The sequence below is a fragment of the Thalia democratica genome, chromosome 8, assembly GCF_965202585.1.
Source record: "Thalia democratica chromosome 8, ktThaDemo2.hap1.1, whole genome shotgun sequence".
Lineage (NCBI taxonomy): Eukaryota > Metazoa > Chordata > Thaliacea > Salpida > Salpidae > Thalia > Thalia democratica.
In genome coordinates, this window is record NC_139172.1 from 21,445,419 (window position 1) to 21,514,877 (window position 69,459).

At 25.6% G+C, this 69,459-nt stretch overlaps 4 protein-coding genes across 4 annotated transcripts in view; 1 reads left to right on the forward strand and 3 right to left on the reverse strand.

Annotated features, from left to right (window-relative positions):
- Positions 1–91, reverse strand: part of LOC145842665 (tRNA-dihydrouridine(16/17) synthase [NAD(P)(+)]-like) — a 3,060-nt gene extending 2,969 nt beyond the window's left edge. The window contains exon 1 of the mRNA XM_082950138.1: positions 1–91. This exon is cut by the window's left edge and continues 1,758 nt beyond it. Within this exon, the coding sequence (XP_082806264.1) occupies positions 1–57 (57 nt within the window). The 5' untranslated portion in view covers positions 58–91.
- Positions 92–97: 6 nt separating this feature from the next.
- On the reverse strand, positions 98–16,221 carry LOC145842666 (cystinosin-like). Its single transcript, XM_082950139.1, has 9 exons — positions 16,104–16,221; positions 12,791–12,945; positions 12,297–12,397; positions 11,610–11,753; positions 8,452–8,551; positions 8,046–8,165; positions 6,827–6,997; positions 2,105–2,222; positions 98–894 (listed from the first exon to the last, which is right to left on the reverse strand). The coding sequence occupies exons 1-9, from the start codon at positions 16,174–16,176 to the stop codon at positions 734–736; spliced, it is 1,143 nt and encodes a 380-aa protein (XP_082806265.1). The 5' UTR covers positions 16,177–16,221; the 3' UTR covers positions 98–733.
- A 25,715-nt stretch (positions 16,222–41,936) lies between these two features.
- Positions 41,937–49,571, forward strand: LOC145842091 (sphingosine-1-phosphate phosphatase 2-like). The gene is made up of 7 exons (XM_082949471.1): positions 41,937–41,980; positions 44,108–44,438; positions 46,075–46,243; positions 46,306–46,395; positions 46,888–47,020; positions 47,272–47,392; positions 48,770–49,571. The coding sequence occupies exons 2-7, from the start codon at positions 44,110–44,112 to the stop codon at positions 49,047–49,049; spliced, it is 1,122 nt and encodes a 373-aa protein (XP_082805597.1). The 5' UTR covers positions 41,937–41,980; positions 44,108–44,109; the 3' UTR covers positions 49,050–49,571.
- A 4,440-nt stretch (positions 49,572–54,011) lies between these two features.
- Positions 54,012–56,574, reverse strand: LOC145842382 (microfibril-associated glycoprotein 4-like). The gene is made up of 6 exons (XM_082949808.1): positions 56,230–56,574; positions 55,860–56,032; positions 55,371–55,467; positions 55,105–55,201; positions 54,942–55,012; positions 54,012–54,494 (listed from the first exon to the last, which is right to left on the reverse strand). Exons 1-6 carry the CDS (start codon positions 56,462–56,464, stop codon positions 54,238–54,240), a joined length of 930 nt encoding a protein of 309 aa, XP_082805934.1. The 5' UTR covers positions 56,465–56,574; the 3' UTR covers positions 54,012–54,237.
- Between the last annotated feature and the right edge of the window lie 12,885 nt (positions 56,575–69,459).

Here is a 69,459-nt window from a genome sequence, read left to right on the forward strand (position 1 = left end):
CCCTAGAACCTGCTTGTAGAAAACCTGGCCTTCGTTGACTGCTGGTTGTGACGTCATAATAATTATTAATTTAGTTCAAATTAGTTTTCTGTGAAAAATTTGTTGGTTAGTTTGGACGCAAAGAAAAAACGAAATAACTATCAGTAAAAAAATTGTTGTAATTAACCATTAGATGGTAAATTGATGTTCTTAATACAGACAGATACAAAAATATTTGACTGAAATACACGATGAACACAGTAAAAAATCAGAAAACAAAAATAAAAGTGTAATTGTTTAAACAATTTTGAATGTATAGTCATGTAAACTGTTTTTATTTTACTGTAAAAAGGTGATTTGAGGAAAAAACAAATGAAAACGAATAAAAAGTGGTAACATACATAAAAATCCGCATCAAAAAAGAATCACAAAAAAACAAAAATGATTTTGTTATAAAATGTTGGTAATATTTAATGACAAATCAATGGCAAAAAAATGATTACACCCAAAACTCAAAGGCTTACAGTAAAAATAACATTTACAGTAAAATAACTACAGAAAAAATAAAATGTCTTCAATATTTTTAATATAAATTACCAATTTAGTAAAGCTAGTTCTAAACAGACTGTTTTTTTATAACATAAAACTTTTTTTTTTAATCTTTTTTTTTGTCCGTTTATTCAAAAATATACGGTTTTTTTTAATAAAAATACACTTGTTTTTTACAGTTCAAAATGTTTAATCCAATCAGCGCTCAGGCTTCGCTCTCATCGCCCAACAGGAGACCTGCGTCGTGGTACCCCACTTGCTCCTTGTAGAAAACGTAGTGCTGCAGCATGAAGAAAACGTCAAACAGTACTGAGATGAGCCCCAACCCGAACTTTGTTGGATCGCCGAACACCAAGTCCCACTCGTCTGTAGTGATTATTTTTATTTGCTTGTATATTGCTATGAAAGTTTCTTACTGTTAAAACTAAGCAGTCAAAATACTTGATTGGACATTTAGTTTAAAAGTTACTAAATTCAAACTCTTTATTCGTCTATAGAAAACTAATATTAACTGATTTATTCTTTTAATTTTTAACTCTTTCCATAATACTAGTAATAAAATGTTTCATGTTTTTGAAATTGTAGCTATAACTTTTACTCTAAAATATAACTAATTTAAATTTGACGTATGATGCATCGAACTATTTTTTAAGCTTTTAAACATGTAACTAGATAGTGGAAAAGTGGTTGCTTGAATTAAATTAATCACGAAATAACATACCCCACATTTTCCATCAAATATGATAACAACTAACATTTAACGTTAAAAATACATAAAAAAGGCATGGACTTGTAAAATTAGATCTATAATAAAACACAATACCAAATACCTTTTTAAGCAAACAAACATAAAAGCATACAAAAAAAAACATTTTAGACCTACATACTTAATTATTAAAAAAAAAAAATAGTTACATGCAAAGTTAATTTTTTTAAATATTTCCTATAAATTTCATAACTAGAATTAACACTTGCTTGTTACTAAAATAAGAAGAGCTTGGTTTTTATTATATAGACTCTTTTTGTGCAAGAAATATATGCAATAGTGCTGAGTAATATTCCTTGTAAAAAGTACAAAGGCAATTGAACACAATTAATACGAGTCATACAAGCAATACTTAATATATTGCTGAAAACAAATAAAAAAAATATATATGAAGATGAACACAAAACTAAGAAATATTAGTTTTTTTTTTTGTAAAATAGATAGGTACTAAGGATACTTGGTAACATTTAAACGAAACTAGGTCGTCAAAAAACAATAATAGTAGTACCAATAATGATAAAATTAATGATTTTTTTGACAAGAATAGTATTTATGATAATAAAAATAACAACAACGACAGAGATATTAATAAATTTAGAATGTTTAAATGACCTAATATATCAATTTAACGACGACAATATTTTGTGTTAGTTTAATGTAACATTTAAATAAATTCCGGAGTTATAAATTTTTCATAATTAAAATTAAAAAAAATTATAATAAATCAGAACATAAGGTAGATGTCATAGGTAAATTTAAATAACCACATAAAAATATTTTAGTATAATAACCAACAAGTAGTCGACTAACCGTTATTGTAGCTCTGCAGGATCATCTGAAGTATGCTGAGAGAACCCCCTGTGAAGTCAAGCAGAACGTTTCCGATGCTCCAACCCTCGGTGCTCTTGCGTCTGTAGTTCATGTAAGCCTGGCGAATGTTCAAATGTTGAATGTTGGTGAAAGTTAGGTTAAAATTTATCTAGTTTGTGTTATATACTAGATTATTTAGTTTAGGCCCTTGAAAATGTTGAATTGTGGATAATGTTTAACTTTGAATGACGTAGAAATTTGTGATTATATAATCTATAGTTTAATAAAATTATTTCTAAGAACTTGATATAAAACGGCTTTAAAAAGAAAAATAAGTACAAGTAAATAATATATTTTAAAAGTATAAATAAATAAAATATCTTACTCAAACTTGTTTGACATAAGACAGTTAGTAGATGCAATTCATAACATTACATATCCATTTTTTATTTTCGTTTTAGTGATTTTACATTGATAACTAATAATAAGCTTAATATTAATCAAGCTCGTATGAAAGACTTTAAAATTGTTTTCGAGTTATAGTGTACATATTTTATTTACGACTTTTAATTGTTAACAATTTTCAAAAACGTTAAAAAAATACTATAAAGTATTTATCAATCAGTTTAAGCTACTTAGTTTATTAAAAATATTTTATAAAAACTCTATACACGTATGTAAGTAAAAACCATTTTTTCAACCTTTTTTTAAGCTTTACTTTTCTTTTATAATTTTATTTTGTTAATTCAGATGATTATTCATAAAAAAAGTAATTAATTTAAAGGCTTCCTTATTAGTAAAAATGAAATTTTTTGATTTGTTTTATAAACATTATATACTATGTAGGCTAAATACAGTTGGTTTAATATAACAATGGGTTAGTATATTGTTTTTAATTTCAACGAATTTTTAAGTAAAAAACTTCATCTAAACTATCAATATTTTTTAACTGTCACCATTTTCTATAGAAAACAATAGTTAAAATTAGTTAGTTATATTTAAGTCAAAAGTCTTGCACTTTCAAATGCTCATTATTTTGAATTTATAAACAAAATAAAATAGTTTTCTTGTTTTATACAATTTATAAAATATTAGAGTACGACTCAGGAAAAAAATAAATCTTACAACGCTTTTGTCTATACTATATTTAAAGCTTTAATAATAAGTATCAATGTATTCTGAGTATTTAATATAAGTTTAGTAATATAATTATTTATTGCTACTTAAGTTATAATGTGTATAACACTTATGCTTTGGACAAATTAGCTAAAATAGCGGCTAAGAAATAATAAAATATTTTATTTTCTGCATGAGATCAGATAAATTATAGTTAAAAAAACTGTTATAAAAGTAAAACTAAATTATATAATAAGTTAAGTAAGAAAACTATTAAAACCAGTGGGTCATTTCTTTTTGCATAGAAAACGAATAAAAAATCTTCTTTTATTTTCCTCCAAATAATCATAAAATTAAAAATCTTATTAGTCATTGAATTTTCCATAAAAAGATATAAAGTTTTTGCATTGAATTTATTAGTTTTTGCAAAAAAAAAATTACATTTTTTTAAATCCAGATCCGGCTAGATCATAATTTGTGTATAAGTTTACCAATAGCACTAAAAAATTCTGCAAACATCACTGTTTTTTAAATAGCAGTTTAAAAGTATTAAACAAATAAAAAGATATACTACTGTTTGAAAAAAACAATGTCTTATTTTGAAATCTATAAACAAAACAAAGTATTAATTATAACATCATAACTTTTCTTAAACTGAGCAATCTATACAAAACAAAAATTTATGTTAATTAGTGCATTCTCAAAATAAAAACTTAAACTTATAAAACGTTTACTTTCATAAACTTTAAAATTGCACTGAAGTATTTCTTTTTAATTCGGCTGCAAGGTCATATGCAAATTTTTGAAGATCAACTCTTTTAAGTACACTTCAAGACTGATTTAAATAAACTTTTTTATATTAAGAATAATAAATTAAGAAAAGCTAGTTGATAAAGCAAACGTAGAGAACATAAAAAAATAAAACAAAAAAGTACTTATTGTAAAAAATTTGAAATACTTTCTTAAATTTTTTGGTTCTTTATAAAAAAACAGTATCAGCAAATAAGTAATGTCTAGAAAACTAAAGTTTTAATTTTTTTCAAGTAAACTATTAAGAGTCATTACAATTTTAGAATGTTCTAAATTTGTTTATTTAAATATGATTACTTTTTAAGTAAGATAGTATAATTTTTTGTGTTTAATTTTATACAACCTATCTATTGTTCTGATCAGTACCAAACTAATTTAAAGGTATTTTAAACAACACACCCTAAATGTTCAAATTGTTATAGTTTAAAAAAATTTTAAAACATAATTGTTTATATAAACAAAACATGTTTAAATCAAAAAAAAGTACTGATATAAACATATTTCCTTGAATTATTTTAAATAATTCTTATGCCAAACCAAAGTATTAATTTAAGTTCTGAAATAAGACAAAAATATCAATTAAGATAATAGCAAACACGAATGTTATTGATCAAATCATTTATAAATTCAATCCACTTTATTAAAAGCATTGACGTTTTGTTTAGACAACTATATCGATTTTAAAACTAGAGTTTAGACATCGGTGTTTTGAAAATCATAATAAATTTTAAAATATAGACTTGGGATAAATGTTATTTTTAACACTGTCAAAGTTTAAATTAGAACTTAGGTTGCAGCACGAAATATTCAATATTGATAAAAAATTATTGCACACTAAAAAAACTATGCATATTATAGTTAATACTTTTTATTACATTTTTTTTACACTAAATTACTTTCATTGTATTTGTAAGCTATTATAGATAATATACACAAAAATCATTTCCTAATATACTTAAAAGCATATGTATAAATATACATATAAAACTTTAGATACATGTTGTCGCTAATACTTTTTAAGAAAAATATTGAACTAAATTATTTACCAGTACATACTGAAAATAATTGTGTGAGCAGTTCTAATTTATAGTTACGAAACGCAAATAAATATTAACCTGTATGTTTATAAAGTCTAATATAGTAAGAAACAAATAATAGTGGGGTAAATAAAATCGAAGAAAAATAAAAAGTTTGAAGTACACAAGTAAAATAATCAGTACTTTAATTAGTGGGCTAACAACCTAAACTAATAAAGAATTAAAAGTGTGTGATAAAACTTCAAGTTGTCAAAAAAAATATTATTCTTTACTTTTATTACTTATAAACTTTAAAAAGTTAAATAACTTTGAGGAAAGTTTATTCAAAAAAGCAGTGTATTGAGTTTTTAAAAAATGTTTAAGTATTTTTATCTATAGAATGTATGTAATTGAACAAACTCGTTTCTAAAAACTAAAAATATGCAGTTAAAATTAAGTAATTTTTAAAATGCTGAAAAAACTAACCTTGAAAAAGTTAAAATTTAAGTTTAAACAAGAATTTTCACAAAAGTGGTTATACAACTTGTTATAAAATTCAAATTATAATTTTTGTGGTTTATAAAACATGTTATCTCAATTTTCTGCTTTTAAACGAAAACTAATGATCCACAAAAAATATTATGTCCCTTGTGTTGTGTACATTAATTACTTATGTTAAGAAATAATTAGCTAACAATCATTTAATCTAACAATAACAAAACACTCCCAGACAAAACTTTTGTAAAAAAGAATATAATGTCAATAGCTTAAATTTATAAATATATATTTATCTATAACATTAAAAGCAATTGACCGACCACTATTACGAATACTAAGAATCTTTGAGTTTACGAGTTTTAAATCATTAACATATATGCGTGCACCAAAACAAACATTAACTGTTATGAATGCTAATAAAACGTTTTATTTACGCATATAAAATGACGTTTTATTTATACATTGACTGTAAAGTGTTTTTTAATAGCATTGATTTTTAAATCAGAGGTTAATACCTTCAACCATTAAAAAATACTAATGAAAAATACTATAAGTTAAAAATAAAACTGTAGAAAGCTAAATGATTTCATTTTAACATAAATTTTATATCAAATTTATAAAAAAAAAACTTTTGAATTTTATCGCAATCTAAACTATTTTAACACAACTTAATATTTAAGCTTTCTTTTAAATAAACTGTTTTGTAGTTTATGAGATGATAAGACTGGGTTTGGTCTCCTTATAATTTTGAGAAACTTTAGTTTCTTAATAAAAGTAAAATTATTAAAATTTAATCTTATTTATAAGTAGTAATAGTATAAAAAAATTATAATGCTTATTTAAGTACAAGTATTATAAAATAAAACGACAGATACTTAATTTATATGGGGATATTTTTAACATCATAAAGAAAATAAAGCTTAAGATAGTTGTTGCTGAAAAATTAAACAAAGTTTTGCGTAATTTAAATACTAAATAAATAAATTAGTAATAAATGTTTATTAAATATTTTAGCAACTATAGTTTTATAAAATTTTAGCACCAAAGATAAGAACCCAAATTCAACTAGACTTTGAATTCTATTTTGAAATGTTTTTCACAAAATTCAACTAAGTATTGAAGTTAGATAATTAAACTGAATGAACAAGATTTTAATAACCCACATAAATAATATTCAGAATATTTTTTTGCTAGAAAAACATATAGACACCTACTAATTTATAGAAGTATTTAAGACTACCAGCATAGTTATTTAAAAGCTTAATTCACTTCACAAACGAACCTGAGGGATGTACTTAATTAGGGAAATACCCAGCTTCAAATACGAGAACACCATGAGATAGGTGAGCCACGTGATGGCGCTGCAGGCAGCAACGACAAGTAATACTAAAAGTGACACCAAACTCAGCGACACGAGAACCTTCGCCACCAGCGACACCTTCTGGCCTCCCCGCTGTTTAAATTTTGTTTTTTTAATAGTTACCAGGTGTTCAGCAAAACTTAATTCACAACTCTTTGCAAAGACACACCACTAAAAACTAGAGACTGGAAATTAACTTGAGTGTTTATATTTAGACTAAAAAGTTATTGATGGTCAACTCAGACAAAACTATTAACAAAAGAGAAAACTTAATTTATAAATTAGAATTAGAGAACATAAACTAAATAACTGAACTTTAAAGTATCAAAATGTGTGAGAAAAGTTATAAATAAACTGAGTTTAAAGTAAAAATATAACCGAGTTAGTGATGGGCAAAACACAAAAGTATCTTTATAATAGTGTAACACACTGTTTGTAAAACTTATTTTATAGTTCAAAGCACAAAGATATATTATAGCTTATCATATAGATTTGTATATTTTGTAAAGAAAAATTAAACTTTAATGGTTTTACTTTTAAAAAACAGTTTTAAAAACTTGGTTCTGTCACTATTAGTAGCTTAATGAACAAAAAATATTTTTATTGTTGCAAACTTTTAGTATTATAGAATACTTAACAGCGAAACTTTAATTATATCAGTTTATTAAGGTTTATTAGTTTATTAATTTAAGTTTATTAATTTTATTAAGGAGAAAATTTATAATACCAAATATAATTGTATCATATAAAGTTTGAAAACTTCTTTTAACCACATCTCAAAATATAATTTAAAAAGCAATTCATATATACAAAAGTTTAGGTCTAGTTAAAAAGATTAAAATGCTAAATATTTTTTTAAAGTTGATATTAACATAGATAGTCTACAATAACTCAAATCTTTAGAATTAAATTAGAATTTCCAGAATTTGAGTTGTTGGCACCACTATATATACCTGTATACATTAGACTATTAACAACATGAATTTCAGAACTTTAAACTTTAAGTCAGAGAGAATTGTCATGTTTTATGTTAATCATTATATTCTACATTTTATGTTAATCAAACAGAGTTTTTACCTCATACAAGAAGATGTTTGCCAAAAACTTTACACCAAAAACTCTATTTATTTTTTTACTTTACCTCATACAAGAAGCACTGCACGATGGTGACAGTTGTTATCAATACGGCGTGAAGTGTGAAACAGACGTCGTTTATTTGCACCGGGTTCACTCCGTCCGGGTGCTCTTGCTGGTATTCTTCCTGTGTGACGTCACAATCAATTTAGTTGAACATAACATAATGTTGGGTAATCTTTTGCTTCAGTAAAAAAATTTTCAGCCGTGTCATTTGATAAAAACTAATAAAAGTTCAAAACACAAACTATCAAGTCTTATTTTTAGTAAAACAAACAGCTTAAAAAAAATAACGTGAATAAACCGTCAACATATATTTAAAACTAATAAAAAGCTTATTAGAAAACTCAAATTAAAACACTAAGACTCTAGGTAAACATTAAAAAAATTTGAAAGCATTTTAAACAACAAACCTTAACAGAAGGAATCCAGTACATTCCAATGTTGTACAGACCATAGCAAGTGAATCCCAGCAGGTTGTATGCCAGAAAGTCAAAATTCAATCCCACCACACTGTTTATAGTATTGTTACTTTTATTAGTTATATCATATAATTTTATAAAGTATATCTTTTGCCATAAAATTGAAAATGTTTCTACACAAATATCATTCAAAATTAGATCAAATAAAAACTGAACAAAAACCGGTTGAATTAAAACTAGTGATGTACCGGACTAACTAACCGGGTCCGGCCGGATATTGCCATTTTTGTCTGATATCCGGATCTGGCCGGATTCTAATTTGAAAAAAAAAAATCCGGATCCGGTTCCGGCCGGATTCTAATTTTAAAAAAATGTCCGGATCCGGGTCCGGCCGGATCTTTAGTAAAAAAGAGCATACTGAAAAGTATTTTTTCGAAAACAAACCCTGTGTAAATTAATAAGTCATTTTCGTCAGTTAAAATTAAACACCTACCGTGATTAGCTCATTTTGTACACGTGACTAATTTACATTTGTTTACATTTAAACTATGAAATAAACATTTTAAAAATGCAACTCTTTACATATGTTGTAAAATTGAAAACTTTGGAATGAATACTTGCAATATTTATTGTTTAAATTTGAGCTCAGAGAATATTTAGAGTTAATACGGTTGAATGTACGAGCCAATTTTATTCATATGACGAAATGTTTCAAACTAAATACTGATGCAACAAAACATCAGAACATGACAGGCAGTTTATATGTAAGCATTTAGTTAGTTTGGTGTGCATCTTGAAGCAACAAAATTTCTTGAACTTTTTTGTGAATGCTTATTGTAAGTAGTGTTTTACTTTAAAAGTAAATATTTCAACTGGTGTTTAATTGTTTAAATATTTAAGCCAGGTTTATAGTTTAATAGTTTATTAAAAATTTTACAGTTTCTTGTTTACTAAAAGTTTTATTTAATTTTTAGTTTGTTATTTTAAGTCTTTTGATATAAATTTAAATAGCTTCCAGTTTTTAAAGTGTTACCAGAGTAATTAATAATTTTGTATATGCTAGTATTTCTTGTTGTGTTTTATATAAAAGTTTCATCACTCAAAACTGTCGTGTCTGATTATAGTAAGTAGTCTCAGTTAAAATTTAGTATTTGTTAGATAATAATTAAATAAGGTAGGATTTAATTATGATGGGTAGTACTAATAAGTTAAGTGTACCACAATCAGTCAACAACTTTACTAACAAATTGTCAACCTTTGCTAGTTGTTCTACTGATTATTAGATTAAAGTAATTTTTTCAGTTTTTAAAAACCTCATTCTGATTCAGGCTTGTTTATACTCACTCTAGCTAGTTTTATTGACTTAAACAGTGGCAACCCTGCTAGTTTAAAAATTTTAGAAAATATTGGACTCCCTCAGGCTAGTTTAGTTTTTTATAAAAACTCAGGCTAGTTTTCTTTTAGATTTTGAATGAGTTTGAGCTGATCCAGTTTTCAATATTTTGTAATTTTCTAGTGTAATTTGTTCAAGAACTTGATTTCAGATTTTTAATTGTAAATAACACCTAAATTTGTAAACCTTGTGGCTAGCTGTTCTACTTATTACAAGATTAAAGTTGTTTATTTTCAGTTTTTAAAAACCTCATTCTGACTCAGGCTAGTTTATACTAGTGATGTACCGGACTCACTATCCGGGTCCGGCCGGATATTGCCATTTTTGTCTGATATCCGGATCCGGCCGGATTCTAATTTAAAAAAAAATCCGGATCCGGTACATCACTAACTAAAACCAAAACTATACTAAACATCACTTAGTTTTTTCAGAAAAAAAAAAACATACTTCAATACACAAATTTAGTTACTTAATAAAGCTAAAAAAATAAATGATTTGTTAATGGCACAATGGTAAAAAAAATTATTTAGTCTATTTTTTTACACTAACAACTAACCTACCAGTTACTTTCTACTATTTAAAAAAACTTAAAGTAACCTTTGAGATAAAAGCGATCAAGAAGTTTTTTAGATTCCTAGTGAAAAGTACAAATAAAGAGAGCACAAAAACACTTTAAAAAAATATATATCTATTGCAATAACTTTTAAGCAATAATTTTAAAATTTTATTAGTTTACTATTATTAACATAAATTGGGAGGAACTTTTTAACTTTTAATCATTTTTTATAAATAAACAAGTTTATTTGCTTTGTTCGGACAGATTTTTAAAACTTTCTAAAAAAAACTTCCTTAACACTTCAGGTCTCTATCTTAAAAATTAAAGCAGATGAAGTTTTAGTTTCTGGTGATGTTTCAAAAAAAAAATTAACAATTAAGAAATACAATATTGTTTGTATTGGAAACTTTATAAAAAAAAGTATCAAACTAAAAAAAAAATTCAAATCATATGTTTTATAATGTTGGACTCCCATTATGCTCTTTGCCTAAAAATAAAAAGCGAAAGTGTATATATTTAATAATTAAAAAGTTAACAGGGTAAAAAAATAATTTGAAACATTATAAAAAAAAGTCTTTAAAAGCATCAATATTTAAAATATTAAGAAATATTTATAAATATTATTTTGCTTAAAATAATAACAGATTTATCAATCTAAAATAATTTTTCAACCTAACAAATTATTTGAAAGTATTTTAAGATTGTTTTTATAATATATGCATCAAGATTTTTCTAGTAAAGTATTTCCTTATTAAAGTAAAGTATTAGTAGCTACCCTGATTTAAAACAGAATAAAAAAATTTAAAGTATTTGTTCTAGCAATTATAGATCATTATATATTTAGTTTTGTAACAGAGTAATAAGATAGCATAAACACAATTTTATGTCCCAAAAACACTAGTGCATGAAAAAAAAATTGTAATTCTCTTTATGGTTATATAAATTTTATACATGGTATATAAAAAAACTTAGAAAATTAAAAAAATATATAAGAAGTAAAATTAGTACAGTAAACTATAACTTTAAAAATAAATTACACAATGTTTAAAACAAACCTAATTAAAATTCACTGAAATACGTTTTAGAAAAGCATATAAAATCATAACTTGTTTTTCTAATAAAATAAGTAGCATAACTAATACACACAATATCAGAAATTAAAACCTGCAAACAATTATTTTTTTTTCACTGAAATCATACCTTTTTCTTTGAAAGTTCAGTATGGTCTGGGGGTAGAAAGAAATGGACCAGGCGGCAAAGTACATCCAACCAATGACCATATTGGCAATGTAAAGACCGTGACTGTGTACTACAAACACACGCAAGTCAGGTGGTGTTGGCAGCCTGAGAAGAAAATAGTTTATTAATAAATATTTAATTGTTTTTTATTACTGTTACACTTTATAGACTACCAAAATAAAAATATAAAAATAAATATAAAATACAGTACAATATGAAAGTTTAAAGAATGAGTTCATAATACTTTGTTTTTAAATACATTTAAGATTTTTTTATACACTTGAACAATTCAGTAAACAAATAATTAAGCAAAAATTATTTTCGAGTAATACCATACTTTTTATAGCGGTATTAAAAATAACTTTAAATATATAAAAAATATTGAAATTTGAAAAGTTATCATAAAGCAAATTTTATGTTTCAAAGTTATAATTAAATTTTAACTAAAATAATTAAAACAAATAACAAATATTTGTACTTATCTCCTTGAACCCAAGTTGAGAACTCTAAATCTTGCACTTAAAACAAAAAATATATATATAATAATCTATAACTGTACTATAAAATCAAACTACTAAACAACTTTAGAGTATGTTCCTTTAACTTAACACATATGTTACATGGTAGATAAAAAATTTTACAGCTTACGTTATATTGGTGTTATTGGTGTCCACATGTATAACACTTTGACCAACAACCTTCCCTTCCACATTAAACTTAACATGCTCTACTTTTTCAGCTAAAGCTACCTAAAATTTAATTTACTTAATTCTATTTACAACTTACTACAATATGAAAGATTAAATAAAGCTTTTTTAATAAAAAAATTATAAATACAACATATCATTAAAATAAGTTGTTAGATTCATACATATTTACAACTTTTAATTATTTATTTACCACAGAACTTTTACTGTACAACATTTTACAAAATATTTTTAAAATAGAACTTTTATAAACAAAATTTACTTATTATTCTACAAAGTTTTATAACTTTAATCTATTTATTTTTACAATGCTTTGTTTAGCATAACTTGCAGTAAATTACAAAAAAAAAAAAACATTTAAACATACTTATTTTTAAGTAAATTATAGTTAATGCTAATTATTTTAATTTGCTCTTTAAAAATCTCAAAACTCACTAGTTTAGGGTAATCTACTGGTTCTGCTCCAGATAATGAATGTTTATAGGTAGTATTTAGAAACAGGAAAGATGTTTCATTCAGTTGTTCTGATAAGGATACTGATATACTTTTTGACTCTCCAGGAGTTAGTGTTAATGGCTTTCCCCAAGAAACTAGAGATTACAATCATGCTATTTAAACTAACCAAATGTTATATAAATTATGATTTCGCTAAATATTTCCAAGTAACTTGGATTTTTTAATCTTAAAAATTTGAATTCAATGTTTAACAATACTTAGAAATACTTAAATGTTTAACAATACTTACCACCATTGTAAAAAGTTAGTTTTATAGTGTTCACTTTTTTTATGATTGATGTACTTAATTGTTGTTCACAAAACAGTATTAGATGTTTTTACCTAAACTTTTCTTATAGAATATATTTACATAAGTACAAAAATATTTCAAATGTATGAAAGATACTCCATTAAGTTTGAAGAAAGCTATCACAAACTATTTATGTTTTTAATTTTAATTTAATATTAACTTTCTGACAGTTAAATAGTTAAATGATAACTTAGTTTAATTCCATTACAATCCGAAATGAAAAGTGTTATAACTTTCAAATTTGTTTAACCAGAATTGCTGATTATTAAAAAAATACAACAGCTTGAGTCATTTAGGTTTAATAAACTCATATCTTAATTTCAAAAAAATCAAAGGATAACTTAAGCTATTCTACCTTAAAATCAAAAATGTTTTATGTGAAGTTAACCTGTAAAACAAAAAAAAACAAACACTTTAAACAGGGTAGCCAAAAGTTTTTGGCAAATTTTCTTCAGGTTTTCAAAATTTTCTACAGGTTTTTAAAAGTACACATATTTGGTTCTACTTTTAGTTTAAAATTAAGTTTAAAGTAAGAAACTGTGTTAAATAGTACAAAAAGATTGATACACACTGTAAAGCTACTTGAAATGTGTTTTTTAATAAAAAAATTTTTGATGATGACTGAGATTCCCTGATGATTCTTTATCTATAAAATAGATTTTTCTATCAAATCCAAATTTTTAAATTTAATATATTAAAATTGCAGGGTTGCCACACACTCAGGGAACTCAGGGAATCTCAGGGAATTTTCAAACTGTAGAAAATCTCAGGGAAACTCAGGGAATCTCAGGGAAGCTCAGGGAATTTTGGCATTTTTCTTTTAACTCAGGGAAACTCAGGGGAGTTTTGATTTTTTCTCTAAATTTCAGGGAAGTTTTTGAAAATCTCAGGGAAATTTTTTTCTAGATCTAGAATGAGGTTTAGTTAATCCAGTTTCTATATTTTGTTCAAAAGTAGTAATTTTTATTATTTAAGTGGTTATTTAGAATTTTTTTAGCCTTGTGGCTAGTTCTTCAATATTCTTAGTATTAACATTGTAGTTTTTTTAAGTTTTAAATTTATATTTACTTAAGTAAAATCAAACAGTTTAGAGAAATGAAAGTTGTTGTTAACTATTCATTGAAAAGTTCTAATAAACTTTTTATTTTTAGTTACTTATGTAGTTTAAAAAACACTATGTTGTACTATTAGTTCTTATTTTTTAAATAATAAAGTTGTTTGTTATTTGTTTACAACTACTTGTTTTCAGTAAAAAAAATTAAAATGAATACAGATTAGTGTTGTATTACTTTTGTTAAAAAAATAGAGGTTAAATTTTTGTTTATAAATAATAATTTCAAAAGTAGTAGCAGTAATGGTAATTAAGTCATAATGAAGTTATTATGTATGCATTTAAGTGAGTTCTTCATGTGAAATTATTATTATAGTATAATTAAATTTTGTCAATTAAAATGTCAAACAAATTAAACTTCATTCTTTTATGTAGAAAGTTAACTAACAAGTTTACACAAAGTTGTGCAAAAATTTAGTTTTTAATTTTTAATTGGTTTTAACCTTTTAAGATTGAGTTTTTGAAAACAGTTTTTTTCATAAATTTAATGCAGAAGCATACACATACAACCTTCCTTTTATTATTAAAGAAGAAAAATGACAATGAGGTATTAATAATTTGTGTTAGAAGAGAAATTTTTTTTTTTAAGATTTGAAAAATACTCAGGGAAACTCAGGGAAATTTAAGGTTACTCAGGGAAATTTTTGGTCACTCAGGGAAGATTTTTTAGCTCAAAGAGTGGCAACCCTGAAATTGTTAAAAAATCAAGGTTTTTATTGTGATTTTTGATCAAAATTTTAGATTTTTCCAGTTTTTTTTTTCAAAATTTCTCAAGGGCCAGGTTTTTTAATCTAAATTGTTAAATTCTAGATTTTTCCAGGTTTCCAGGTTTTTGGCAATCCTGTTTAAATAAAACATTTATATAATATTAACTAGAAATTTTAAAACTAGGCTGTAATTCAAATAAAATTGAACTAACCTATATCAAACAAAAATAAAACTACATCAGAGTAGAATTTTTAAAAATCTGATATTTATATTTAGCCTGAAAGTTACTTGAGTCACCTTAGTTTTTTTTTAATTTTAATTAGTTTAAATCAGGATTTCCCAAAGTGAGCCATTAGCTACAAAGGGGAGAAAGGAAGCTGTTAGTAGTAAAGTGGCCTTGAGGCCATAATTTGTAACTTACCCTAGAAAACATTCTGGGGATGATGATGAAAACAATAAAGATCACAGGCGTATTTAAGAGTGGCCTTTTGTAAAATCTTAATGGAGAGGGAAATAGTTTTTTTTATTTCTTTGACAGGGCCAATATTTTAAAATTGGAAAACCTTGGTCTAAATAAAACAAAAAAGGAGAAACTAAGTCAAGTTCAAAATAACACTAAAATATTTTTTGTAATAATTTCTTTTATTTTATTTTAGTTCTAAGTTCAAGCTAAAAGTAAATATTTTACATTAAACATAAGTAGAAGTGAACTAATTTTTTTATATAAACTTTTCAATGGTAAAAAGCTATGTTTATCAAAAAAATATATATTAATATAACTATTAACTTAATCATATTATTAAAATTTCACCACATATATTATTTAAATCTTCAGTCTTAATGAAATACATTAGCATTAAAATATTTTCATCGACACATAAGACAGCTATTCTATAAATAATACTACTTATAAGTGTAGTTTTAAACTATAGAAAACATAAGACTTATTCTTCCCTCTACAACAATAAACATTTGTTGAAGAAATTCTTTTGTTACTTATATTTTGAGCTATCAAATAATAACAATGTTTTAATACTTTAGATATTTAAGTTAAAGTACTTCAATATAATATGAAAAAGCTAAATTTAAACCAAAACATAATTAAAACAAAAAAAGAAACTTACCATCAACTTCATCAGAACAACCCACTTCTGACAGTGCAGTTAGAAGTATTACAACTAATACTTTAAAATCCATAACATTACTTCAACTTAATCATTTAAAAATCTAATAATAATTTCTGTAATAAATTAATGTTAACAAAATATAATAAATGGTCATTAAAGTTCATATGTTAAAATTTAGTCTGAGTCTAATTGGTTGTTAACAAAGTAGCTTGCAATTGTTTTTGAAGCTTGCATAAGAGGGGAAAGTATAAAATTCTGTGTACATTCAAAACTCACACTTTTTGTATTCAAAGATAAATACATGAACAGAAGATAGCACTATAATTTATTCTATACCGGGGGACGGGGATGTAAAGACTTCTAAGTTCTGATCTGATAAAACAAAGAAAACCGAAATTAAGAAAAAAACTACACTTTAAGCAAGTATCTAATTCAAAAGTAAAATTTCAAATTTTGTTTTCTCAGAATGATCTTTAAATAACATATAATATAAGTAAAACTCGTAAAAAAAAAAAATTATTCAAAAAAAATCTATCTTAATATATAAACTAAGTGAAAATGTTGCTGATTAAGCTGAATTATTGAAATATATATTCGTAAATAAAATATTTTTTCTACAATACTGTTTAGTGTTGGACCTTTTTTTCTGTTTTAAGGTACTTTATTTTATTTCCAAGGTTTATTTTGTTGACTCCTATTTAAAACTTTTCATTTTTTTCGACTAAGACACTAGTTTGAAAAATATTAAACAAAAACAAGTATTTCAGAAAAAAAATTTTCATTAGTTCAAAACTTCAGCTTAATTTAATCATTCTGAAAAAGTTCAGAAATTCAAAAGAAATTTAGCAAAAATTAAATGAATATAAAAGATTTTTATTTATTACGGTATAAAACTTTACCTTTTAAAGTTATTTTGTTCAAAAACTCCAGTGTAATATTTTTATTACAAAGGCTCTCGTTAGTTTTTTAGTTAGATAGTTTAACATAAATTAAACCATACAATAGTTTTTTAAATTAGTTTCTTTTGTTTGTACATTTCTAAAATAAAATTACACAGTAGTTAAATAACTTTTATTATTTTATTTTTAAACAGACTAAATAAAAAAACTAAATACAAGTAAAAATCAATGAACTGTAAATTTGCATGACAAAAAACCAGTTCATCTAATAAACTAAAGAACAATAAGTTTTTTTTTTTATCATTTTTAGTGTGATAAGTTATTGAAAAATTTGATTTTTTGTATAATGTGGTTGCATTTTTTAGTTAAACTGATGTTAAAACTCAGAAAGGACTTTTGTAGCCTTTTATTAAAATCTTAACAAATTACTAATGAGTAGTAATCTACCGAATAAAAAATTTCGGATCTAGTTAAATCCAATCTTATTCTTTTTTTTTCAAAACTAAGAATCGACCTAATTCAGTTTTTTGAAATTAAGATCCGTCCGAATCAGGATCTGGATACTTTTTTACATGGAATCCTTAAGATTTTATTTACCTTTGCTGTAGTTTTAGTAGAATAAAAGCTTACAAATAATAATTACACATTATACCATTACTCATTTAGTATAAAAAATAGTCTTTAAAAAAATTTTAACGTGATAATAACTAAATCCATTACGTAGTAAAAACTCATTTTAAAAACCTTTTTTTTTGCTAAAAAGAAAAATAATCAAGCTACAAACATGAAACCTTAGTTAGTTTTTTTTCAATATGCATCATAGCTTGATTAACGATAAAACTGTATTTGCTATTTGTAATCAGTTAAAATAATAAGATGTCGATTTTAACAAACTTTTAAAATAGAAAAAGAATCACGAATTAAGTAAAAATATTTTACGTTCAACTTAAGGTGAAACTTTAACTGTTACAACAAACGAAGTAAACATTTACTTTGCAAGTTTTTAAATATAAAAAAACAAAGTAAAATTTAGAATTACATTGAATCAATACAAAATAAACATATAGCATCAACTGTAGTAAAAGCCTTGAGTAGAACAGGAAAAACAATCATAAAAAGATTGTTCGATTTTAGATTAAGGTTCTATCAATAAATTAGAAAAATTAAATTTATTTAAGCAACTGTTAGAAATATAGAACGAACTACAATTGCAGAATATTTTTTTACACTCTTATACTACAAAAAAGCTGTTCTAGCTTTTCAAGTTGGGAATGAGGTGGAATTTTTATTTGAAAGTCTAATAAAAATAGTTTATGCAAAACAATAAACCGAAGGTCGAATCGGAAGGCTTTTATTAGTCGCGATCCTATAAATTTTCAATATAAAAGCTATTCTCGTGCCGCAGTTATTTGAAATAAAATATAACTTTAATTAATGGTAACAATAATATAGTACTAAACTATAACATAATGTGACTTTTATCAAACTGCATTTACAAATATATCTAAACTTTCTTAACGCTTTCTAATAAAATCTCAAGTTAAGAACTATTAAAAAACTTAACATTTCTAGAGTGTTTAAACTACATAAAATATGTATTGTTTAAATTCATACTTTATTTATCTCCTATTAAGATGAAGCTGTAAGTTTGTTTTTATACCGTATGTGCATCAGGGGCTTGGCTTGACTGGTTTCCTGTTTCCTGAATAACCCTTGAAAAAAAGTTTTACAAAAACAAAATGATACTGCTTGTAATAAAACACCGAAGTAAGACTTAATTTTTCCAAATTTTAAAATAAGTTTTTATATGTATGTAAGACAACACACATTTTAGTCCTCAAAAATTGCATTGTACCTCGAAATGTTTTTAAAAATATCTCAATCTTTTATCAAAAACAGTTATTACATACTTTTTAGCATTCTATCAACAATATTTATAGATGAAAACAAACTTATTTTAGTTTACTACAAGTTTATTAAATTATACACTACTACTAAAAAAATAATTTACTAACTATTTAGTTTAATCTTATGAGTACAAACTTTTTTCTCTTTACTTATTAGTTTACATTTTAGCTACTTTAAAGTGAAAACTTTATAATACGCTAACTATTTTATTTTTATTAAATTATTTTTTACTCTTTTTTTAGTTTAAAAAACTATTTTTAAACAAATTATTTGCAATAGTAATTCAAAAAAAGCTTTAATAAAACTACAGAGAAAAAAAACTATAAAACCTTAAACTGTATACTAAAAATAATAATATACACTTATGTCATACATTTAGTAGTCGTTGGTAATTTTTTCGTCAACTTTAGATAACTTGAGGTGTTAAAAAAATTAAAGATTTGTAACTATAGCATTTGCTTTCACACTTAAAAATGAGTTCAATTCTTTTTTTTCAAATAATACAGTAATCTTTCTTTATTGTACCAACATATGTTTCTGTGTGTTAACGAATCAACACACTTCAACTGGGTTCTGTAAAATATAATTACTGTAATGTAAGAATAGATGCATATAATAAAGTTATATTAAGGTGTATATTAGTTTTCATTAAAATAAAATAATTTCTACAGATTTTTACAGGTTAATAGTTAATAATAATTATTCTATGCTCCTATTCTCACATTACAGTAACTATTTTTTTTTCAGAACCCTGTTGAAGTTTGTTGATTCGTTAACACACATAAACATATGTTGGTACAATAAAGGAAGATTACTGTAGAATTTTTTTTATTTCTTTTCCAGTGAACTTGTTTCACTAGGATCTTTTGTTAGCAAACGATTTATCTATTTTTTTGAACAGTTAGTTTTTTTTCACCATTTTTATACTTATAATGTACTCTTTTCGTTTGTTTGTATTAAAATGCTTTTCTAAACAATTACACATTATAAATCTTAAACAACTACTAACTTTCTATAATAAGAATTTTTTATTAAGTAAAATTATTTTAAGTAATAAACAATGCACAAAGAGTCTATTAAAATTTACTTTATTTGCAGCAGTCAATCAACTACAGTTTAAAAGCAGTCATTAATATGTTTCAATAAACAAAAATAAATACATGCTGACTAAAATTAGAAATTATAAGTTAACATATTTTTTAAAAGCACCAAGTTTGAAACTTTTAGTCAAAAGTGTGAACTGTTTTCGCATACAATGATTTTGTTTTATTTTTTTTTTACCAATCGTTTGTTTTCGAATCAGAATGCAATACATATAAGAGCAATCAAAAGCTTTAAATTCAAACAACAATCTAAATTTCTTCATATAATTGTAATATCACACATGCAAACAAGTGGAAGTTGGACTGCGGGCTTGCAACTTGTGATAACACTGTACGCATACGACACAGTGTCACATTTGTACTATTAGCCCACTGCGCAATGATCTATGAAATGTCAAAGGACTTCAAAGACCGTCTACAGTTGACCAAGTACCATCAGGTATGAGATTTGTTTGTTAATTTAAGCAGTTTGTTAGATGAAATTAGAGTTCTTTTATAATTTTACGAAAAGGGGAACTTTGAAACGAACAGTTTGAAAGTTTTAATTTTAATTGAAATTTAGTATTAAAATTTTAAAAGCGATTTTTAACCTTTTATTTACACCAAAATAACCTTAAATCACTAAACAAAGCTCTTAAATAAAGAACTGGCTAAATTAAAACTACGTATAGCACTAACTATACAAACAATTTTTATTTAAAGGTAGTGTTAGTGTTTGAAAGCACAAGTGTGGTTTCAGATGTACTGAAAGATCTGAAAATTTTCTTCATATTTATTGCTATAACAGCAGTCTTCTGCATAAGTAGTTGACTAAATTTTAAATCATAATCTTAAAACTGTTTGCAAAAAACAGGGTTGCCAAAATATCTGGAACTTGACAATTTGGTCCAGAAGAATTTGAAAATAGAGAAAATAACCTGGAATTTTGAACAAAAAACACTAAAAAACCTGGAATATTTAACTTTCTTTACACGTTAAGTAACAGAGTTTTAGTAATATATTAAAAATCTATTTTAGTAATAAAAAAAATTTGTATCCATTTTTTTTTTATAAAGCATGCTTTGAAGTAATTTTTCAACGGAGTTATACTACTTAAGGCAGTGTTTTTTACCTTAAGTTTATTTTTACAATAAAAATGTATTAAAAACTTGTGTTGTTAAAACCTAGAAAATGTTCACAAACACTTAGGAAATTTACCAAAAACATTTGGCAACCCTGAAAAAGTAAATATTAAATGTTGCACGAGGTTGGTTTTTACCATCTTGTTTTTTAATTATAGTTTTAAGAGTAATTTATAAAAATCATTCAATAATAAGTACTAACTCGTATTTCATAAATTAAATTGACATATCCAAACCTAGATTTTATGTTAAGTCCTGTTGGTTTATAAGCATGCTAAGGTTAGACTGAGTTTTTTATTTTAGCTTTAGAATATATTTTGTTGACACAAAACTTAGTGAACGTTATATCTGAAACTATACTGTTTTAGTCTCTAAAAACAAATAACTATTCTCTAAAAATCATAAAGTTTGTTGTTTTTAATGTAACATTTTATTTTTACACTTAATTATTTAATAACTTCTTTAAAACTTGGAGGCATAAGATTTTATTTAAAGCTTTCGCATTCTTTAAAAGGACTTTTTAAATTATATATAATAGTAGTTTACATTTATAAGTTATTACTTAAAAAAATTTATATTATACACTACATAGTTCTTTGTCTTAACTAAAAAATATTGCTCAATTTACTGAAATGTAAAGAGCTTATTTAAATAAAAATGTGCAAACTGTATATTTTATTTACAACCAGGTTTCGGTGACAAAAAATTGCGACCTCTTCAAGTAAAATAAAATTGTAAACTGCATATAACAATGTTGCTTATCTATAATGTTCGTTAAAAACTTTAAATACAATTTTTCAAATAACATTGTAGATAAGCAACATTGTTATGTGCAGTTTAATATTTTAATTAACTTGAAGAGGTCGCAATTTTTTGACACCGAAACCTGGTTGTAAAAAAAAATATAACTTGCACATTTTTATTTATATTATAAACTATAAAAAAAATATGATAGTATCAAAAAATATTTGATTAATAACTATAAAAGAAGAAATGTTTTAAGAAATTTAAAATTTTGTTTTAGTTATATATGTCAAAAAATATTAATTTGAAAAATCAAAAATTTCCCAGAAGTTTAAATTAATTAAGATTACGATAATAATAACTTGAAAAAATTATCAGAATTTAAATTTTAGTGCACTAGTTGCAATGTGCTAAACTACAACATACTGAATGTAATCCACATTATTTTTTTTATCAGAATTTTACAAAGTATTTTTTTTTCAAATGCCATATTACCGAAACAATTTTCTAAACCAAAGTACTTACCAATTTAAACATAAAAAATCGTAGAAATATATAACTGACCTGAACATATTACACACACTAAACATTTACAATAAAAAACTCACTAGTTTAAACACAACAGTTAGTGCACCTAAAACTAGTAATAAACTTCAATAAATTCAATCACGTACGGGAAGATACGTGCAAACTAAATACGAATTATTTAATCAGAAGAAGACAAGATGTTGGGTGGAGGAGGACTTTGGAGCTGGCGGTGCTTGGAAGATCACCAAGGAGATACTGTCATACTAAACTTCGTTTCTTCCATCTGTATGAACCTATCATTTATAATCACAAAACAACATTTATAGTACTAAAAATAAATTATTAAACATTTAGTTTTAATTAAACAGCTTCACTTGTTTGATAATTACTTGAAAAAATAGACGAACTTGGTCATGTAACAACTTGAAAATAATAATTTATTTAACAAAATATAAGCATGCAGTTATAAGCAAATTTTTAACAAAAAAATTTTAAGTGAAAATCTAAATATTTGAATATTGCGTAAAACTAGAACTTTAATAGTGTTAACAAACATTAAAATTAAGAAAAAAATATTTAATTTAGAACTTTAAACATTGAATAAAATATTTTCATTAGAAAAATGCACTAATCAAGTTAGTTATTTTCTTCATCGGCATTCGGCTTGGGTTCATCAGCTGCTTGGGGCGCATCATTTTCCTCTGCAGCGACCACTTGCGGCGGTGATACAGAAATCTCAATCTGGCTCTCGGCCATCGGGACTTCTTCTTCTTCTTCATTTTGCTTGTTTTTCGCAGCATTTGCTTCTTGAACTATGTGGCTCGAAGATTCGATCTTCTGCAGAAGATCTTTCATCTCCTCATTCGAAAGGGCCTTGTTTATGTTGGTCTTTTCGCCACTCAAATTCTTCTTCGGCTTGATTTCGTTAACTACCTGCAAGCTGGACTTGCTCTTCAATTCATCTTCCCTACTCCTCTCCTCTTCTATCCTGGCGTTGGATAGACTCATGGCCGGGGCCGTCTTGCCACCGCCGTTGTGCCTGGGCGCGGTCAGGCTCATCTGGGAGTTGCTCTGGTGCAGGGAGATGCTGTCAATGTGCGGGTTGAGGGTATGCTTGCTGCCGCCGAAGGACATGGACTGGGCCAAGGACATGTTGCTGCGGGAGTTCATACACTCGTACACGGCAGTGCTCTCGTCGAAGTCCGCCTTGGAGCTCTTTGGGATGACCTTGAGCCCGCGCGAGTTTCTGTTTTCGTCGTTGCGCGAGTCTCGCCTGTCGTTGTTCTCGTTCATTTTCTTTTTGCCTGGGAGTTTAAAGATGCTTTAGTTGTAATACTATATTTTAGCAGAGTTAAATATCAACTTTTAAGATGAGTAAAATTTTGTAAAAATGGTAGTGTTAAAACATTAAATAAAAACAATGCTATTTTAACAACAAGTATAAAACTATCTAAGCTTTTAGTTTGTCATAATTGATATCTGCTATATAAAAAAATTAATCACTTTTCAAAAACTATTAGTTAAACATAAGTTTAAAATAACAGAAATAAAATATATTTAAATAACTTTTAACTTAAAACACAATGATTTTCTTGTGTTTTTAAAGAACTTATAACTTTTTTTTAATTTTATTTTATTAAATTTTATGTTGTATTTAATTTAATTTCAACCATAACCAACGTAAAATCATATATAACTTTTTACTAAAATGAACTAATGGCTTCTTATATGCAACATAAAAGACTTTATTTTTATAATCAAGTATTTTATAAATATTTTTTTATGATTTTACAAGGAATATTTATTAATCTCTAGTAAAACACCTTAATTTTGTTGCTTACTCGTCAATATTTTATACATTCATTAATCAAAATTAACATTAGAACTAATGCAAAGTATTACACTAGAAAAAATAACTTTGTTTTTTATTAAAATTTTGAAACTAATTAGCTTTTCTATACAAAATCAAAGTTATTATTAGAAGTTAAAACAGTGTTCTCAATACAGACTTTTTAAAATTCAAAATTTGATAATAAAGTTTGTCAAAAATATGTTTGGCAACATTAATTTTATTTATGACATCTAAAACAACTTAAATTTAAACAACTTACCGTAGAAAGCAGTACCAACAGCAACTAGAAGTACAACAACACAAATAGGAGCATAAATTGCTGGGTTGGCTCCACCACCTGTAAGAAATTGTAATAAAACTAAATTTATTAAATAAATAACAAATGATTTATATACACTTTCGAGAGCTCAAAAACTACAAACATATTACAATTGTATCTATTGTTATCAATTCTTAATTTTTACACATAATTGTACCAACAATTATGCTTTAACTTTACTTAGGTCATAGACACTTAATAAAAACAATTGAATCTTAAAATGCAACAACTGTAATAACATTAGGCAAAAAATATCTATCACAATAATCAAAGAAGTTCACACAAAATTCAGATAAGTTAAATAAAAAATTAATATACTTTACGACATAGCACAAAAGTAAAATAACTTTGTTATATCTTTGAAAACTTAATTATACTTGAGGTTTTATTTAATCTTACTTTAATTATGATCTTTGTTTCTACAAACTATTTTTGTTCAATGTATGATTTAAATTATTTTATAAGGCCATAGGGGTGAATCACTTTTTTTTAGAATTTAATCTTGTTTTCTAAAGTTTTAACTAATCTTTGAAATGCTTTTTACAGACTTTTAATATTTATACCAATTATTCGATTTCAGTAAAAAATTTACGTTTTTGTTTATTAAAAAAAATTTAGTCAAAAAATTAACAAATTCCTTACAAGAGAATTTTTTTATATTGTAAGAACAATTAAAATTTGAAGTGTTTATCTAAAAAACGTAGGGAGAGATACATTTTTAGTGAAATATATTTTTTTTAGATTGACCCTCGCATATAGAATCTATCTTACTCTTTAACTTTAAGCCGCTTTATGTCAAAAATTAGTTAGAGTGATTTATCCCCCCCCCCTTATGGCCATAAGAGAATTATGTTAGAAACAACACAAGACATTGAACTGGTCTGTATTTTTACTACAATTGTCTCATGTATTTCACTCATTATCTTTAGTTATAATTGCTATCTTTTTAGAAAAACAATTTAGAAGTTTAAAAAACATAGTAATTTATTATTTAGGTAAAAGGTGGTAGTTAAAAAATAAGTAAAAACAAGTATCTTGGTATTTTGAAAAACAAATAGTATGCCTTAAATAAAAATACCATAAAATATTTGAGATAAAAGCACAAAACTAAAACAATTAAAACAAATTACTTTGATCAGGTCTTGCTACAACTGCGCCCAGTGAAGGTGTTGCTCGAGAAATAGCTTTTGTAATGTTAGTAATTGTATTAACTGTTGACCTTGTCTGTGACACAAAATTGATGATTTTGTCACTTAGATCCAAAGTTTCATTCGAGTCTATTAATTTATATTTTGGATAAAAAATTGTATAATTTTTAAGTAAATCAAAAAAAGAACAACTTTAATAGAAAAATTAAAATAAATTAGAAATTTAAATTATAGTTCTCTACCTGTATCAAATAATGGACCAAGTGTAGTCACATTTGACATAGCTTAAAAATTACAACTCAATAAAACTTTTTATTGGTAATTTGTAATAAACAATTTCTGAAACAAATAAAAAAGTCAACTTAATCTAATTATTTTTTACCTTAATTTAAATTTCACATTTTTATAAAAAAACTATAAATAATGTGTTATACTATAAGAATAACAAACACAATAAATATTATGTATTTTTTTGTACACACTTTATCAAACTATCTATCAATTATAAACAAATGCTTTTATGGATTAAAAAACATTTTAAGTAACAAATATAAATTCTATAACATAAAAAAATTTAAAAACAGAATATTTTCTACTGGCATGAGAAAAATTAAAAAACACAAAAGTAATACACAACCAAAATTAAGTACAAAAACAACACTTCTTTTTCAAAAGTTTATTTTTGTTTTAGACTATTTTAAATAACATATGTTTTAGCTTTTTGTCAATATTGGATCACATAAGTTTAATATAATAATAAAAATAAACTACCTATGCAAAAAAACTTTTAAATAAGTTTTATAAGTAAATCAATAGTCATTGTCTTTTACAAAAAAGGTTAAAATGGTACTTTTGAAATGCTTTAAGAATTAATTTTATCTTTTGATATGTGGCAAATTTTGTAAAAAGTTTTGATCTAAACAAAAAAAAAATTAAATATTCTGAAAAACTTAATCATAACTTAAACTTTGTCTTTGTTTTTTGAGCTAGGGACTCTAAACTTTTAATAAATATTATTTGAAAAAACTAAAACATTTTAATAAATATTTTACTCATTTTAAAAAAGAAAAGATAGTCTACAAAATTCTCATTTAGATTTTTTTTTGCAAAACTATAAATTATTTAGGTGAGTAAACATATAATTATTAAAAAAGAACAACTGTTAAATATAGAGAGTATAAAAAAAGAAACTACATTCATTTTATGAAAGAAATAGACTTTTTGCATTTCAGTACTCTTAAATTACCTTATAAAAATGGCAACATTTGAGTGTTCACCTGAAAAAAATTTAAAACTTGGCAAATACTACAAAAACACCCACTGCAAGTTTTAGATGATTCGAAAAACTTTCATGGTGGTTTTGATTTTCTGAAAATGTCCATTTTCACAATATATGACTGTATAAACAAGTCATCTTATTTACAATAGCCATGTTAATAGTTATAATTGCCAAGAATAACTAAAAATTTTTTAAGGCTGGATTGACAATTTAACACTATACTTAGGATGTAATTGTAAATAAACACTACCTATTTTGACTACAACCTACCATGCCTAACAAAAATTTAAATAGTAGTAGAAACAAACAAAAATTAAACTTTCTATTAAATATAGCCATATTAGAGAAGTTAGCTTTATTTTGCTAAGTAAAAATAGGATTTCATTAACACCTACCATTAGGTTTTAAACTAGTCTTTATAAAAATTTTAATTGCATTATTATTTTACCTGTTAAAAAAATGTCATTAAAAAGATATCACTTGACTTAGTTCATATGCAAACATAATTAGGTTCAACTTTTTCTGTTTTATTGCTTATTTTTAAACTTTTTATTTATATCTTTATAAAATATAACATAATACAATAAAATCTAAAACCTTAAGTGGTTTATGATTTTACAAAAAATTTAAAGTCTAAATACCATCATTTAAGACCTCAAAATTAGCTCAAACCCAGAGAAAATGTTTATAAGCCTTACAAATAAGAAATATTTAACTATTTATCAATGCAAAAAATAATAATCTACAACCACTTGCTATGAGTATTCATTAAAACAATGACAAAGTGCATAAATATTGTTAAGAAAACTAATTATACAAATAATTAACTCAATATTATTAACTTAATTTTATTTTTTCATCGGTTTTTTTTTCTGAAGCTGACAAAGTAAAACATTCATAAAACAGTAAACAAAACAAGATAAAAAAACAAATAAGATAATTTCTTTATAACAATAATCAGTAAACTAGATTGTAATTTTATTTTATTATATGTCTATTGGTTTGAATCTTATAACACTACAGCTTTCAAGGTTATCTTTAAAATCCCTATCAAACTTAAAAAAAAATATAAGTTTTCTTTTAGTAAAATTATTGTAATGAATTTTCATTAGTTTAGGTCATCAAACAAAAACTTAAGACAACAAAAACAAGACTTAAAAAAGAGATAACTTAACAATATAGAAATTGACTTGATATAATTTCTGCTTTTTTGTTCAAAGTATAAAACAAAACAGAATAGATTTAGAACTATATTTAATTATCTTATGTTTCACATTTTAAAACTTTCATAGACACATAATAACAAAACTTAGGGTTTTAACAACTATAAATTTTTATTCTAGTACTATTTTAGGTATTTTAGTTCTAAACTTGAACTTATTTGAATTGGTTGCTTGTAATTAATAAAAACTTAATATTTTTATGTAAATTTTATTAATGTTATAGGGTAGTTACTAGTTTTAGAAAAATTTCTTCTAGGTTTTCTGAATTTCTTCCATATTTTCAAAATTACATATTTTTGGGTCTATTTTTTAGCTTAAACTTAAGTTAAAGGTAAAAAACCATGATAAGTAGTACAACAACATTGAAAAGATACTTTAAAGCTACTCAAAATGTGTTTTTTATTAAAAAATTTTAATGATGACAAAAAAAATATCTATATGATAGAATTTTTGTGTGAAATAAAAGTTTTACCACTTAACATTTAAAAGTTGTTTAAAACTCTAAGTTTTTTTAGGTCTTTAGTGATTTTTGTTCAAAATTATAGGTTTTCTTCAAAACTCTGTCAAATTCTAGGTTTTTCCAAGTCTTTATAGACTAAATTGTCAAATTCCAAGTTTTCCTAGGATTCCTGGTTTTGTGGCTACCCTAATTTTAGTAACAATTTTAGTAACTTTTTTTTTATTACTCAAAATAGATCTAATGACATATAGAAGTACATGATGAAAATGCCAGTTAAGTAGTAGTCAGTATTACCGAAGTAAACTTCAAAGAAAAACTTGAATTTATAACTTTTTTTTATATTTTTAAGAAGTTTAGTACAACCTTATCATTCAAGAGTTCTTTATTTGTTGTTACTTTTGATCGTTGTGAATAATGTTTGTCAGTTGCCTAACAACATTCTAAATGTTGCAAAATCAAATTTTAAAATAATATTTTTTAACTAAGGTAAATATCAAAGGATTGTTTAAAACAACTAAGTATCAACTGACCAATGAAAATTCCAAAATAAAATATAATGAATATTAAAAAAACAATATGATTTATTTATATAAAGAATAAATATAATTAAACACTTAAACATGAGCTTTTTTTAGAGAAAAAATCTTGCTAAAAGCAAATATAAACTGTTTAAAAAGCAAAACTCTTTAAGAGCTGCGTACGTTTTCCGTAAATAAAACGCATCGGCTTCAAATCTAATGCGTATCTGATCAACTAAAGTTTAACTTTTTTATTTTAAGTTTTATGTTAAAGATATAGATATATGATTTTATTTTTAAACATTTGGGTAAGGTAAGTTAGGTATAAGGGTATAGATAAACTATAGACCAGGGTTTCCCAAAGTGGGCGGTACCGCACCCCTGGGAGCAATTTTAGTAAGTTGGAGGGCAATAATTAGTAAAGGGGCGAAAGGGGGGCGATTCTAAAATTTTGAAACTTGCACTAGATATTCTTGAGTTAACAAAGTTCTTAGGTGCTTTAAATGGTAGTCTTATTTGAGGGGAAAAAGCCTTTTTAATATCTTCAAAGGGGATGATTTGAAAAAAAAAATATTACAGAATATATTAATAAAGTCTAGCTTAAGCTTTTTAGAAAAAAAAATATGTTTATAAACTAACCACTTGTTTTTTGAGCCTAAAAAAGTAAAATTAAGTTTTTGGTATTTGAAATTTTACAAACAAATGGGTTTTTTAGTACACGAAAGGAAGTTTTTACTTTTTATTAAAACGTACAATAACTTTTCTATATCAATGCAGCTGTTGCCCTTAGTCATTTGTTCATAATTTTTACTGTGTTTTAATTCCATATTACTGAGCGCTTTATAACTTTGTTTTTAAAATTTTTTAAAGTAAGTTTCTTACTTATTCTCTTAAGTCAGCTTTCAGACCTCAATGAACTTTAAAATAAACGTAGTTTTTAATGAACGGTGGTTTAAAATACGCCTTGATTGTATTTTTAATTCACTTTTTTGTTGCACTCGAAAAAATAAATGTTTTTGAAACAACTAATACACTTTTTGTGTAAAATATATGTTTATGAGCTCGTTTGCTAGTTTTCAACAAACTTAATTTTGTTTTAGTGGGTAAGTAATTTTTAGATTTAAAAAGCAATTAAGTCCTTTATTTTTAACTAATTAGTTTTTTCTTTAATTGTCGATACTATTTAAAGTAATTTTTTTTTAAACAGCAACCACCTTATAGTGTAAGTTAGTATAGGTCATTAAAACGTTTTTAGTTTGGTTTCAAGTAAAGGAGTTTGTAATTTATACGAGCAGTTACTCAACTTCTTATGTTTAGTTTATTCTATATTAACGTGTTAAGTAGATGAGTTTTAAAAAATCTATAGTTAAATGTTTCTTTGAACTAGCTTTACATCAAAAACTTTATATAAGCGATATAGTGAACATTAAAAAGTTGTGATTATCAAACTATTTTGGTAACAGAAAATTATTTTACTCTATTAAACTGCGTAATGTCTTTAGCAAATGTTAAAATTAACATACAATTTTGAAACGTATGAAAAGCAATACAATTAGTTTATTTAAAATACAGGTCTGAGTAAATTTAATGCAAGTGACATAGGAAATCCTATTTAATGTCAGAGAAACGTTTGCTGTCTAACCCACGTAGTAAAAATGACCGTATTAAAGTTTACAAGATTTAAAGAAATCTGACCCGCAAAATGTTATATTGAGTCCCAAGCATAAAGGTATTTCATAGATCAAGTTTTGAAAGGATTTTCATAGGGATTTGATATGAAGAGTAAAAAATGTTTTAGGTTATATTTTGAAGGTTATAGTAGATTTAGTAGTAAACTGAATTAAATAGAATTAGTAGTTCTAAATTGTGCAGCCAAGAACTTTTCGTTCTACATCTAACTCACCGACTAATTAATTGCTTATCTTTTTTTTTTTTCTTTTAGTTATTTGGTATAAGTACACTTTGAAGGTAAATGATATAAAATAAACACTATTTAACTATTGTTGCTTAAGTGTTAAGACCAAAGCTTTATTATAAATGATTTATAAAAATAATGTTTCATTTTTTTAAAAGTTGGATGACAACAAGAATTATTACATATTTCAAATAAACGTCAATACTTTTGCCACATAATTAATAACTTGATGGTTTTGAGGCCAATTATGTGGCAAGTATTGTCGTTTATTTGAAATGTTGTAATTATTGTTGGCATCTAATTTTTAAAATGTTAAAACATTAACATTAACATTAAAAATAATTTATAAATAAGCTTAGTAACTTCAGCAATTATCTAATACACCAATTAATGAACAAGAATAGCTACAAGATTACAACTAGAAACAACTTAATTTATTAAACAAAAACATATTGAAACACATTTTAAACTAAACCAAATTGAAAAACTGAAAATATTTGACGATTGACTTGATAACCAAAGGATTCATAAAAACTAAAGTACACAAAGTTTTAGCTTTTTGAATCTGGGTTTTCGCTCAAATACTTAATCTTTTCCAACAACACCAAACTTACATCCTCAATAAAGACATTGACTAAGGTGATCAACTTAAGAGCAAAATCTTCATTTCTGCAAGGCGAACCAGAGAAGTTGAATTCCATAAACATATCTTCTTGGTTGTTTTGAACTACGTGCGAAAACTGCTTCCAGCTGAAATGAGATGATCTCGAGCTCAGATAGGAAACCTCGTTTCCAAGACTTACCAGCAGTGGAATATGCAATTCAAGCCAAAGTGCAAGTTCCGGAAGATAGTCTTTGATGTCCGTACAAAGAAGATAATTGTTAGCAGATTCGTCCTTTTTGAAGAAATTAGAGAAATATTCCACGTTGTGTCCGATGCTAAACTCATGAAACATTTTGGCGCATCTATATTTTTTAATAAGGTCTTCCGGCAGGCGTGACTTCAAGCAGGTCAATTGTTTCAAACTTGAACATGCAATTCCATAGAAATCGTCAGTATCAGCTTGACGTTCGACAATAAACTTGAGATTTTGAAAGACACTTTCGCAGAATTTTGTCAAATCCAAAATAACTCTACAGAGCCCAGCAAATCTGAAAAAATTTCCGCGTTCAATTGGATCCAGCTTACAATTAGAATTTTTGCTAGCCTTTTTGTTTGTGCTCAATTCATCAACTTTTTCAGCTGTTCCTGACGATTCCGTGCATTGCAATAGTTTACTTTCAGCCGTGGCATCCAGCTTCTCATCAATTGCAACCCTCCTTTCGACATTATTATTGGTGAACTCTGACGATTTTTTAGCGTTAGTTTTGAGTTTATATGCATTATCAACCAAAGCTTCTTCTGCTTTGTATTCAGTGCCGCTTAATTTTTTTCTTGAAGATTTTAAGGATTGCGGAGTTTCTCCGAGCTTTGAACTAGGACGGTGCACTTTCAATTCACCAACATTAAAAACATTTTGCAGTTCTTTTAAAAGGCATTCCAAGCCAATCTTACTTACCAATGACGGCAAAACTTTTTCAAGCATTTTAAGCTGAAGAAACAAGTTTCCATTTTCAACCTTGTCAACCAACTTATCACCCGCAGCCCTTCTTTGCTCAGCCTTTTGTAAAACGTTTGAAGTCTCATTATTTTCTGCTAAATCTATTACCGACTCGTCTTCCTGGTTCAATCTGAATGGCACTTCTGTAGTAGCTTGCCTTCTACTTGCACCTTTCATTTGATCGTTTTTAGGTGTGGATTGCCTGTTTAAACTTGTAGTTTTACTCTCATGAGAAGCATTGATTGTATCCGGACAAAACCATACGCTTTTCTTCTTTTGATTCATGCTTCTTCGGCTAGTGTTTACTTTTTGTCAATAACTGAAAAAAAAAATATTGGCTTTATATACACACGATATAAATGACTAGGATAAAACACTTAACATATATTAAGATTTATACAATATAAATCATTAATATTTATTTATAATATTTAGACTCTGGAGTACTTATAGAACTGAAAAAAAACTTTAAACCATCATAAATTGTATAAAATGAAACTTAGTTTTGTTTTAGTTACTGTATTACAATCAATTACTACTTTTAAATGTTTTACAGCTATTCTGTTGTTGTAATATAACCAAGATAAAAATGTTTCCTGTTATTTTTAAATTTAATATAATTAAAAGCAGTAGTTATTTTATATAAGCAGTAGTTTAGTATATCATATAACATTATAGTTTGATGAAATTTAGTAACTAAAACGTTATTAGCCATCACTATTGTTTAGTAACTAGTTGCTATCTTTACTACAACAGTAATAGTAGTCAAAGTAATGAAGATCTGTAGATTTGATTAAGTTCTACAAGTAATAAAATACCTTAAATGAATTGTTAAAACAAGAAGCATATAAGTGTAATAGTTGAAATCAAATATTTATCAGTTTATTTTTAACTGATAGTATGCAAAAACAAACTAACACAACTTAAATTTAGAACTTAATTACAGGCATAGTTGCCATTTTCACCATCACAAAAGAAAATAACCAATAGAGTGCACTGCTCATTTACCAACATATATTTTTCATAAAATCTACGACCGGTTTCTTTAATATTATAATTTATCAGACAAACACAGAGTTGCAGTTTTTTGAAGAGCATTCCGCCAGAAATTTTTTGTTTTTAAATTAGGGCCTTTATTATTAGAAATTTCTTAATTATACCTTTTTTTAAGTTTTAGCTTTTAACGTTTTACTTCTTATAATTATATCTATGGCATTTTGAGTGTAAGAAATCAAAGAAACTACAATTAGTAGATTTACAAAAGCTTAAATTGTGGCAACCATGTACAGACATAGTCGTAATAAACCGTTTTTTAATCCTAAAAATACAGAGTTTGTTATTGCTATAAACATTCGTTTGTGAGTAAAAATTAATCTTAGATGTAAGTTGTAAACCCTTTAGTTGCGTCAAATTTTTCAAATGTTTTTTTTTTACTCAACAATATTTCAACAAATATCTTCTGTTCATGTACAATTGCAATAGAACATAAAATAATTAGTTTAATGTACTTGTTTTTCACTATGAACAAAAAATATATATTAAAAGGCATATAGTTAATTAACAAGTTAGAATTCCAAAGAAACTAGTACAATTCATCTTACACTTTTAGTATTTCTTATCTTAGTTTCTGAATAATTTTTTTTCTTTTTTGTCTTTGGTATGAATCTTTAAAAAATACTTTTTCTTAATCTTTTAAATGTTTTTGGTTTCAAACATTAATTTTTACCGTTTAAGATTTGAAATTTTTGATGTTATGTCTTTGATATGTGTCTATTTTAAAATTTTTGTTTTATTTTTTTTATGTCACAGATTTGGTACGAGCTAAAAAACATTTAATCGGTCTGCATGAAAAATTTATGTTTTGTGCAAAAAAGTCATCGTGCCAAAATTTCGCTGTGCAAAAATGTAACCGTAAAAATGTGACGTCGTGCAAAAGTATCGTAAAAATGTTGCCGTGCAAATGTTACGCCGTGCTCAAGTGACTCTGCGTGCATTAAAACCTGAGCCGCTTAAAAAAATGACATTCGAGAAATAAAAGTGAAAAGCAAGTATTAAAAGGACATATATTGCTTTTTTATATAATAATAAATTAAAACTTATTAGAAGTTAACGCCGTCAGTTAATTAATTTGTGTGTACAAAAATAGTTGCTTTATTTATTTTTCTTTTGTAATGCTACAGCAGAACAACTATATACGACTCGATATCCAAAAGGTTCTTTCGTACACCTGGTCCTTAGACCGAATTTTTGAGTGCTTTGTTATCATTTAGTAAACAATATAGTTTTTTTTTTAAATAGCTGATAACGCTGAAATATTTCATATGAAAAATGTAGTGGAAAAAATATCGAGTCTTAAGTCAACTATGCTACAAACATATTGTAAACACTCAAAATAACAATAAGTGGAAATTATTCATCATTTTTAACTAGATTTCGTAAAATAAGAAAGGTGTAAAAGTTTCGACTAAAGCGCTGCAGTACGCCGTACGATGTTTTTGTTTTCCTGTAGTCAGTCTGCATGGTTAAAGTCGTAATTAGTTGATTTTTTTTTTATAAGGTGTTAATGTCTTTTTTATAAATTTAGTTTTAAGTGCTTACTTGAACGTACTATGTTTATAGAATTTTGTTTTTAAGGGTTAAATGAAAGTTTAATCAAGGATATTTTATTTTTAATATAATAATTATACATTGATTTGTTTTAGATTGGTTTTTTGGAATAAACTAAAAAGAAAAGTTTAAGAGGTACTATCGTCATAAACGTTATTGTTTGGATAAAAAGGTTTCTCCAATTATGTTTCATAAGGTAAAGCCAAGCATTATTATTAATGTTCACTTTTATTGTTACTTTAAGTGCGTTTCTATTTTCTCCCTTGGAGTTTTTTATAAATAGAATAGTTTATTTTGCAACTTATAATCTGTAAAAGTCATTAATTATAGTTAAGTAACTAGGTATTTTATTTTTACTGAACACAGTTTTAAATTACAGTAGTCTTACCCTTTAGTTCGCACTTCCCGTTAAGTCCTCAGATTTTTTACCAAAAAACACTTTGTTTTAAGTATAAACTTGTATTCTAAAATCTTACTCAAAAAACTCTTAATAACTAACTAAGTAATCATGGAAAAAAGATATTTGAAGGTCTTCTTTTGTGATGAAATTTAAAGAAAAAAAAAGAAACATTAAAAATACTAATAATGATACAGTAAAAAAATAAAAAACAAACAAAAAATAAAAGTTTTTATAAACAAATATATTTATAAGAGTATATTTAAAGTTGTATAAGGCCTTAACAAAACTTAAAGATGTTGCTTTGACCACAGCATCTAGAAAAAATTAAAATTGTGCAAAAAGTTACAGTGATTTAAGTTTCAGTATCTAAAGAAAATGATTATCTTTGACTTAATTAAAACTGAAGAATTATTCATATATATAAACTTAAGTTAATTCAAAAAAAAATCCGACTCATAATTTTTTGTTTTAATTAAACCGTTTTTTTTTATAGTTTTATCTTTAATGATATATTTGTTAGAAACTTTTTGTGCATAGTTTAAAACAATTACACTAAGCAAACTATTTTATGTTCTATTGCAATTGTACAAGCATATAAGATCTTTGTTGAAATATACCTGCTTTAAAGAAAAATGACGCATTTTAAAAATTTGACGCAACTAAAGTGTTTACAACTTAATGTCTAAGATTCTTTTTTACTCACAAACGAATGTTTATAGCAATACCAAACTCTGTATTTTTAAGATTGAAAAAGCGGTTTATTGCGACTATGTCTGTACATGGTTGCCACAATTTAAGCTTTTTTATTAATTTAAGTTTCTTTGTTTTCTTACACTCAAAATGCCATAGATATGCTGATAAAAAGTTACGTTAAAAAGTAAAAATTTATAGCAAGTATAATTAAGAAAACTTTAAGTATGAAGGCCCTTCTTTAAAAGTTGACTAAGTTGTGGCTATATGCTCTTCAAAAAACTAAAATTTTCTGTCTGTCTGACAACTTATAACTTTAACGAAACCGGTTGTAGATTTTATGAGGAATGTATGTTGATGGATAAGCGATGCACTCTAGTGGTTATTTTATTTTATGATGGTGAAAATGGCAACTATGCCTGTAATTAAGTTCTAAATTTAAGTTGTGTTAGTTTATTTTTGTATATATGTACACTACTATCACTAAACTCTCTTTATATTAATAAACACCTATTTGTATTTTTAGACATAATCTTATACTCACTAAAGAATACTAAAACAGCTTTGAATACTAGCTTTAAGTTTAAATAAAATTTATTTTTTAAACATATATATACATATATTGAATTATTCAGTTCAAAACAAAAAATGCAAAACTTGGTTTTTAATTACTATTACAGTAAAGTATATAAAAATGATTAATAGTGATGGCTAAAGATGTTTTAGATAATTTAATATCAAACAAAGTATTACTATTTTACAACTCTATTGAAGGTTTAAGCATTCAACCTAATACAGAATTAAAAAAAATAATTATAATAATAATAATAATAATAATAATAACAAAATTCATTTAATTTGTAAAATTAACTATATAATAGCACTACCACATTTATAGACTTTATAACAGTATAAATTCGTTATTACACAGCAATTTTATAAAACTATGTATAACTTTATAGGGTTTCCAATAATTTAATCTGAAACCTAAATGTTTTTCACCATTAAAAATAAAGAATAATAGGGACTTTATTTAGTTAAAAAGTATTAATTAGATATATATATATATATAGAACAATGAAGTGTTTCATTCAAAAATGTTTTTTATTGTATGTGTATAAGGTGATTTAATTTTTCGGTTATTGACAAAAAGTAAACAGTAGCATAAGAATAATGAAACATAAGTAAAGTGTGTTGTTTGGTAAAGTTATTTAACTTCGAATCAAAAAACAGTAATCTTTAAAAAACTTAGATGAAACAGTTTAAATTTATTTGTTAACTTTAATATAAAACTAACAGTTAGTAAAAGTTTAAAAAAAAATACTACTATGAAGTTTGGATAAAAATAGCGGTGTATTGTAATTATCTGTTAATGGTTGATATGGTATGGTAATTTACTAACTTTAGTTTCTTAATTTTCATACACTCAAAATATCTTAGAATAATGCAATAAGAAACAGGATTTGTGATATTAATTTATTAAACAAATACAAACTTAAACACAATGTAAAAGAGTCCTAATAGATAACTGAAGTTTCTTCACATAATAACATTAAGGTGAGCATATAAACACAAAGTTACAACAAATTTTCATTTCTGACATCTAGTTTTTCGTCCCGATATTGATACATTTCCGATATTTCCAAACTTACATCCTCAATAAATACATTGGCTATTTCAAGCAGTTCAAGCGCAAAATCGTCATTTTTGCAAGGCGTATCAGAAAAGTTTATTTCCGAAAGTTTTCTTTTTTGCTTTTGCAAAGTATCTCTCGAAGGTTTTTCCCATTCTTCGTACCAAGAAGTTGGCTTTATAAAGGAGATCTCATTTCCAAACTCTACTAGCATTTGAATGTACAGTAGAAGCCAACTTGCAAGTTCTGGAAGATGATTTACAATGTTTCTACGAAGTAGAGATTCCTTAGCAGACTCGTCCTTTTTGAAGAAGTTAGAGAAATATTTCACGTAAGACCCCGTGCTAAACTTGTGAAAAAGGTTAGAACTTTTATATCTATATATTAGGTATTCAGGCAGGCGTGGTTTCAAACATTTTAGTATTTTGATGCAAACATCTACCTTTTCAAAGTAATCGTCAGTACCTGGTTGATATTCGTCAAGAACTTTGATAATTTTAATAATATCTTTGCAGAATTTAATCATAACTTTGATAACTTTATAGAGGTCGACAAGCCTACTCAAAAGAACACCATCAGCTGGAGCTTCTTTAACCATAGTATACAGCTTGTCATAATCGAATCTGCTTGCTTTTTTGTTTTTCTTTAATTCTTCAACAGTTTCAGCTTTTCTTGAAGATTCCATAGATTGCAGTTCAACAGAAGCGTCTTCAGTTAAAACATCTAGTTTATCATCTGTTGCAACCCTCCTTTCTACTTTTTTGTCGCTGAAATCTGCAATTTTGTCAGCTTGTCTTGACCATATTTCGGTTTGCAGTGACTTTATGAATGTTTGCTTTTGAAGATGCTCTGTAAACTCATTAAGATTCAAGAAACTTTGAAGTTCTTTTGTAAGACTTTCCAAGCCAATTTTGTGCGCCAATGACGATAAAACGTTGTCAAGCATTTTGAGCTGAAGAAACAAGTTTCCATTTTCAACCTCGTCAACCAACTTATCATCCGCAGCCCTTCTTTGCTCAGCCGTCTGTAAAATGTTTGATGCCACATGAACTTCAGCTAAATCGATTGCTGACACATCGTCCTCGTTAAATTTCAATGGCACTGTTCCAGCAAATGACCTTCTAATTGTTTGTCGATTGAACGGTGTGGATTGCCTTGTTGAAGCTGAAGTTTTACTCTCATGAGAAACATTGACGGTATCCGGTTTTTTACCTTTTTGATTCATACTTCGTTAGCTATTGTTTACTTTTTATCAGAAACTGTAAAAAATTAAATTGTGTAATATATTTATATTCGAATTCCAAAAAGTTGAATAAAATACTTTAAATCATTAAAATTGTATAAACAGGAATTTAGTTTTGTTTTAGTTACTTTACAACAATTTATTAGTATTATAAAGTACTATTTTAAGGTTGTACAGCTAATCTTAATATTTTATAATATAACAAAATTGTAGCTTTTCTTTTATTTTATTTCTGGTTTATGTTGAATGCACAAGTTGATTTAGATAAAGTATGATATAGAATAACAAAATTTAATGAAAACTAGGTTATTTAAAACTTTTTTAGCCAGTTCATTTGTTAAGCGGCCATTAGTTTTACTATCATATACTTTACTTTAACAGTAATAGTAATCGAAGTGTTGAAGATCTGTAGATTAAATTAAGTTTTACAAGTAATAGAATTCCCTAAATGAATTGTTAAAATAACTAGCAATAAAAATATAAATGTTTAAATTATTTTATTTGTTGTTTTTTATGTATTAATTTGAATAATTGAAGCTAAGTATGTAAAACATACTTAAAACTTAGACAAAAAACTAGTATACTAACATACCGGAGTAATTTTTAATTAAACTTAACAATAGGCCATATAAAAGAATAAATACTAGCGTATCTTTATAAATAAAGTTTAAGGAAATATTTTCACAAGTAAATTAAAAAAACTTGAGTTTTAAAGTTGATTACAGGCATAGTTGACTTACTGTTGGTATTAATTTGCGATTTTGTTTCTTGTTAATAATGTATTGAGAACATTTAGCTTGTGTGGTTATTTTTCAAAACTTATGACTATAAGTTGACAAAAATAAAAAAGTTGCTTATTGCTTATTGTAGACAAATTAAAGATGCTCAAAATATTTGGTCCTAGAAATTCGCGCAAAAAGAATTTTTCGGTTATCATGTTGCATACCACGGATATTTTTAAACGTCTTGTGTAGTGCAAAACTTTAAACATATTCAATATTTTTGGCATATCAAAATAAGCTTGATACTTTTTTAACGTGTATTATTCATTCTTTTTATTTTTTTTTTTGTAAATAATTTTTTTGACAAAATAATTAGATTTTTATTCATTTTTTGCATAGTTTAAGTCATGGCTAAAACAGCACACAGTTTAGAGTCTGACAAAAATAAATATTAAAACAAATGCAGTTTTATAATTTTTTTTTCAGATATTGGTTAGCTAAATTTAAAACCTTACAGTATATATACAATTAATAAGAAAAAATAAAATCAGAGTTATTATGGTTATTTTATAAACATTGTCAGCAGATTATATTCTAAAGTTTTGATGATTTGATAAAATATATTTTCTAATAATTGATAAAACAATGATTTTATAGTATTCATGTCAAACTGTTTTTAATAAAAGAAAAAAAAAAGTTATATTAATCAAAGATATTTAAACTTTTTTCGATTATACACTTTAATTATTTAGTCAAACTGTTTTTGTTATATTTTGATTTTTAACTTTTTTTTCATACATTGTTAAAAATAAGTACATTTTATATACACAATTTTTATAAGTTAAAAATATTTTATGTTCTATTGCAATTGTACATGCACAAAAGATTATTGTTGAATATATTTTTCTAAAAGTAAAAAAAAAACGCATTCAAAAAATAGACACAAATAAAGTTTTTACAAATTAACGTCTTAAGTTTTTTTTTTTCAAGTTTTACTCACAGACAAATGCTTGTGGCAATGAAATAAATCTTTCTTTAAAAGAAAAGAAAACGGTTTATTGCAACTATTTCTGTCCACGGTTGCTATAATTTAAGCTTTCGTAAACCTGCTGGTTGTAGTTTCTTTGTTTTTTTTTACATTCAGAATATTATACTTTTTACTATTATTTTTTTAATATACTTTTTATTAATATATATATATATATATATATATATATAAAAAGGTTTATTCAAAGATGCAAAACTTAAAGGACTCGAGTTTCGTGACTATTCACTCATCAGCTTCAAAACAAGTTTAAAATAAAGCACAAAACAAAATCACTAATGAAAGTAAAAAAAAATTTGCGTAGATAATTTATGCAAAAAATGTTTTACTTTCATTAGTGATTTTGTTTTGTGCTTTATTTTAAACTTGTTTTGAAGCTGATGAGTGAATAGTCACAAAACTCGAGTCCTTTGAGTTTTGCATCTTTAAATAAACCTTTATATATATATATATATATTTATTTATTTATATATTTATTCATTTATAAAAAGTTAAGCGCTAAAAGTAATAAATTGAGAAAAAAATTAAAAGGTTTAAATAAAAAAGGCATTGCTTTAAAGAACTAATTAAGTTGTGCCGTGCCGACTGATGATATAATCATAAAAAAATGCTAATTTTGTGTTTGTGTGATATTTCATAATATAAACTAAACCGGTTGTAAACTATCTGGAAAATATTATTTGACTTTTTGCAGTGCAGCATATTGCTTATTTTATTTTATAATGGCAAAGATACCTATTTTTGTTGAAAATAGTCGAAAATCGAAACATTGCGGTACTAGGTTTTGATAATTTGTTAGCTGCTTTAACTAAGGTGCTTTTACATTCTTGTAGTAAAATTATTAAACCATTCATAAAGAATTTACTCCATAACACTTGGCACACCCAGCAGAGCAAAACTTAATATTGCAAAAAAGGTATATATTTTATTTATAATATGTGTTTAATTAGAAAAACAATATGTTTTTATCTGCATAAGTTTTATATGTATTTTAAGCAGACAAGTCTATTGTAAACTTTTTTATTAAAGTGATGTGTAAAAATTGAAACATGTTTTTTTTTAGATAGCAATTCATCTTTAATAAAAACAAACTGCACCATAATTTTTATTTCTTGAACTAAAATATGTTTCTATTTTTTATAAGAATTTACACAGTTCCATAGAGTTCTGTGAAAAACTAATAAGTACTACAAGAAAAGAATATTTAATAAAGTTGGTAAATATGTATTTATTTAAATTTTAAAACTTTACTAAAGACAAATAGAAAACTATTAAAATTATTATGGTTGAAAACCTAATAACTTACAAAATAAAGGAAATGAAAAGAAAACATTTATAAATAGAAAATCTTATAATTATAAAATATCATTGAACAACATTGATTGTTACCAACTTATATTTTTGTTGTTGTAATATACATAGAGTGACTAATACTGAAAAAATCACAGTTAATTAAAATAAATACAAAATAAAGTTTATTTATTCTTTCTAATTAATAAACAATAGAATAAAAAGTTTTAAAACCAGCTTAAAGAACTACATATCAAAAAAAATGCTGAATCAGTGATATGACTTTTAGTTTTATAATAAAGACTTGAAAGACCTGGTTGAAAAAAATTAAAGAGGAATTCAATACAACAGTAATATTTTAAGTAGCAATGAATTATTTTTGATATTTATAATAAATAATAACTTAACAACATTTATTTTGTTTCAAGTTAGTCTTATCTTAAAAAGGGATTAAAAGTCTTGAACTTTTAAAATTATAAAAATCAGGAACAAAATCAAAAATCAGAAAGGAATTTTAAAAATTTAGAAGATTTATTTTAAATATTTTCAATAAACCAATGACAACCCTATAAATTATCTTTTTAATTTATCCAATAGCTGATTTCTTTCAGTTGTAGTTTCCTTTTTTTTTGGTTCCTTAACATGTATATATTATATATTTTTGATTTCTGAAAAAATTGATTGAGTTGTACTTTTGTGTTTTTTACTTAGTTTTTTTTTCACATATAATGACATTTTCACCAAACAAAGATTAATATTTTAGTTTTTTAACCTTAGTAATTTCAATTTAAAATCTTTAAAGAGACATGAGAAGTGCATTGAATTACACTGCTGTACTATAAATTCATATTGGTTAAATGTTTTACATTCACTATTAATGTAATGATTACTAAAAGTTATAAGTTTTTAAATATAATTTTATCAATTTTGTATTTTGTTAGTACTTAGACTAGTCCTGTAAGTTTGTACTTGTTTAAAAATGATTTTGCAAAACTGTTGCTAATTAAACTATTTTTTAGTTTAAAAATTTTGATTTTAACAGAGTTCAGTTAATTTCCTTTCAGCAATTTTTTTTGTTTCTTATAAATTCTAATGTTTAGTACAAAACTTGAATCATATCGACAAAATGAACTATTTTATCAACGTTGAGCCACTTTAACTTAGTTTTTTTCTGAAGTTATACATGTTTGCCCTTGATTAGTCAAAACTAGGCACTTGATGATCTAAGTTTAAAAAACAATATTGTTTAAAACCCCTAGATTTACATCATGCACAAATTTTGGCAACTATGTTCTCAAATATGTATAAATACTCCACCATAAAGCAACACCTACACTTTTTTTTTAGTAATTTAAGTTTTTGATTTCTAAAAATGAATTTGATATTTTAATAAAATCTAATGATTTTCTACATAATACACTTTAAAATTTTAATTGAAAGTTTCAAAATACTTTACTGAAGTTTTGCAATATAGTAAAAAAATAAACTTTCCCATTAAAAAACATTTATAAAAATATATTGAAACAATTTTTTTTTTAAATAATAAAGCATAGTTTGCTATATAAACCTAAAAAATAAAAGTGTTTAAAAACCCAACTTGTAAATACATTTCTAAAGAATACTCAGTTCATATGAATTCCCCTAGTTTTTGATTTAAATATTGTATCCAATAATATGTTAACTGTAATTGTGATTTGATTAAAACTTTATGACTCTTTCGGAGATATTTTAACAATGTTATTTTTTTACACAGAGATGGATAAATTCTTTTCAATTTGTGATTACCTTTTGGATTTCAAAAAAGTTCGAAATTTTCAAGAAATGTGTGGCCTTGAAGAAATAAAACACTCCAGCCTATCTTTAGCAGGAAGTGTTGGTAAAAACAAATTTGAACAAGGCAAAACTGAAACCAGTCACACTCATAATATAAACTACAAAGTGAACAACTGGTTTTTGTACCACCTGTTTCGCTTTGGTTCTGTGCTGGGTACCGAGGAATTTTACATTCTTTTTCTTCCTTTTGTATTTTGGAACATTGATCCAAGTGTAGGAAGAAAAATGATTGTTGTATGGATGGTGACAATGTTAGTTATCTATAAAATTTTAGTAGTTGTTCAGTTCCTTAAACGTACGGTATACAATGGTATTATTTTATATATCAAAAAAATGTTTTTCAGTATTTTAAGCTTTATAAAGATTGGTGAAATTTCTTATAATTATATTCTATAAAAACATAAAAATAAAATCAAGAATAGTCTGCTGAGTTTTTAATAAAGATTGTTGTATATCATTTCTAACGCATAAAAGATAAATTGCTGGCATAGTTATTTATTAGTTGAGAAACTTTTTTTACTAAGTGTATTTTATAAATTTGAAAATTGTTACTCTTAAAATTGTTTTAAAAGTTAAACAATACCAAATTTTGAAGAATCAAATAAAAATGCATGCTCTGTATTTAAACTTATAAAAAATTATTATAAAATTATTGTGTTATAAAAAATTTCCTAACTAAATTATGTAAGCTAGTTTGTCACAAGTTAACTTAACTTATTAATTTTATTTGAACAAGCTATTTTACAAGTCTATAGTGAAAGTAACTTGAAGCTTTTCAAATAAAAAAGTTGTAGCACTTTTGAACTGTGTTATATGTGTTATTAAACAATGTTATACGTTATTAATAAGTGTTTTTATTGTATTTTAATAATTTTTCTTGTTCTTTAATGACTAAACTGTATGTTTTTGAACAAATACTTATTTAAACTTTTGTTTCAAATACCAAAATATCAAATATAAACTTCTAACCATTGTGATTTAGTCAGTAAAGTTTGGCAAGTTTTTTCTGCAAAGTGTTTATGATGTTCAGTTGTTTTTATAAAAGATTTTAAAAATATTTTGGTCAGAAATTTTTCTTATAAAGTTAAGATTTTTTGCAAAAAAAAAAAAAACTTTTTATACATATAACCTTGGTGTTTAACTTTAGTAATTAGTATTTTTTTTTGTGATTCTGAATGAGGTTTCAACTATAAAAAAATAGTTAACACATTACAGTGTTACTAGTTAATTTTTATGGTTTTTTTATCTGACAGGTAAGCAGTAAACTAAAATAACAAATTAAGTTGCATTTTATTTTGATATGCATACTTACAAAAATTTCCTTATTTCATCTCAATAAACTGTTTATAAGTTTTTATTTGTTTTAGGCTATTCAAGCTGATAGCAGTATGGCTTTATATTTTTATTATTAGATAAAATTGAAAATGGTAGAAATAAAAGCTTTGAATAAAGTTCCATTTAAACTACCTATTTTATAATTTGAAACTTGATATAGTTGAATTTCAATCTATAAAGTTTTTAAGCTTTGGTATTTTTTATTATACATTTCAAGTTCAATAAACAGATCAAAAATGCACAGCTTAAAATTTTGTGCCTTTCTAAAATTCGAAAAGAAAACGGTACAACAAAATACAGCTTATTTTAATAAAAATTTAACTAATATTTTCTGATAAATATCTACTAAAGAGAGTATAAAAATACTTTCAAAGTAGCTTTTAACCAAATGGTTTTCATCACACGATTTAAAAAATACTGTAACATGGTTTTAGGTGACTATTAATAGTACATATTTCGTTTCTATTTAACATTGGTAAAAATCTTAACAAACTAATAATACAAACAAACAAAATGGTCAATGTTATAAGCAAAGTACACTTTGACCAACAGGTACATCGGGCAAGCGTTGAAAGACCTGATAAAATGGCCGAGACCCTCCTACCCGGCATTCAAGCTGGAGACAAGAGTATCTGCAGAGTACGGGGTTCCATCGACCCACGCAATAGCGGGAACCGTTCTTCCTTTCTCAATACTGCTTTCTACTTATGAAAAGTATGATGTAAGTCACGTGTTGTGATAAAAGTTTTAACAAAGAGTAATCAGTTGTAACGACCAATGCAGGTACCACTAGAGTTCGGAGTCCTGCTTTCTGTATGCTGGTCTTTGCTGGTGGCTCTCAGCCGTATTTATGTTGGAATGCATTCGTTTTTAGTGAGTGCACGATTTTATTTTGTTCGAATTTTCATATACTTTTTAGTTTATTACATGGAAGATAGTTTTGAACTACAATAATTTAAATGAAAATAATATTTTTTATATGAGTACAATTCTCAGGTAATTCACAAAAGCAATTGTAGCAAATATTAAAAGTCGAATATAATAAGTACAGAAATAAATTTTGTTTTGTTCGAATTTTCACATACTTTTTAGTTTCTTACATGGAAGATAATTTTGAACTACAACCATTTAAATATAACTAATATTTTTAGTACAATTCTCAGGTAATTCACATGAGCAATTCTAGTAATTTTTAAAAGAAGAGTATAATAAATACAGAATAAATAATAAGATATGTTGTTTTACTTAATATTGGATTTTTTTTGCAACGTGTATACTATACAAAACAGACACTACAAAAAAAAACTGAGTGCCTTATAGTTGTGCCTGTTACATATTTATTTTCATATATATTTTTCTTGTTAGGACATACTAGCGGGAATCGCGATATCAGCTGCGTACCTGATAGGAGGATGGCCATTCATGGAGATGGTTGAAAACTACACGCTCAACTCACTTTCCACTCCCTGGCTCATTGTCATATCCCACTACTTTTTAGGTAACGAATTCCAACGAAAAAGTTTTATATCTATAAGTTTAAATTGTTATATATTTTTAAAACAATAAGTTTTAAAACTATATGATGCACAGTGCTTAGTCTAAAACCAGAGAGCTTATGTAATTGAACTGTTGAATATAGTTGTGAATTTTTGTTGAAAACAATTGAATCATAGTTTTCAAACTGATTTCGAAACATCAAGTAAAAATTTGACAACATTTTATTAAACAAAAAACAAAAAAAAAATTCAGGGTACTTCTACCCATCAAGTGACAGGTACAGCACCACAAGGGGCGACACGGTCATCATTCTCGCAGCTTCTGCTGGAATACAATGCGCGTCTTGGCTGCTCTACCAAAACAATATTGACCTGTTAGTTTGTTAGATAATTTCCATAAGTAGTTTTAGTTGGCAATCATTAATAGGGTTTGCGGATGTTTATAAGAAGAAAAGTTTGGTTTTGCTAAAATGTAAAATGTTCTTTCTAGTTCATTCTACGCTTTTTTCTTCTTCATAGGTTTGTCATCAATAATGAGTTATACAATAAATATAAAATATTAAAAGTTTAAAAAGTCATCTTAATATTTGAACAAAAGTTATATAAGTAATTAATTATAAATTAAAAATACGATTGGCTTAACCTCATGACATTATTTATTGTTTAAGGTCACTTAGTTTTTAAATTCTTTTTTTTTAGTTATTAAATTATCAAAACTACTAAACTGAGAAATTATTTTCAAATAAAAGTGTGACAAATTAGTTAATTTGGCCTAGCATATGTAAGTTACTTATTTTGTAACGTTTATTAAATAGCTACGAGTCTCTTTAAAATTCAGTTAAAGCTTAGCATTTATCAGTATATAGTTATTTAGTTATAAATTAGTTTCATTTCATATTAAAGAAAACTATTATATTTATGTAACAGAATTTAGTGAAGTTTAGTTAAGATAATAGGTTTAGTTGTTCTTGTAATCTGACCAAAACCTTGACAAAAATTTTTGTTTTAATTTTTATAGTGTAATAAAAGTATTTTCAATGTTTCTTAGCTTTAAGTTTGAAAACTCATAAAGTTTCTTTGTTATCAAGTACAAATTTTTGTTATCAAGCGTTTACTTTATTCATTGTGATTTACTCAATTCATAGCGAGCTGCAATGTTTATTTTGTAATTTCAGCGATTTGTTTGCTTAAAGGTTGTGTTTTTGAATGTCATAGTGAAATTTCGCTTCTACGCAAACTAATCATTAACTTACATTATGTAATTGTTTTCTATTTTTAAATATTTTACGGAATACAAATATCAGACTTCAAAGTAAATAAAAACTGAGAGGAAAAGTACAACCAAATAAAATCTGAATAATACATTTAATTACGTTAAGATCATAAATTTTATTTTTAAGTTTGTTTTTAATTATAAAATAATTATTTCAAAACTTAAAGATATTACAACTATAAGACATTTTAATAGTTTTATGGATTTTAATTTGGTTCTGAAAAAATATTCAAAAGTATAATTTTTTTGAAATTTTAAGCTAACTATACAATAGTTAGATCATTACTTAGATATTTTTACTTAGTGTATGTGTAACTAAGTTCAGTACTTTTATTTTTCAAGCAAACAAGCAAGTCATTGTCAATATTAAATACACTGTTTAAAATATTGGTATCATTTTATAATTTTAAGTTACAAATAATGTTTTGCCACCTAGACTAAACAACAGCCCAGTGTAAAAACTTACAAAAAAATCCAGGTCGCCGGCCGCAGCCTTCCAATATTCATTTTCCGGCTACTTTCTGGTCGCCCTGTCCCGGTTGATCGTGGGCGCTGTCATTCTGGCCGCGGTCAGGTCGGCGTCCAAGGAAGCGGCGTTGGCCCTCGTGTGCCACTTCACCAACACCGCAAAGTCCAATAAGCTGGACAGGCAGAGGCGCGAAGTGGAGGTCACCTACAAGTTCGCCACCTACTTCTGCGTCGGTTTCGCCGCGGTCTGTGCCCCCATTCTAATGAACTTTCTCGGTGCCTCGTTTTGAAGTTGCATCCTGTTTTTCGCTGTGTTCTCAATCGATCGTCGTTCAATCATTTTTTCGCATCAAGTTGCAAATTACCAATATGCACGAGATTCCGTTAGCAATTTTTATTTAATGAATTTTCATATATATTTTTACACGTTCCTGACATGATTGCGGTTACAGTTTGATGCAGGTTTTTTTTTTTGTTTTTTAATGAAATTTACTTAAAGTTGAAATTACATTGGTTTTTTTTTGATGCTTTTTGTATGGCTTTTTGGCGCTCTTACAAAAACGTTAGAGCTGATGGCCGTTTTATATGTTTGATTATTGTATGAAAATTATGCCTTATAGTTATAGTTTGAAATGATTTTTGATAGTTTTTTGATTTATCAAATATGCATATTTAGCTAATGGAAAATGTCATTAATGGATTTTAAGTTTAACAAATATTTTTAAACTATAAAATGTCCTTTTAAATCCTTTTAAAATGTTTTATGGCATTTATGTATGAACTATAAAATTTTGCAGATACTTAAACTTAGTATATTAAAGTTTAATTTTGTTTAGTTTTTATTGATTTCATTTTTTAATAGTGTTTAACATATATAAAAAATTATACAAATCTTTACGGTAATATATTTTTATGAAGTTTATTAAAATAACTTGTTGCTTATATAAAATAAGTTTGATAAAATTGTATATACTGATTAAATTGTTTAGAACTTTGACATTTTTTTTGACACTATTTTATTGTTTATTGTGCAATGTTGAACTCAAGCATTAAAACCTGAGCGACTTGAACAGGACACACAAGATGAAATATAAAAACAAAATAAATGTATTTTCAACAATGTAAGATAAAAAGAGTAAACATAAACAAAGCTAAATTTAAAAACAAATAATTAGTAGGTTTAAACTTAGATGTTTAATATAAAAGGCGATAGCTTAACACATGCAAAAAAAAATGGACATCCATAAGAAAGTACATCCAAATAGATGATTTTCCATAAGCATAGCTTATAAAAAAACACATTTGTACAAAATTAATACAAGTAAATTAATAGTCTCTTAGAGTAGAGGCGTTGGGAAATAGAAATAATTAATATAATAATTGAAAAATTAAAAGAATTAGTGGTTAATTTAGATGAGATGACTTTTTTTTTGTTTTTAATGGAAAGTTATTGAATTTCACTGGTATTTAAACGAAATTATTTTAGTTTTAAGCGAAAATTTTCCAACCTCCCACACAATACTACATCCTGTTATCACGTGTTTCACAATGTCTTTGCTCTGTGAAAAAGTGAATGTTGTTAAAATTATGTATGCACTTTATTTTTCTATTATTTCCTCTTAACTGATAATGTACATATGGTTTTTGTTCTGTATGCATCTTAAGAATATTTGAGTCTAATTATTGGTTCAAATATTTAATTTGATATAACCGTAATTAGATGTTAAATATGTAAGTTGTTAAGTATATTTTCATTACCAACTAATTTTATTTTTAAACTGTAGATTAATGTTAAAATATTTTAAACTTTATTGTGTTTGATATTTAAATGAGGTTTTTTGAAAGATTAAAAACTAGATTTAATTATAAGAAAAGCAAAAATAATAATAAGGTTTTTTTTATAAGTTTGTGATACAAATTTTTAAAAGTCGCTTAGTAGTGTATATAAAGATACTATAAAAAGCCTGAAATATTAAGTATATATTAACTTGTCTAACAAACAAAAATTTTATTCAAATCTTAAACTCTTTTTCAACTTTTTTTTCAATATACTTAAGCCATTTTTTAGAATAAAAAGTAAGTAAGTAAATGTTTTACATCGATGAATTTTTTTTATTGATATCTATTAACTTTTTCAAACTTAAATGTACTTTTTGTATGTATATGATTATTTAATTAAATATTTATCAAAAGAAAAACTAAAATGTTATGTAGAGTAATCAGTAATTACAAGTGCTCGTAAAAATGTAAAAATAAAACAATAAATGAAATGCTTTCCGCTCATAGTGCTTCTAGATGTTTTTACGACTAAAAATGAAAAATAAACTTTACTTTGTTCAACAGTAGAAACTTCGTTAGGTTATTTGATTAAACTCTATACTAACAACATATCATATTTAATAAGACACTTATAAAATGATTTCTTATCAGAACGCTTAAATTTTATTTCTAAGTAAATGGCTGAAAAGAAACAAATGACTTATTTAAAAGACTAAAGCAGTGGTCGTCAAGGTGTACACTGGTGCACACTAGTGTGCACGAAATTTATTTTGGGGTGCACGATACTATTAGGGTACACGAAACTCATTTAGGTGTGCAGAAAATTTTTTGACAACAAAAAAAATCTAGTTCTTATTTAAAATATCATTGTACACACAAGGTAAACCAAATAGAAAGGTTCATTAAAAACAGGATCAAATGATAAATTTCAGTTTTTAGTAGTTAAAAAGTTTGCATTTAAATAAAAACTGAGTTATAAGTTTAAAGGAGATATGCATTAATAAAGGTGTTAACGCAGTGACACCACTAGCGGCACTTGTTTAAATTGCATCTTGGGGTGCACTGATTTTATTTTTGCCTTTTGGTGTACACAGATTTTGATTAGCTTGACGACCACTGGACTAAAGTATTCAAGTGTTTAGTTTTTAAAATAAGTAAGAAGCTTTTTTCATATTGTCTACAACATTAAAATATTTTTATGTGACAAATGTAAATTTCACATCAGTAAAATAGTTCTGCACCTAATACAAAATTAAGGTTTTTGTTTTACAGTTTTTGAGTTTATTTTTCGTTAAGCTTAAATAATAACTGAAAGACTTAGTTCTTGATAATTTTATTGTCTTGCTATAACATTTTAAAGGCAACTATTAACCTGCTATAGTTTTTAATATTTATAAATAATAAAAAAAAGTTAAAAGAACCAAAAGCTGTTGTTTTAAAATAATTTTTTTTTATCACGTTTTAAATTATAAATGTTTATTAGAATGCTATGCTCTCTTAAAAACATGGTTGCAAAAAAAACATGGAATTTGACATTTTAAGCAAAAAAAAACCTTGAATTTAAAAAATTTTGAAAAAAATACATGGAATTTCGAAAATTACTGTAAAACCTAGAGTTTTATACTATTTTTACATATAATGTAATGCAATTTTATTTAGCTACGAAAATTCTATTAAAAACGTTACCAAAAAACAAATATTGAAACTTTCCTGATCATTTATTATAAGATAAACAAGACACACAATTTAGTAAACTTAATATATTTCGCAAAATTTTCATCAGTATTGCCACCTGTGTATCGAGATATGGTAGTTTACCTTCTTGGCAAGTCTGGATTATAAATTTCGTATCTTTATGCATATTGTTGAGTTTTTCATCACATATCTGCAATACATTTTAGCCCTTGCAGTTTTATTAAGCAGCTCTGTCACTAATTGACTGACAAACCAGTTGGCCAGTAAAGGGGCAGGAGGTGATCCCATTGATAAACCATTTGTTTGTTGATATACGTCCCATTGAACATAAAGATGTTTTGTGAGCATGCTCTTAAAACATTTTTAAATACTGTTAGTATTTAGTTATAATTATTGTTTGTCAGAAATAAACATCTATACTGAAAAGCAAGTTACTAAATGTTTTGTAATTCTTTTAAGGCATTTGTCGTTGGATAATGTAGTTGATGTATTACAATTAGTTTGAAGAACAAAATTAATTTTTGTCTTTATTTAATATTTATGTTTATAGGAATATCGAGTTATGTTCCTAATTGAAAATACATGTTTTGACATTAATAGAAAAAACATTTGCTTCTTTTATAACTTAAACCTTTAAGTTCAGCTTTGACACAAATTTACTGGATAAATTAAAAAAAAAACATTAAATTTTAGGAATATGAAAAGTCTTTTTAACTATGAAAAATGGGTAGCTGTCAAATTTGCACAAGTGTAAAAAATTTCAAGAGGGGAAAAAATTGAACTAGGGCACAAAATTGCACAAAGATACTTTTGCACAAAGAGACTTTTGCATGAGGGGATAAAATTTCACGAAGAAACTTTTGCACAAACAGCCTATTTTGCACAAAGAAACTTTTGCATGAGCAGAAAATTTTGCACGGAGACATATTTGCACGGTTTGAATTTTTTTTTATTAGCTTATTTTTTTAATCTTTTTTTTTTCCTATCACTGTAACCCCTAAACCTCGTCGGTAGCTTTTTTTTATTTTTAACCAACTTATTTTTGTTTATAATTTATCTTTCCTTATTTTATTATAACTTTTATTACTTTTTTTTTCTATTTTTGTTTTTACTATCACTGCTACCCCTAACCCTTAGTCAGTAACTTTTTTTTTTTGTTTATTTATAAATTTATCTCAAAGCTTTCGTTTTTTATAATTTTTTTTCTGTTATTTTTTTTTACTCTCGTGCAAAATTGACCTTCCGTGCAAAATTGTAACTCGTGAAAAATTTACCCTTGGTGCAAAATTGTCTTCGTGAAATTTAGTCCCCTCGTACAGTTTAGTAACCTTGTTCAATTTTGTTTTTGTTCAATTTAGACCCGTTCCCATGAAAAACATACTAACACGATTTTTTTTTTTACAAGCTAAATTTCTTTAAAATATCTTAAACTATATTTACAATTTATAAACATAAAATTAATTAAATGAAAATGGATTTTAGTACATACCTACAACTTCAGTTTTAAATGAAATATAATAATTTTAACTCATAAATACGTTTATCTTAATTTTTTAAAGACTCAGCAATTTCAAGTAATCGGGAAAAAACTTGTTTTTAGATATTATAAAAGTAACGAAAAAGTAAAAATATAGAACGACTATCCTTTAAGTAAACTAAAAAACCTTATATAGCTAAACACTTCCTATAAAACCTTTATATATCATATTAACTATATAACTTAAGAGTATAATAAAAGTAACAATGACAACAAAAATAATAAAACCATTTTTACAAATTAGTGATAATGTTTATTTGTTTTAAAACCACAAGTTTACAAAATAGTAAAAAATAGACAATTGCTTAGAATTAAGAAAAAATATAGAAAAAAAAAACGAGCAAACATACTAAATACTAAAACAGAATATTTTTAAAGTTAAATTAACTTAAGGCTTATTTACGAAAAATACTTCTACAAAAGTTTGCTTATTGTGTAAAATCACACAGAAAAAACATAAAAAAATCTTAATAGTCGTACACAGGTTTAAACTTCATCTCAGAAGTCTTCAAGGCATAGTAATAACCCTTAAACGCTTTCCAAACCATACCAGCCGCGTATTTGGTTGTTTCTCCTTCTAGGTACAATCCATTAAGATTAGATGCGTGACAAGCAACATGCCACCAAGGGCTGTAAATTTCTGCACAATTTGCACTATCATGTGTGTCTTGGTCTCTATCCGGAGTACTAAAGCTGTTACCGTTGTGAACTGAAAGCGAGTCTCCTAAAGTTTCGATGTACTATTGTTTGAAATTATTTTAGTAGTTTTATTTCGTTTAGTGTGTAAAGATCTTTTTTTTTATTCGCCAAACATTTAAGGTTTGGTCATACCAATTCGATCATTAGACCCTAAGCCTTTAGAAGGATTGTGGTCTGATGACTGAATTTGTATGATCAAACATTATGCTAACTTATGCTAGTCTCACGGCATACAAAAGTCCAGGCCTAGGCTCTGTAGACTTTCGCCGATGATTATTTTAGATAACTTAAAGTTCATAAAATAATAATCATTTAATCTCATTAAAAATACTTTGAATTACTCTTTTTTAAATTTATCTAACTATATTTGAATTTCATAAAACAGTAGTTAAAAAATTAGTGTTTATTTAAAGATTTTACAACAAAAACATAATATGCGTATACTACAATTTAATAAACAAGTCATTTTAACCTGCTGTACCCTCATAAGAACTTGCATCCAAATTCAATGAGTAGCTTTCTCTTTTTCCTATAGAAAATGATCTAAACAATAAGTTAAAAATTAACTACATGCAAAGTTTGGTTAATTAGTTTTACATAACCTATACAACAAATTATATAAAAAGTTAATTTACTTGTATTTAGCAAAAACTCTGTTATCTTCAAAGTCTTCCAAGTCCACACGTAAATTGAATAGTCCCGATTGAGTCATCTGATACAATCTTTCCAAACCTTATAGTTAACAGTTTTTTTTTCTTTTAATCGGTTTTAATCTTATAAGAAGCTTTTTCTTTAAATGAAAATATTTTAAACATTTTATTAATGAGAAAGGAATACAATTACAATTGAGCAAAAGCAAATAACTTAGATTGAACACAATAACATCATTTCAATAACTCACCCAACCAATATTCATTATTCGGGTTACCAAACCCATTTGCATAGTAAACCCAGTTTTTCTGAAAATCCTGTTCGCCACTAAATCTTCGTTGAAAAAGCTACAAAACAGTATTTTGTTTGTTTCTAACAATAAGATTTTTTATTATAGTCTTATAGTTACCAACGCTTAGTAACATTAGAAAAATAAGACACTGAAGCATAAAAAATTACTTTAAAAAAATTTTAGTACTATTTTTACTTATCTAAAGTAAAGGTTTAAAAAAGTTTCATATTGTTTTAAAAGTCTTAGATGATTTTAGTTTACTGTTTGTTATATTTTAATTTTATTTAAACTTTGAAAATCTCATTCAATTATTAAAAAAAAAAGCACTTATAAAAGTTATACTTTAGTTTATACTTTATACTAATCTAGCTACCTTTACAACGTTCATTCAAAAATACCTAAAGTACTTTGCTGAGTACTAATATTAAATAAAAAATAAAAACAAACCGTCCAGCCTCCCCCTTCGGTTCCCTGGTCACAATAAACAAGAAAGCCTCTCACGTCACTGAAAACCGGATAAATTTTATAAACACCAGAGGGAGACAGCGGGTCGAGCTTTTTCACGTCGTAGCAATCTCTCGGCTGCCTGAAGCTGCGTTGTTCTTTCAACTCCGTCAGCTCTTCATAGAAATTTTGATTTATCAGCATTTTTTTTAAACAAAATAAAATTTTAGTTCAACTTTTTACATTATTTAAAGAGCTGCAATGTAAACTAAAAGACTAAGCACAAGCTTAAATGCTTTTCAATTAAATTTTTGATAAAAAAGTTAAACTCTTGCAGTATAAAGAAAAAAAAGTTAATTAAAAAGAATCCAACCTTGTTTAGTTTTGTTCAGTTTATGCTGAACTTTCTTCAAATGTTCCCTCACTGAAGTCAAGTTGCAGTCTTTTCCGGGCGGACCTCTCGGCCCCATTTTACCGATGGCAGCGTGATTGCTTGAGTGGTGGTGCTCGTCGCAGGAATAGGTCTTTGTGATGGTGCAAGTTTGCTCCTGACAAGCTGCGTTGTTCACCAGCAGTTGAAGAATTGCCAATACTGTAAGCACGAGCATTTCGTAATGAAATAAATACTTGTATTTTCTACGAATTGATATACATTTTTTAAGTAGTTTTTCGGTTTAAATATTTTTTTTCTTTTTGAAGTTTGATACTTTTAAGTTAACTTTCTGTAGATTTTGAAGTTTACATAAACCTATGATTATACATTTTTTATCAATAAGTTATCTACAGCTTAGCAATGGCACTGCTAAATCAAGATCTAATTATGAAATAGTAATGTTGTAAAACTTATGTCTAGTCAAACTGGCACTAACAACAATCTATTTATTGCATTTGGACTTTAAATATAGCTGATAAATAATATCAAAGTTAATATCTACTTCTTAAACCAAATACTTAAAGTTAAAAACTAGCATGATTTATTATTTTTCCAGTTTTTAAATTTGAAGCTAGTAAAACCTGTTTCGTTTAACTTTTATATAAATTTAAATATATAAAAAAACATAAGCAAAAATAAATTGATTAACTATCTTTTAAAAGTAGGCATTTGCTAGTTTTTGTGTCTAAAATAGATCGTTTTCTACCTTCTATGCACTATTCACGTACTTAAAAATTACAGCATCTTCATAACTAAAACTTTTAATTTAGAAAAGTATATTAAAATACTAGTATTTACTCTATTTTGAACAATATACTTAAATTACATTGTAAAATATACATATTTATAAAGCTGTCTAAACTTTTTTCTTCTCTTAAAAGTAAACTTACGTAACTTTAAAAACTATTCAGTTACGTAAAATTTTTCCAGTTGTTTGATTTTGAATAGTTTTAATATTTAAAAAAAACACACTAAGTTTAAGTAAATCATAAATTTTTTGATCATAAAAGCACAATTGAATTTAAAAAATATTTTTGTTTACAGACACTTTTATTGACTTACGGCGATTTTCTGTTTATGTTTTATGAGCAGTGAAACGCCATGCATTTACTTACAAAATCAGTTGTTTTTTTATTTTCGAATGAGATTTTTGGTTCTCTTGAATTTAACGCCATATAACGTTATATTTTAAATTGTTAATCATTTTATCATTTATTTTATAGTACTTGCTAGGGACGTGTTTTGACTGGTTTTCTATTTTCTGTGCAACCCCTGAAAAAACTGGGTATAATGTAGTAAATGAGAGGTTGAATAGGGTTTCATTTTAAGATATTTAACTAAAAATTCATATCTGTTTGTTAAAGTTTTGATATAGAGTAAAAGTAAAGTTTAGTTCATTAATGAACTAAGTCAAAAATGACGTAGTTTTATAAGTGGTTTTGTAGAAAAATAGTATTTACTGTATAACTATTCAAAAATATAAATTTATCTGTTTGTTAGCAAAAGATCCTAGTGAAACAAGTTCACAGGAATATATAATAAAAACAAATAATACAGTATCTTCTTTTATTGTACCGACATATGTTTCTGTGTGTTAACGGATTAACACACTTCAACTGGGTTCTGTAAAAAAATAAATACTGTAAAAGAAAAAAAATAGAAGCTAATGTAGAGGTGTATACATGTGTTCATTAAAATAAAAATAATTTCTACAGAATTTTAGAGGTTAATAGTTAATGATAGGTAAAATACTTAATATCAAATCCGACTGTTATAAAATTATATTATATTTGTATGTATAATTTTTGTTTAAACAAGTTTAAAAAACAAGCTATTTTCAACTTTTTGTTTAAATTTGACAGCTATTTACCCATAACAACTATTTCTTTATGACATGAAATTAGATCAAAACGATTTTTATCAATAGTTTTTGTCATCAAAACAAAAAAATTACTCATACAAATATTTTACAAAACAATAAAACGGGTAGCTTCAAATTTCAACTACTGTTTTTGAATTACCTGAAAATCATGCAACTAATTTGCATATTATTGAGTCAGCAAAATATTTTTAAAGCTTTTTACAATTTTCTTTTATATTTATACCCTTAACCCTAACCCACCTTACCCAAACATAAAAAAAAATAAATCAACAACTATTTTTTTTATTTAAATAAAAAATTAAACAAGAAAGAAATCGATGACTCTGCAAATATGCAAATTAGTTGCATGATTTTCAAGTAATTCAAAAACAGTAGTATAAATTTGAAGCTATCCCCAATAAAACTTGACTAAGTATAAAAGAGATTCCTAATTAAACGATAAGTTGAAAAATAGCTTGTTTCTTAAACTTTTTTAAACAAAAATTCTATTTTAATTTTTTGATTATTGCATTGTATAAGAACGTTTGAAACTTTACATAATTTCTTAGCTACTCAAATAAGAAGAGTTGTTAATGATAATGTAAAACTGCAAATACTACATTTTTAAATAAAACCTTTTAATTTTTTATTTAAAGTTATTTCAACAACAATTAATTTTGTAATGCTGTTAAATTAAACTTTTGTACTAAATAAGATGGTAGCTATCAGGGGCGTAACGTAGGGAGGGACACTGGCGCATGCGTGCCACCCATAAAAAGAAAAGAAGTAAAAAAAGAATATAGTATCTTTATCTTTTATTGTTTATTTTTTCTGCACAATTTGCTTTTTTTTTAAATATGTTTATCTAGTGTTCAAAAAAGCAAACGAAGTTTTAAATACCAATTAGTGATAAGTTAGGAAAATTACCCAACATACTGATTCGGTGCGCAAACGAAAGTGCGCACCGATGTTGATGGAAAACTCCTCAAGGAAAAATTTTATAACTTCATTAACTTCATAAGAATTTATTAAAAAGTACGCAACTAATTAGTGCACCGCTGTAGTATAACCTTATGGCAGATTTTTTTACAAAAAGTTTATAAAAATACGTCACGCTTAAAAGAAAATTAAACAATTTTACAAGTTTTTTTTTATGCTGCAATAAATGTTAAGACTACTGCTAGTTTTCTGAACTTTATTTTTGTAAACATACAAGAAAAAGCGTGTCGGCCTATAAAAATAAACTTTGTTTGTGATTTTTATTTTAAACAAATACAATCAGATGAATAAAATTTAAATAGTATAGTTTAAACTATTTTACAAAGTTGTATTAAACTGTAAAAACAGTTATAAATTTGATCTATAAACTTTTTTGTAACTTTATTTAAATTATGTGCAATGAGGTGTTGTTATCACTGTTGTATTGTATATTAAAGAGATTGATATTTTTTTTCGTAAATAAAACAGATAATTTCGTTTTATTGTATATATTCATTTTTAAAGATATAAAGTTTACTTTAAGAATGTAGTAAAAACAATTTTTATTAAGTAAGTTTACATTTGTGCAAGAAGTTATTTTAATGTAATTTGTACTTTTTTTTAATTGTTTAATTTTGTAATATATAAGTATTTTTTAAAACAGTTTTTTCGAACTTATTTTACTTAAAGAATTTATTTCAATTATATTACTTATATACAGATCTTTTTATAGCTAATTACAAAAGTTTTAATTAAGGGGATTTTTTGAGAAAAAATTTGCGCACTTCCTGACCAAAATACCATGCTACACCACTGGTAGCTATTATTACTGTTTTACAATTAGTAATCTAAATTGAATAAAAGCTTAATTTTATCGTGAAAAAAAGTATTACATTTTTTGTTATTTAAATATCTTGAGTAAAAACGATTCTTTTTATTACAATTATTAAAGTACAAATAAACTTTATACCTTAAAAGTGTATTAAAATTCATAGGAAACTAAAATACTTTATACATGAACAATTTTTAAAAGCACTGTTATGGTGCATAGCATTGAACTATTTTTTCTAAGAAACTACACAGATCATTTAACTTTAACGAAGCACTACTTGGATTATTAAAAATAGAAAGTCAATAACTTAAAATTGGTTCCTTAAACTTATGTAAGTTGTTTTTTTTTGCATTAAAGAAAAATGAGGTATTTGTTTTAGCTTTAGCTAAGTATAACAAAAGTCTTGTGTAAGTTAAAAACGTGTATAAAAATATACTTCTAAGAAGTATAAAGTAGTTGGAATAACTACAAATTTAACAACATACCAGAGTTTAATATTTAGTCTACAATATTTTCTCAACAAAAACGTGAGGAACTTTAATAGCTACAAGGTTAAACCTATATAATATTATTCTTAAATTATTATTAAAACTCGCGATCATTTTAAACCCTATCATTTTAAATTAAACTAATTAAGTTCATTGATAGTTTTAAACTTAATTGTAATAATTTTTTAGTATAACATTATTAAGGTCGTACTATCTTGATTTATTTTATTTCGCTTTAGTAGTTGTTAAAAGGAAATTAGTCGATAAGATAATTTTGTTAACGATCAGGAAACAACTTTAATAAAAATTTTAATGCGCAATAAAGCAAAAAAAAAAAAGACTATATTTTATTTAAAAACTGTTTTTTTGAGTACAGTATTTAAGACTTAACCTTGAAATAAACAAAAATATATAATGTTTAAAAACAACAACATTTTAATTTTCAAACATTCTTTAAAAAATTAATACAAAATTTAGTGCGAAAGTTTTTAAAGTTTTTGAAAATTAAAAATTATGTTAAAACAAAATTAAAACTCATCTAAACTTTAATAAGAAATAATTTGAGTTAATACTATGATAAAATATCATTATATTAAATTAGATGTTACGTAGTTAAAATTCAGTTAAAAATTACAAACAAAAATTAAAGTTACTAATGTAGAAAAATAAAAAAAAAATAATTTTTCAGTATGAGTTACACGAACTAAATATGATCGTGTTTAAAATGATCAACTTAGAAAAGTAAAAGTTTGAATGATTTAGTTAAAAATTATCATAAAATAATTTTGAAACCAAATGAATAATAGTGCTCAATCTAGAAATAGAGAGCTAAGTTAATTAATAATTTATTTAATTATTAACCTGATTAGTGCCAATTAATTTGATTGTTTTTTCTATATATATCAGTGTGCTTCATTTTTATTGCTACCTAACTCTGAAGATCCTTTTTTAGGTGAAACCGGGTTAGTAAGGTAGCAATTTTTGTCAATAAATTATTAGTTAAAAATTATCGAGATTTATGACTGGATGCGCCCTAAAAATTCTACTAATAAACGTTTAATGTAAAACATGTTAATAAATTCAACTGGAAAAAAATGAATTGCTTTCATGAACTTGACATCTTAATTTTAACTATTACAATAATTTTAATCATATAAAAGCCCTACTTCTACTTCCAGTAAAATTTTATTCTGTGACGAGAAGCATAGAAGTGTAGATGCACATTACTACTTGCAAACACTAATGAATATGCAGATAATTTTAGTTTAAAACCAAAAATGATAACAATGAAAGTTTTCTTAACCTAGTTGCTTGCACTAAACAGGAGAATCTTAAAAGTTTTAGTCAAATTCGTAAAAGTATATATATACAAACAGTTTTTTACCGATACGCTTAAGTAATTTTTTTGGTAAACTGTTAGAGTTAGGTCTAAAGTACGCGTTCGAGTAAGGTATAAGATAATTTAACAAAACAACAATAAAATTAAAATAATCAAACAAACTCAAGTTTATTGGTAAAAAAACATATTAAGCAGTCTAACAAATATTCCCAAACCTTTTGAGCTGCCCCTAAACAGAAGTGCAAAAAACCATAACATTCACAAAAACTTAAATTAGGCAAACTGTCGCAAAAATACCAAAGTTTAAACAAGAAGTTAGTGTGTTTGTTTATATTTTACTCTAAAGCTTAGCTTTTACTCATGAAATGGTTGCAATAACTTTAGTTTTTTATTAATCTAGCGGTTGAAAAAGCTATGCTTACTTACGTTTAGGTTGTCATTATTTTTTTTTGAGAAGCTCAAAAAAAAATTATGTTTTAGAATCACTAATCATAACAAAGCTTTATCAATAATTACTCTGCTCTAAAAAAACAGCGGGTATCAAAATAAATATTTTATGATCATAATGCTCTGTTAAATTATATAAAGTCTATAAAGTTTTTAGTTACTTTACTAATGAAAGGTTAAAGCGACTATTGATTTAATCTTAATATGTTTTATATAAAAATTATTTTTATTGACTAAGATTTAATTATGATATCAAGGTTTCTCTTTTTCAGTATGATTAAAGACAACTTTATTTTTTTAATATCAAAGTTTGTAAGTGACCTGATGGTGTAATCACAACCTTAAAAACCTTCTAAGTGGAAAATTGCAAGATAAAAACCCAAGTGGTCTTATCATAAACAAAAGAAGTCTATTTAAATAACACATTAAAGAAACTAATGCTCAAAAAACTGCCAAATGTACAGAAATAGTTTTTCTAAAAGACTTTTTAGTCGTCGACCTACATTTAATCAAAGTCTATGCTAAATAATAAAATATATGAATCTTTGCGTAGTAGCCCTCACGCCTCTTAATGAAATCATTAAAAACTTATATAGCATGACGTTTTTCTAAAAAAAAAATAAAAACTCTTTAAAACAAAAGATTTAGTTGCTAATTTAAAAATATTTGTTTTACTTTTGTGAGAAGCCGAGCAAACGATTTTAAAAATTTGCTGGCTGTTGAGATAGTTTAGAATTAATTAAAAAACATGTTTTTTTTTTACTTTTGATTTTGAGACTATGACTATTTATATGTACTACTTAATTAGCTATTATATATGTTTTTGTAAAGTTGGTTACTGAAAAGTTTAGATTAAAAACTTTGCTTAACATGGGTTACTGATAAGGCTTTAGGCCAGGGCGTTCAAACTCATTTTCATAATAATACAGTTTTACTTTTTCAGTAAGTTAAAAACGGATAGCCCCTTTTTATTACAAACCCTAGAACGGGGTTTCCCAAAGTGGGCGATATCGCCCCCCTGGGGGCGACTTTAGTAAGTCGGAGGGCAATAATTAGGAAGGGGGCGAAAAGGGGGCGATTTTAAAATGTTTGGCTGTCATAAAATATTTACTTTTAATCTTGCTATTTCACTAATTTTAGCTTGCTATAAGATAATTGACCCTGAGGTAAAACTTAAACAAAAAAGTTTATTTTGATTATGTAAAATGTAGAAAAAAAAAACTAGTGCCTATGACTCCTACTTTTTAGAAAATTGTATATTTTCATTCATATATTTTCTTATTTAACAACTGCATAGATCATAGACGATCGTAGTCTCTCTCACTATTTTATAGCTTGACATATTTGTTATTTAGGAACATAAATGGTTTGAAAAAATCTATGTTATCACCTCATGATATTTCCAATTGTTTTATGAAAAGTCACTTATTTAGACTAAAAAAAAACTATACAGGGTTGCCAATTTACCTAGAAACCTGGAAAAACCTGGAACTTGACAATTTAGGCAAAAAAAAAACTTAGAAAAATCTGTAATTTTAAATAATTAAAAATATTAAGTAGTAAAATTTCGATTTGACACGTAAAAGCTATCATATAGATAAAAATATGGATCCAGATCTTTTTAAAGTAAACGACTTACACGAAACCTTCTCAGACTTATAAACTGATCGTGAACTTAAAGTAAATTTTTCCAAAGAACGTTATGAAAGCTTTTGGACTCAACAAAAACTGAGACAAAAGTATCCAATCATTTGAGAGGAATTTAGATTGTTATTTATAGCTTTTCCTTCTAGCTATGTTGTCGAGAAAACTTTCAACTCAGTTATCAACATCTTGAGCAAAAGATCTAATCTAGATAATTGTAAAGGAAATGACTTTAGGCATTATTTTACTGATCAAGAATCTGATAAGAAAACCTTGCAAGCAGTCATGAACCTCATCCTTCACATTAAACTTAAGTAGCAGGCATATTTGTTATTTAACCTTGTTAGTATTGTATTTAAGTAGTCTTTTTGTAATAACAATTTTAAAAAGTTATTTATACTACAACAGGTTTGCATAATGCCTAATAAATATTAATTACGGTAGACTTCCTCTTGAGTTCGCACTTTTTACCCTAAAAAAAGTGCAAATTTATATTTTCTTAAATTTACCTTAAATAAAGCCTATTACTAATTAGGTATTAATAAAACAAAATTTTTATAATATTAAATAGCTTATATAAATCTTTTTTTTAATGTTTGTTTTATATTTTAGTGGATTTCATGTTTATTAATAACATTATTATTGCTTGATTGCTTTAGTATTGCCTTATGCCTTTAGTATTGCCTTATGTCAATAAGAACTCAGGAGTGTTAGAAAGAGAGATTTGTAAATTAGTAAGTAGGACGTATCATTCGGCCTAGCCGATTGTTATTTTTATATCAAAACCAATGTTCAGACCTAGAGGAAAAGATCCGATAGCAGAATTTAAACAAAGTACGGTAGTTTACCAGTTTAACTGCTTCTGTGAAGCTAGTTATGTCGGGATGACCTCAAGACAATTTGGCAAAAGGATAAAAGAACATATTCCAAAAAGTATTGATGAATTTTTTTAAGAGTAATGAGAAAATTAAATCTATTAGAGTAATAAATGCTTCAAAAAGATCTGCTATTTCTGAACACTTAGTAAATAACCTTGATTGTGCTAGTAATTATAATTTAAAAAGATTTAAAATTGTTAAAAAATGTTTTCACATTTCGGATTTAATTAAACTTAAGGCTATTTGTATTTTATTTAGAAAACCTAAGTTGTGTAAACATAAAGATTTTGATTATACTGTTTCGTTGTTTTCTTAAATTGTTTTATAAGTTGTTGCTCTGTTTTATTATTTTTTAGTTGCAATGTAATTAGAAGTACTTATGTATTGTTAATTACTCGTTGCTTTATTATTATTAATTACGTTGATTGCATTTCCACTATATAAGTTAGATTTAAAACTTTATCTTTATTGCTTAGTATACAACTAATGAAAGAAGCATGAAATATAACATTATTTCATATAACATATTGAAACTTGTCATTTTGTAAAAAAAAAGTGATAATAGTTTTTTGAGTTTGCACTTTTTGATTTTTTCAAAGTGCGAACTCAAGCGGAAGTCTACAGTATTTATTAAAAGGTTTATGTTTTAAAGTTGTTAATAGTTTTATTTTGACCTGGTCAATTTTTAGTTTATACTTGTCGTTTTACATTACACTAAAAGTTTTTAAGTATATTGATTAAAATATTTGTTTGAAAGACATCTATTTGACAGATTTTTCTTATTACTTGTTTAATCTAAATAAATAAAAAATCTTGCTAAGCATTAAAGTTATTATTTAAAAAAAGTATTTTTTTGGTTTTAAAAGAGTATAGATTTGAGGTATCTATTTGAATAAACTTCAAACTTTTCATTTAAAAGATTCTTAAACTCAATTTCATTTTCTAACTTGATTTATTATTGTTAAAAATCTATATATTAAAGAATTTTAAACTATTAATACAAATGTTTTTTGTTTTATCTTAATTCAAAATATATTAGCGATAAGAATTGTGTTGTTTATTTTAATAGTTCAACACTAGCTTTTAGTTTTAAACTATTTTCCTCTGTTAAATTATTATAGGTTATAGCTAGAAGATAAAATAATTTTTAAACAGAATTAAACAAGCTGTCAAAAAGACTGCTACAATAACAAAACAAAATTTTAACCTAATTAAAAGTTTTTTTTAATTGATTACTTTTTGTTTACAGAATGAACTGTAAAACATTTGATTTTTTTTTTTCGAATTTAAAAAAAAAAAAAAGATTTTTACAATTAAGGTTTAGTTTCCTAAAGGTTATTCCAAGTCAAATACTATTCATGGTATTCTACTACAAAACATATAGTTTAAAAAGTTTAAAGTTAAATTTTTAACTTTACAACTACCTTGGTTATAAAATATCTTAGCATTGATATTAATAATTTTACTGCATTAACTGAAGCTGTTCATGAAACCACTTTCCATGTGAGATAATCAACCAGTCGGAAAACTTTCTCAATTTAGATTAGAAATTATGCAGCCCGCAATTAAATTTTTTAAACGAGTTGAAACTAGAAAAGATATTTTAGTAAATATGAATTGCTGACTACAAAAGTTGTCAACCACTTGCCTAAAAGTTTTATTAGTTTCAAAACAATTCATCTTTAAACAGGATTGATTACAGATTACACATGGCTTTTTAATTATTCAGTATTTTAATACACTTTACTTGCTTATAAGAAAATAACTGTAAATTATTTTCTCAAGCCCTGTAAACTACTTTGAACACGGCCCAAAAGTGTGTGCATAAAATTACCAGACTAAATTACATTTCGAATACAACTTTTCTTGCTCAAAAGTTTGTACTCAAGAGAAAAACTACTTTGTGAAATCTGGGGGGCGATTTTTTTCAAATTTCTAAAAAGGGGGCGATTTAGTAAATGAGTTTGGGAAACCCTGCCCTAGAATATCTAATGTTAGTTTGAAATTCTCGTGAAATTTTTCTAAATACCCCCTTTCCAGCTTAAAACTTTCTGACTTGCTATGATTGCCTATGTTAGAAAATCCTAGTTCAAACGTTAGTACTATAATACTTTACTTATGTGTATTTACTTTTTCTTAATGAGCATAATTTAAATTTATATAAATGAAGAAAAGTTTTCTAAATAGTAAAACTGCAACCATCCATCTTGTAATACTTTTAAAGTTCTAGAAGGGTTCTTACCTTTTGTGAAACTAAAAATTGTGTTTCAAAATTGTTGTTTAGTAAACTATTTTTAAAATATTTTTAAAATTTTCCAAATTATACAGGTCTAAAAATGCTTGACAAGGTTTTCTTAGTTATTAAATTTTGGTCTTTAATTAATCTTAAATTTAGATTTTTTAGAGTATTAATTAAAAAGAATTTTCTATTTCGGAAAAATTATTAAAAGGCTAAAATCAATTATAATTAACTTTAAATCAATTGACAACTTTTAAGAATGTAATATTTGTGTTGCAAAAGAACATAAATCTCGGTTTTGCACACGAATCGGGGCACACGCTTTTCAACATTATTTGAAGGAACTTTTTCCGAATTTTAAAGATATTCAACATACTTTTGCTAACAGGTCCAAATTTCAAAAAGTAAAGACGTCGTAAGGTAAGAACTTTGAGAGGTACGCACCCGCGTAAGGTACGCAAATTAGAAATTATCTTTTTATAGTTGGTTTGAGATACTTATTTAAAACTAAACATTTAAAAAAATTTTACAGGTATTATCAGAGACGAAGACAAGCTCTTTAAAGCAAAGTTAGAAAACTGTAACAGTAACTACCAGTGACATTTCAACTACGTTTGACATTTTTACTATATCAAAACTTTATCGTCAAATAAATGAAAATTTTAATTTTGTGAAACATTTATTTTATTAAAACCAAATAAGTTCAAAAAAAATTAATAATTAGTTTATATTAGTTTAAGATAAGATATTTACTATATTTATCAGTAGATAAAAATGCAAATTTTTAAAGAAGTGTAACTCTAAAATTTATCAAACTTAAATTATTATTAAGTTTATTGTCCAACGAAGGACCTAGGCATTAAAACCTAAGCCACTTAAACTGAAAGTCACTAAAATAAAAAGAAAAAAACAAATTACAGTGATTATATAAACATAAAACTTATACAAGGCACACACTGAATAAACTAAAACTTTCACAAACAAATATTCAACGATTCCAAAGTCACCAATCTCCAATTATACGTTCCAAAGCAACAAATCCCTGTAACAAGCAACTCCTGTCAAAATTCTTCAGAACCTGTCTTCATCTTGCAGAACATTGATCTCAGCTACTATTTGCCACTCGTCATGTTTTAAAGTTTCACCACGGCAAATTCAGTCAAAAATCACTTCAAAAATGTGGCAGCAACAGTTCACAAATCTAGCTTAGGAATCAACTGAGTATCCAATAATTTTAAAATCTAAAGCTTAAAGCACACCAAAAATAGCCCTTCCAAAATATCAAAGTTGAAAAGTACCTAAAATCTATAAGGGGAAGGTGTAGCTTACAGATTAAACTACCAATAAACTACATACCACACACCAAATCAATGGCTAAAGAGATGAACAAAACTAATCACTTATAAATTTTACTGGTAAATATTTTATTTAAATCAAATTTTTTTAAGTTTGTTCGAAAATGTTTAAGATTTTTGCACGATACTAGTTCATTTGGAAGTTTGTTCTACATTTTCACCGAACGATAGAAAAAAGATTTGTGCCAACCAACATAGTAGAAATGATATTTACATGTATATTTTCTACTACTACCTCTGAGTGAATAATTATTTTCATAAGGTTTAAAGAAAGTTTGAGAATCAATAGTAGTTTCATTGTTAATCAGTTTAAAAAAAGTAATGAGATCAAATTCAAGTCTTCTGTACTCTAAAGTTTTTATATTAAGCTTTTTTATTCTGTCTATGTACCTTTGTCAATTACAATGTCAGTTCTATTTTGTAGACACTATTTAAACATCTGACATGTCTCAATCTACATCTAAAATTCTCAGACTTGATAAATTTTGTGAAGTTGAAGGATTTAAAAAAGCGATCAACTGTTTCCATAAAATTAGATTTCGGCCGGTTTCAAAACTTTTATTTAAATTACAACCCGAGCCATTATTCGGCTGGATACGGATACAGGATCCGGTAAACCACTAGTTTAAAATGCTCCGGTCCGCAAAAAGCTGTTTTTTTTATCGGATCCGGCACGTTTATTGAAAAACGTAAGCATGTTGTGGACGACTCGATAACCAAAAAGTTTGATCTTACACAAGGTATTTAGACCAATTATTTTTGGTAATTATTTTTGAATAAATAGTAGTTTTATGATTTTTAACAAAATTAATTAGTATTGGCATGACTTTAAAACACTATTTTGGTCATGTTTATCAAATTCAAGACTGAATTCTAAAATTTTAAAATTAAAATTTAACGAAAATAAGAAAAAAATTTAATTAAATAAAGTATATTTTAACTAAATCACTTCAAACTTTGTTTTCTTTTAAAATGCTTACCTGATTAGTAAGTTAATGTTATCTTAAACGCTTTCATTAAATATTTTTTACAACTTTATCTAAGGCTTGCATCGTTATAGTTATGCGTGCAACAGTTTATAGTTTAAATAATACTATTATAACAAATTT

Coding starts and splice junctions, on each gene's coding strand:
- LOC145842666 (XM_082950139.1), bottom strand. CDS start 16,176: ATGGATTTTAAAGTATTAGTTGTAATACTTCTAACTGCACTGTCAGAA. Junction 12,946..16,103: donor TTGTTCTGATGAAGTTGATG/GTAAGTTTCTTT, acceptor TGTAATCTCTAG/TTTCTTGGGGAAAGCCATTA. Junction 12,398..12,790: donor CAGTAGATTACCCTAAACTA/GTGAGTTTTGAG, acceptor ATTAAATTTTAG/GTAGCTTTAGCTGAAAAAGT.
- LOC145842091 (XM_082949471.1), top strand. CDS start 44,110: ATGGATAAATTCTTTTCAATTTGTGATTACCTTTTGGATTTCAAAAAA. Junction 44,439..46,074: donor GTTGTATGGATGGTGACAAT/GTTAGTTATCTA, acceptor TTTGACCAACAG/GTACATCGGGCAAGCGTTGA. Junction 46,244..46,305: donor CTACTTATGAAAAGTATGAT/GTAAGTCACGTG, acceptor CGACCAATGCAG/GTACCACTAGAGTTCGGAGT.
- LOC145842382 (XM_082949808.1), bottom strand. CDS start 56,464: ATGCTCGTGCTTACAGTATTGGCAATTCTTCAACTGCTGGTGAACAAC. Junction 55,202..55,370: donor GAATAATGAATATTGGTTGG/GTGAGTTATTGA, acceptor GTTAACTATAAG/GTTTGGAAAGATTGTATCAG. Junction 55,013..55,104: donor AGAGTTTTTGCTAAATACAA/GTAAATTAACTT, acceptor CTTATTGTTTAG/ATCATTTTCTATAGGAAAAA.